Below are 72,089 nucleotides of genomic sequence, written 5' to 3'. Positions count from 1 at the left end.
AGCCGCCTGCCTCCTTGACCCACAAGGGTGCTCTGACCACACCCTTCCTATTGTCTCCCCCTATGCCAGCTCTCTGACCCCACAGAGACTCTGAACCCTTGAGACATTTTTCTTCCTGTTGTCAGCACCTTTTGTTCCTTAGCTCATCTAGAAAGGATTCCAGCCACTCACCTGAAAATCAGGGCTAGATTAGATGCCCCAGGCACTGAAAACTGAAAATGCAATGGTGCGCTTGTCCTAGATATAATTCAAAAAGTATAAAGAAATTCAATTTCTGATTTGTTTCTTAGGGTGACTTTTTTTTTTCACCCCAGGTGTTTGTTTTGGAGAAGAGGTGGAGAGGAAGTGGTAGGGTTGGGGGGAGAATAAAATACTCTTAAACATTTTTTTTTCATTTCTGTGCACCCTTGCATAGCTGGTACCTCAAGCATGGATTTATTCTGTTCATTGGGTAATTGGAGTCATTCTTTTACAAATACCTTCATCTTCACTGCTCACTTGTTCTTCTAGTGTCCAGCCACATGAAATCCAACATTCGTTCAATTGCGCTCCAACTTCAGTGTACCTGAGAATCACAAAAATGCTTGTTATTATCACTTGATACAAATGAACTGGGGTCAACAGCCTACCTCAGCACCCACTGGCCATCCTCAGACCTCCCTGAGGATTGCTAGGACTTGGACAGTCCACCCCAAATTCTTCAGTTACAGGGCCATTTCAGCCCTCACCATGGTGACCTCTTGGCTTGTGGGTCAGCCCTCTCAGCTCATCTTCTCCGTCTCCTCCGAGGCCTCTGGGAAATTCTGGTACCATTAGGCCTCTTGAGGGTCAGAGAGGCTAATGCAGTCCATCTTACTGCCTAGATTCATCCTACTGAGGTTGCTACTCAAATACAGCTGCCCAGTGTGGGCAAAGGGCTTGGAAGAGGCAACCTCTTTCCAGGGGTTCAGAAGGAAAATGGGTCATAAGTGCCCCCTACCAAGGCCAGAACTCTCTGGGGATTTATTAGTCATCTCCTGTCTAATAATCCTCCTCTTGTCTCCTATTGCTCCTGCCAACCCAGAAGTCAAGATCTTTCCTTGAAGGAAAACTGCTCCTGTATCTTCTAGAATTCCTTCTCCTATGGATCCTGAGAGAGTCAGGCTCCTGTTCTCAATATTTAAGAGGAAGTTTTTAGAAGATTGAAAGCCTTTTTTCATCTCAGGAACGGGGCTCTTGGCAGTAAAAGCTTGAATCTACTGTTTGTTATGTTTTTTTAAAAAGGTCTGTTTTGAGCATCACAACTGAGCAATGATTTTTTTTTATATTGTTCTGAATTGTATCTCACCTCTCCCTGAAACAAGCTGAGTTAAAAGATGCTGAGCTATAAAAAATATAGGAACAAAAAATGCATAACACACCCGAACACCCCCTGCCAAGGGCTGTCAGGTTTCATTTGGTCTGGACAGCATTTGAAGTTAACATGTAACTAGTTGCCACTGTTTTCAACTGGATGAGTTCACCTAAAAAGTTGTATTTCTGCCTTCTCTTGGGGTCTTGGTGGTACTGGGCTATGACAGTCACCAGGACCCATTTTGGATAATCCTGCCCACCTCGGTTTGTTGAAGCCCCTTCCTGGAGTGCCTCCCACATTTACCTCATGACCCAGCTGCTAAGGACATTTGTAACCACCATCCTCAACAATACTTTCAGTATCCTTCCTCAGCAAGCCCCTTAAAAGTTATTCCAGATCTTAGCACTTTCCTTTGACTCCTTCCCCTCCCCAACATTCATTCCCTAGATGACCCATTTTACTGACAAAACTGAGACCAAAATTACTGACTCTTCTATTGTCCAGTCTACAAAATTTCCTAAAACTGTCCAGATCTTGCTTCCACTCTCAGAGAATGAACAGACCTCCTTTTAGACAAAGCAACCTCTTCAGTTATTTCTAAAACATAATTTTTTAAATAATTATAGAAATGCTATACTCTCATAACCATTCAGGCAGAGCTGAAAATAACAGTAATCCCCTCCACAAACCCACAATGATACTACTCCTTAAAAGTAAGTACTGTTAAATTACTGCTAAATATTTGGAAGAAATCCTGATTTGCACCCACACATGGGCAGACATACACATCCTCATATATACCGAAACATATATGTATACACAAAATTTTACTATATTTTTCCAAAACTCTGATTGTTTACTTTTGTATCATTTGCAGTTTTCCACTTAACCATGCTTATGAATGCATTTATGTGTCAGTACATGTAAATCTGCTTCTCATGGCTGTATAGCATTCTGCTATTTGAGTATGCCATGTTTATTCAAACTTTTTCCAAAATTCCAGAAGTACTCTATGCTTACTAAAAATAATCTAAATTATACTGAAGTGTAAAAAATCAAAGATTCTTCCCTTTCTGTACTTCCCCTGTCCCATTCTCCAAGAGCTAACTATTAGTAACAACTTGCTGGGAACCTTTATGAACTTTTAAAAGTTAGATTTACTGGAGTATAATTCACATACAGTAAAATTCACCTTTTGTAGCATACAAATACATATGGTTGTGGAACCATCACTGTAGTTGAGATATGGCATATTTTCATTCCCGCTCACGCACACCAAAAAACCCCTCATGCCCTCTGTAATGACCTTCTCAACACCCACCATGGCAACCATTGACCTATTTTCTGTTCCTATAGTTTTGCTTTTTCCAGAGGGTCATATAAATAGAATAGACAGTCTTTTGAATGTGGCTTCATTCATTTAACAGAATGTATCTGCAATTCATCCGTATCGATGTATCATCAAGTCCTTATTCTGTCAAGTACATGGAAATATTTTTGTTTCCAAAAGTGAGATCATGCTATACCTGGAATTTAGCTATCTTTTTTGCTTGTTTACTTATTATAAATCTACTTTTATATCATTTATTACATCTAGATCTAATTCTTTCTTCTGAATCGCTGCCCAGTATTCCTTACAGAGTGTATTTGACTGTTCTTCATGTATTAGACATTCAGGTCATGGCCAGATTTTCACAATTTTGGCAAATCACAAAGTACGAACCAATAAAACACATACTTGTTCAAAGTTTTATGTGCATATGTAGAATATTTCTATAAGATAGACTTTTAGAAGTGAAATTGCTAAGTTAAAAGGCAGGTATATAAAGCATTTTAATAAATACTACCAAACTTCTCGATAAAAACTATAAAACTTGTATATATTTAAATTCCATTAACCCTGTTTGAGAATGTCTTTTTCTTCATACACTTACCAATAACAGATATCAATATTTCTAATTTTTGTTGATCTTATAAACAAAATGTTGGTATCTCATCATATATCTCTCATCTCTAATGACATTGATTACTAAAAATATATATTTATAAGCTATTTGATTTTTTTCTTCTCTGAAATGCTAGTTTGCAGCTTCTGGTAATTTTCCTGTTAGGTTGTCATTTAAAAATGCAGTTGAAAGAATTTGTTAAATACTAGGTAGACTAGAAACATTTTCTTTCAAGTCTTTACCTGTTTATGAGATCTATAGGAACTGTATGTTTTATTATCAATTCTGTAATATCTTCCTTTATGATGTTTATAAATCATATCATACACAGGGAATCCTTTATACTCTAGGATTTTAAAGCTATTCTCAACTTCAGAGCTTAACTAATCCTTTGCTGATAGACAAGTCAGTTGCTTCTAGTTTTTCCTGTTATAAGCAATGTTGCCCTTAACACTTTTGTACACCTTCTGCCTTTTAAGAATCTTGTACATTTTTTCCTCTTATGTGAGTATTTTCACAAGATTTTTTTTGTAAGATAAATCCCTAGAAGCTGGATCAAAGGATAAAGTGAAATGAAGTCTCTCAGTCATGTCTGACTCTTTGCAACCCCGTGGACTGTAGCCCACCAGGCTCCTCTGTCCATAGGATTCTCCAGGCAAGAATACTGGAGTGGGTTGCCATTTCCTTCTCCAGGGGATCTTCCCAACCCAGGGATTGAACCCTGGTCTCCTGCATTGCAGGCAGACGCTTTATCCTCTGAGTCACCATAGGCATTTCAAATTTTGTTCATATTCATTACCCTATTTTGAAACTTCATTCTATCAGGGATTCCCTCTCCTGCACAAACATTTAGCCTCTCCCATCTATGGGCTCTTTCTGTTCAGCCCAGAAGCATGCTCTAGACTCACATCTTTTAAGTTGTTTCTTATTTTGCTTTGTTTAGCAAAATAAAATAGCTTCCATTGAGTCTGCATTGCTTTCTAGTCACTACTAGTTCTTTCTTCTCTTTCTGGACAACTTGTCAAAAAGAAGTCCACTCTTCCTCATTGCCCATTACTGCTATCCTCTGCCGTGGGTTTTCTATCCCTGTACTCCATGGATGGAGAAGATGCCCAGGAACCTCCAGAGGGTTTACCCAGTTTCACCTGCAGCTCTTAACCACTCCCTATTTCCTGTTACTCTCTGCCTCCCTGACAGCAGCTCTTTCCTGTTCTCCCCTTCCTGGCCAGACTCTCTTCTCCATCTTCTTTGGGTTCCTTCTTCCAGTACTCACTCCCTTAACTTTTTTGACTTTGATCTAATGCTCTTCTCTCCACACACATCCATTCCACTGACTATATGTACTCTTGTGAACTTCATGCCAACAACACCTGCTGCTGCTGCTGCTAAGTCGCTTCAGTCATGTCCGACTCTGTGCAACCCCATAGATGGCAGCCCACCAGGCTTCCCTGTCCCTGGGATTCTCCAGGCAAGAACACTGGAGTGGGTTGCCATTTCCTTCTCCAATGCATGAAAGTGAAAAGTGAAAGTGAAGTCACTCAGTCGTTTCTGACTCTTAGCGACCCCATGGACTGCAGCCTACCAGGCTCCTCTGTCCATGGGATTTTCCAGGCAAGAGTGCTGGAGTGGGGTGCCATTGCCTTCTCCGGCCAACAACACCTATAGTAGGCTAAATAATGGCCTCCAAATATATCCGAGTTCTAACTTTTAGAACCTATGACTACCACCTTTTTTGGCAAAAGAGATCTTATGATGCAAAGATTATCCCGGGTCATCTGTGTGGGCCCAATGTATCCACAAGTGTCCTTATAAAAAGGAGGCAGGGGAAGAGAGAGGAAAGCAGTGTGATGACAGAAACAAGACGCTACACTGGTGGCTTTGAAGACGAAGGAAGGGCCACCAGCCAAGAAATGTCAGTGGCCCCTGGAGGCAGGAAAAGGCAAGGAACAGATTCTCCCCTAGAGCCTCCAGGAGGGACCTGCCCTGCTGACATCTTGGCTTTAGCTCAGTGAGACTGATATTAGCCTCTAACTTCTAAAACTGTAAGAGACTATATTTGTATTAAGTCACTAGCTTTGTGATAACCCAATGCTCAAATCTATATCTCTACTATCAGAACTTTCCTCTGATCACCAGTCATAGCCATCTGCCTCCTATCTTCAATGTAGCATGATCCAAACAGAATTCATCACTCCCTTTCTCCACCTTCTGTTTCCCTGATCCATTTAATGGAACCACCATTCCTTGAATCACACAAATCAGAACCCATGGGTCTTTCTGGCCTCCTCCCACCCACAACCAATAACCATAAGACCCTGCATAATTTGCTGTCCAAATCTTTTTCAAGTATGCCTCCTTTCTCCATCCCTATGTCTCTCTGCCTATGGATTGATCCCCTCCTCCAAACCACTCTCCACACCAAAGCCAAGAGGAAGATGAACCTTCTAAAAGGCAAACATGCCAAAGCTCCTTCTTTTAACAATCGCCCAGAGTCAAGTCTCGGCTCCTTGACAGACGATATAAGAATCTCCCGATTTCCAGCCACATTTTCTGTTATTCCCTGGCTTGAATTCTAGTGACACTGAGCTGTTTGCCATTTCCCCACCTGTACTAGGTACTCATGTGTCTTCATGGTCACAGACCCAGGAGCTTGGTCTTTCTGTGAAGGATGCCTGTTAGCTAACTATAATAGCTATGGCCTGAGGGTCAGTCTTCTAATTAAACATGCATCTAGGGGCTGACCATAATCCTTTCCAGGAGTTATAGGGAAAGGGAAAGGGAAGTTGCTCAGTCGTGTCCGACTCTTTGCGACCCCATGGACTGTACCCTGCCAGGCTTCTCCATCCATGGGATTTTCCAGGCAAGAATACTGGAGTGGGGTGCCATTGCCTTCTCCAGAGGACATAGAGGCAGGTGCTATCTTGGCATTCTCCCTCTGGCATGCTCCAGAGTGCTAGTGTCCCCTAAAGAGAGCTTTGCATGCATCTGGCACCCTGATTTTTATGTCTTGTGCCCCCAGTTTTGTGCATGTTTCCAGGGAATGCCGCCTTGATGTCTAGCTCTGGTGACAGGGGGAGAAGGGGTCTTGCATTCCTGGGTCCTGTGGGCAATTGGAGTGATGACTCTTGGCAGGTTACCACCTCCAGAATACTGCACAGATAGCAGACTGGGGCACCCACCACCATCCTTCTGTGAATGAGGTCTTTTGCTTGTCCTGGAGCTCTGGCCTGAGGAGCAGGCTTTGTGTTGGACACGCATCTAGTAGCCTACAGATCTGCTCTCAAAGAATGTAGACTGTAGATGTTACCTTGGCCTTTCCCCAGCTTGCTAGTATCTCCCAAAGAAGAACTTAAATGCTTGTCTGGAACCCTTAAATTTGTGACTGCTGCCCGGAGGATATCTCCAGATTGCCTGGTTGTGGTGGCCTGCAGGGGTTATGCTTGTGGTCTTACAGGAGTATATATTTTTGCATAAAAAGCTGCTCACTGAAGGTCTGGCTTTCAATCAGTCCAAATCTAGGTACAAAGAGCCTCCCCGCCTTGAACACTGAAATCTTGGTACATCCTCAATTACTGGGAGTTATTGAATATAGCTGCTTTAATAGTCACAAAAGTCTGAGAGACAACTATGATAAACTAGGGCAGGATTGAATGACAAATTTCATCTCCTACAGGAAGCCACTCCTTCAAGACTGGAAGTGGTGTTTTGTTTTTGTTTTTTATCTGCTGCATAGAAACCAGAGAGTCAAGCAAAATGAAGAAACAGAAGACTATCTTCCAAATGAAAGAACAAGATAAAACTTCAGTAAAAACCTCAATGAATCAGATTTCATTTACCCTGATAGGGTTCAAGGTAGCAGTCATTAAATTAGTCACTGAACTAGGGAGAAGAATAAATGAACACAGTGATAGAACAAAGACATTGAAACTATAAGAAAGTACCAGTAGAAGTCACAGAAAAGACAATAAGAGAACTGAAAAATATACTCAGTTCAGTTCAGTTGCTTAGTCATGTCTGACCCTTTGTGACCCCATTGACCACAGCATGCCAGGCCTCCCTGTCTATCACCAACTCCCGGAGTTTACCCAAACCCATTGAGTCGGTGACACCATCCAACCATCTCATCTTCTGTCATCCCCTTCTCCTCCCACCTTCAATCTTTCCCAGCATCAGGGTCTTTTCAAACGAGTCAGCTCTTTGCATCAGGTGGCCAAAGGATTGCAGTTTCAGCTTCAATACCAGTCCTTCCCATGAACACTCAGGACTGATCTCCTTTAGGATGGACCAGTTGGATCTCCTTGCTGTACAATGGACTCTCAAGAGTCTTCTCCAACACAACAGTTCAAAAGCATCAATTCTTCAGCACTCAGGTTTCTTTATGATCCAACTCTCACATCCATACATGACTACTGGAAAAACCATAGCCTTGACTAGATGGACCTTTGTTGGCAAAGTAATATCTTTGCTTTTTAATATGCTGTCTAGGTTGGTCATAACTTTCCTACACTAGAGGGGTTGAAAAGCAGATAAGATGAAGAATAAAGAATCAGTGAACTTGAAGACAAGGGATGGGACTCATCTAATCAGAGTAGCAAGAAGAAAAAATAATTTAAAAATTGAAGATAGCTTAGAGAATATATGCTGCTGCTAAGTCGCTTCAGTGGTGTCCGACTCTGTGTGACCCCATAGATGGCAGCCCACCAGGCTCCCTCATCCCTGGGATTCTCCAGGCAAGAACACTGGAGTGGGTTGCCATTTCCTCCTCCAGTGCATGAAAGTGAAAAGTGAAAGTGAAGTCGCTCAGTTGTGTCTATATGAGACAACATCAAATGAGCTAGCACTTGCATTATAAGACACCCAGAAGAAGAAAGAAAGGGGCATAAATTTTATTTGTAGAAATAATGGCTGAAAAATATTTTTACTTTGTTGAGCATTGAACAAATGCTCTACGCAATAGAAAATTTCCTACAAAAGTCCCCTAATCTGTCCTTAAAAAGATAATGTGGTGTCTAGTTCCCAACATCTGCCCTCTTTCATTTTTAAATGATCACTAGCTTCTCGTTTCACTCTATAGGTCACTTCACCTTCCTCATAAGTGTCTGCCATGGAAAAGTGCAGTTGACTGGATTTTCAAAAGCCTGGAAGAACTAAGCAGCATGTCCACCCAGGAGTGCATACTTGCTTTGAAATTCGGCTCTCTTAGAATCACTTGACCCGTGATGTCCACTGTCAGATGGCTTATTTCTTCATCAGTCCACAGTCGAGCTCGTCACTCAATCTTTCCTTGCACTTGATGCGTTTGGTTAAACCCTTCCATTATCTCTCGGCTCCCTCTTCTGGTGCCTTTTTCTGCCCATTTGAATCTTGCGGCAGCTCCCTCTTCTTCAGCTTTTGGGGGGAGTGACCTTTCTGTGCTCTCATCATCTCCATTCTGTTTCATCTGTTCTTTGAGTTCACTGTTTCTGCCCCAGTGTGTTCACCTTGGATTTATCTGTCTGTGCTCTCCCTTTTGTGACAATATCTATTTTATTCCTAAAAGCCTTTGGCTATATTTCTGTGAAGAGAACTCTTTTTATGTCATTAAAAAAAAAAAAGTTTCATTTTTCTGAAATCTTTAAGGGGGTGCATGACTTTGGTTCTTCGCTTCTCTACCCAATTCCCTATGTTTTAAGAAATTAATTTCAATCTCTACCAATGCATGAATAGAAATGATAAAACGTTTCACTTTAAATTTTATGACCTGTAGCATTTTTGCTTGTGATACTCTCAAGGTACTATATTCAAATGGCTAGCTAGCAGAGACAGCTAAATAAATATCCCTCTCTCCAATCTAGTGATTTTTAAACTTGAATAATTGATAGATCTTTTTAGAAAAAAAGGAAAAAAAAATCTTCTGGACACACAGTATTGACCAAAATTATTTTATTTATGATAAATTGCTGTTTTAATACAGATGTGGTTCTGGCTAATACGGGCAGTTTCCTGACTCTAGAAAGCTTTAGAAGACTCAGTTCTCTCACATTCTTTTCAAACTATTCTGAAACTTTTGTTCACAAAGAACATTTATGTGGGAAGCCTTCCTTTCTTCTTTTTTCACAGCTTTTGGATAGTTATAGGGGCCGTATGATTGACCCCACTGAGACTAGGGTTGAAAAGACTAGCACAAACTAGAGCCTGGGGTTTTGTTTCATACCTGCTGATAAACTGTGCATACAGGTCATCCAGTTATGCTTTTGCAGTTATTCAGATTGATTTGGAAAACTCTAATAGAAAATATTCACATTTTTGTATCTACATCTTCCAGGCTGATAACAAATACTTCACTGAAGGGGTCAGCTTTTGTTTATCCACTGCCGCACTTGACCTCTCCCCCAGACTCTTGCCTTTTGCTGGACACAGGAGAGGCATCCTGTGTACATTTTCCTTTTTCTGCGTGCACTCTTTCTTTTGAGGGTTCAGGTATAAAAACTGCATCTTTCCTCTCAAGCTGGTTCACTTCCATGATTTTTCCAAACTTTTAAACAAAAATCTGGAAATCTGAACTTGGGTGGCTCTTTTCCCACTGAGGAATTTGATTAGTCCCAAAGCAGTCCTTTCATACATAGATTTCTCTCTTCAAATTCAGCTCTATTTCTTAAGCCCAAGTTACATTCATATCCTCTGTATCTTTCTGGAGATCTCTAAGCTTCATCTCCAGCCTGCGTTCTTATGGGATAATGGAGACAGCTCTATATTTGATATTAAAAGATTCCCAGAGAAACTTCGCCAATTAACAAGCTATAAAGCCTTGGGAGAATCTCTTAACTTCTGTGAGGTTTATTCCTCTCATCTGTAAAATGGAACGACAGCTATCATCTCTCATGATTGTTGTGAAGATGTCATGAAATACTGTATGCAAATCATTTAGATGAAGTTTTGCTTATCTTAACATGTTTGTATGTATTTTCTTTTAGTCTTCTGATATTTCCTCTGAAATTTTTCCTCTATTTCCTTTGGCTCTTCATTTTTCTTGGCTGAGGTTCTCTGTCACTGCTTTCTCTAATTAACTATTGATTGATCATTCATCCATCCTATCCTATTTGGATGAAAATGTTGAGATCCTGAAGAATTGGCATCAGCCTTGCTGGAGGCAGGGAGACTATCCTGGGGTAAGGTGACTCCCTAAGGACATGGAGTCAAGGTGCTATACCCTCCTTGGACTTGAGTTCCATCTAAAGAAAGCCTAAGCCTTTGACTGTGTGGATCACAATAAATGGTGGAAAATTCTGAAAGAGATGGGAATACCAGACCACCTGACCTGCCTCTTGAGAAACCTATATGCAGGTCAGGAAGCAACAGTTAGAACTGGACATGGAACAACAGACTGGTTCCAAATAGGAAAAGGAGTACGTCAAGGCTGTATATTGTCACCCTGGTTATTGAACTTCTATGCAGAGTACACCATGAGAAATGCTGGACTAGAAGAAACACAAGCTGGAATCAAGATTGCCAGGAGAAATATCAATAACCTCAGATATGCAGATGACACCATCCTTATGGCAGAAAGTGACGAGGAGCTAAAAAGCCTCTTGATGACAGTGAAAGTGGAGAGTGAAAAAGTTGGCTTCAAGCTCAACATTCAGAAAACAAAGATCATGGCATCTGGTCCCATCACTTCATGGGAAATAGATGGGGAAACAGTGGAAACAGTGTCAGACTTTATTTTTCTGGGCTCCAAAATCACTGCAGATGGTGACTGCAGCCATGAAATTAAAAGACGCTTACTCCTTGGAAGAAAAGTTATGAGCAACCTAGATAGCATATTCAAAGCAGAGACATTACTTTGCCAACAAAGGTCCATCTAGTCAAGGCTATGGTTTTTCCAGTGGTCATGTATGGATGTGAGAGTTGGACTGTGAAGAAGGCTGAACACCAAAGAATTGATGCTTTTGAACTGTGGTGTTGGAGAAGACTCTTGAGAGTCCCTTGGACTGCAAGGAGATCCAACCAGTCCATTCTAAAGGAGATCAGCCCTGGGTGTTCTTTGGAAGGAATGATGCTAAAGCTGAAACTCCAGTACCTTGGCCACCTCATGTGAAGGGTTGGCTCATTGGAAAAGACTCTGATGCTGGGAGGGATTGGGGGCAGGAGGAAAAGGGGATGACAGAGGATGAGATGGCTGAATGGCATCACCGACTCCATGGACGTGAGTTTGAGTGAACTTCAGGAGATGGAAATGGACAGGGAGGTGCTGCGATTCATGGGGTCGCAGAGTCAGACACGACTGAGCGACTGAACTGAACTGAGCTGAAAGAAAGCCTGTTGTACAGGAGGAACTTAATAATTGTTGAATAAATCATTTTCAGTTTTTACTACTGTTAATTTACCCTTCTTTATGCCTAAACTCAACCCATTTTTTTTTTCCTCTGAGTGACCTCAGAATTATTTTAAGTGTTCTCTTTATCCTTTTCCTCAACAGGAGGTATTTACTACACCTCTTGTTTCCCCTGACAAGGGCATGTTTACCTTTTTCTTTCTTTCCACTTGAAAGTCATCTTCGTCTTCTACTTCCTTTCCAGAAGTCCACTTCTGGTTTCCCAGATTCCACAGCAGTCATTTCTGCAGCTGTTACTGCCTCCGTTCTTTGTGTGTGTGTGTGTGTGCATGTGTGTGTGTGTGTGTGTGTGTGGTTTTGTTTTGGTTTTGGTTTCTGGCTTTTGTGGCTAGTATAGCAATGCCAGTCTCCCTTTTATGGTGCAGGATTCTTGGATGGTTTGCATAAATACTCCCTTTGCTCCACAATATTTGTAAAATTCAGTTGAGAGTGGGGGAGGGAGTATGTGCACACACAGGAGCACTTATCTCTTGGAGATAACATACTGAAGTATTTCTAGATAAGATTATTTAAGGTTTGGAATTTGCTCTAAAATAATACAGAAAAAAAAAGAAGGGAGAGGAAGAAGTGGTAGTTGGGGCAGAGGAAGTTGCTCGCTATTATAGATTAAACAAAATTGGCTGCATGGTTGAAGCTCTGCAATGGGTACCCGAGAGTTCAATATATTATTCACTCAACTTTTTTATATGCTTGAAAATTTCTATAATAAAAAGCTCAAAATATTAAAGATCTGCATGGGATTCACTAATCTCCACAGTTAACAGATTTCTTTTCCTTTTTTTTTCCCCACTATACATGACTTTATCACCATTACATCCCTCACCACTCATTGAGCCATTTCTAGACTTTCCACATTGGTTTGTTGGCTCGCCAATTTCCCTTTGGCCTAAGAGCTTCTAGTGGGCAAGGACTAGTATCTTAATCCCCTTGATTGTGCCCAGCATAGATCCTGTTGAACTGGGATGAAATGAGCTAAATTATCCATCGGTAAACCCTGGGCCTGTACTGGCTGATGTCCCCTCCCCCACTGGGTTGGCTTTTACTGGGCCTTAGACTGTATCAGCCCTGGGATTTCTTTGGAAGGAATAATGCTAAAGCTGTAACTCCAGTACTTTGGCCACCTCATGCAAAGAGTTGACTCATTGGAAAAGACTTTGATGCTGGGAGGGATTGGGGGCAGGAGGAGAAGGGGACCACAGAGGATGAGATGGCTGGATGGCATCACTGACTGGATGGACGCTAGTCTGGGTGAACTCCAGGAGTTGGTGATGGACAAGGAGAACTGGAGTGCTGCGATTCATGGGGTCGCAAAGAGTCGGACACGACTGAGAGACTGAACTGAACTGAGACTGTATCTTAGGGGCTTCTGGCCACATGGGGTCACAGCCCATCGGTTCAGGGCTTTGTTCCTCAGGAGGGAGAGGGAACAGTCCCTGCGGCTTTCTATCACCACAACTTTCTCTTACCAGCCTAGTTCCTCTTCAAGATATTTTCAGTCATTCCAAGACATTCTCTAAGATCATTTTGGTTTTCTTTCAGATTTGGAGTCGACATCAAACCTCTTACTTCCTGTGATTCTGTGGTTCAAGTGATGAGCACTGTGAGCCTCGGTTAGTGTGGGGTCCTCACTGCCTGGTGTCCCTTTGAGCAGCCTCTCTTCCCCTGCAATTCACCTTCTGTTTTGGGACAGAGAGACTGGCACCCTCTTCCCTTTGCACTTCCTTTGGGTGGTTGGCCTTCAGATCGCACTCAGGAAAGGCAAATGTGCAGTGCTGCCTTCTTTGCTTTCCACGTATCTTATCATCCTCCCCAGGTTCCTCCCTGCTGTCATCTAGCTCAAATCTTCAGCTTTTTCTGGAATTTCCTATCTGAGGTTCAGTTTATACCAGCCCTCATAGTTCTCTCCAGTTACTATAGTTCTGGTAGCTTCTTGAACAATCATCCTGGTACTGCCTTGCTCTCAATAATCTTTAAATGGCTTGTTATAAATCCAAGTATCCATTTTTTCTTCTTCCCAGGATACCACTGCGGGGGTTAAACTGAGGAGTCAGATGTTCTTACGCTCATATGATCAGGGTCAGAAAAGTTGTGTGGCTTGCTTGAGGCTTATAACCAAGGAAGGGTCAGAAGTAGAACCCCAGTCTCCTAATTGAAGTCCACCATTACACCAAGCACTTACCATCTGGTTTATACCTTGCTACTGTCCCTGGGGAAGTGGTGGCTGACTTTGAACATCTGTGCATTTATTTGAATTGCAACACTCATCTTTCTGACCATACTCCCAGAGGACCAGGTACTGAGCTAAGCCAATGTGGAGTGGTTATTACTGTTGTGTTGATTCATGCTGGTGCTGACTGGAAGCTTGATATTGTCTGAAACAGATCTCCTAGTTCTGAAGAAGAACCAAACAATACAGGGGAGGTGCCGTTGGATTTCCAGAAATCAGAGACAGACTTAGCATTAAGTCATACTGCAAGTGTTGTCAACCTGTAAAGTGATGGAATGAAGTACTGACTCCTTCCCTGGGTAAAGAGAAATGCTTACTGCTGGATAGCAGTATTAATTAGAAGTACAGAATGGTGAACTATGAGTGGCAGCTAACCTCTGTGGGGGGAAAATGTGGTTGTCCCCTACTGTCACCTAAGGATGTCTTTGGCTATGCATTTGTGAGTATATGAAGTGTGTGTTGGAGGGCAAGAGAGCTAGAGCAGGTTTAACTACAGCAACACTTTCCCTCTCAGCTTCACCTCCAGTGAAAACCAACTTCTATATCCCAACCACAATGCCCTGAGCATCAGGAGCCCCCAGTTCCAGAACATGAACTTTGTGGAGGCCCTGAGCAAACCTGCCACTAAAAGTAGAATTCTATGAATACCTTCTAAACTTGATTGCTTTGTAGAAGAGAACATGTCTGAAATAAATCTAATATTTTCATTTTCTCTCAACAAAACGTCAAGACAAACTATACATTTATGTGGGAAATTAGAAAAGACATTTCACCTCAAGTGAAAACTTGAGCAACTTAAGACAAACGTATCAAAAAGAATCACTGCTCAGTTTTGCACAGAATGTTGGCCTTGCAAAGCTCAGTGCACTGGTCTCTAACCTTTGCCCTCAAGGAGAACTTGCTGTGGGTGGAACCACTCAGGGTCAGCATCAAGAAGAAAAGAGCTTATCCACAGAGGTAGAGTGGAATAGTCCAGCATTCTATCTTCACTTATTCAACAAAATTACGCACGTAGTAAACATCAATAGGAGGCTAACTAGGTCCAAGGACGCACTGGATTTGCAAATTTGAATGTTTTATTATCTGAAGTCAAAAAAGAAGATATAAAAGCTGTTTTATTTACCAAGCAAGTACACTAGGCCTATGAAAAGTGTGGTCCTTTTTGCTAAGCTCTCAGACATTCGAGGCAGTTGGCGAGACGGCTGTGTTTTACGTCCCAGCTTAACATTTTCGAGGCTGCTGAATAATGCAGATCCTTTTCAGTGGAGTGACCTTCTCCAGAGCAGGTCTGGGTTTTTGATGTGCCGTGTGGGCTACTGCTGGAAATTTATGGCTGAGCTAGAGGTGAGAAGGAGAGAAAAAAAAATAAGCATAATGGATCTTTGGGGTCATAAAGTATTAAAGTAGGAGAAAGCAAAACAGCTGGTCAGAGGAATTTCACAGTTTTGTTTCCTTCTTTGATATAACCTCTTTTCCATACCACCTCTAGCTCTGTACCCATGAGTATATGTGTTAACCTGGGTTTTCCCTCACTAGTATGTTTTTAATTTTTTTAACTATAAAATATTTTATATGTAATATATACATAATATACATGTGCATCTATATATATGTTTTGAAGTGATATTCTTAAAGATAGAAATGGCTAACTGTATCTTCATCAGCTCTCCAATATTAACAATTATCCTGGTGCCACTATGCATATACGAAACACAATATGCTAAGAAGGCTATGTGCACATTGGAGAGGGCCTGGGGTGGGGAGAAGGAACCCCTCAGATGTCAAAAGATCAGAAATAAAGAGCCTCTGAAGGAAGTTAGGAAAACAGGGTTATTATTTTTTAGATTGAAGCATGTGAAATTTCTATTTTTGTAGGTAAAAAATGGCCAAATACTGGCTGTTTTCTATGGTTCAACCTAACCATCATTGTAAAGAGAAAGCTGAGGAGTGACTTATTAGCTCAGTAGTCATCCCTCCAGAAGACATTTGTGAGGAAATGAGCCTAAACTAAGACAAGACTGAGACTTCGACAAAAAGAGGAAGTTCATATGGGACAAAGAGACCTTATGGAATTTACATCAAGGGCAGCATGAGATCATAAAGGATGCCCAATGCTGGGACAATCTCAAACACAGTTTTCCTAAGAGGAGAATTTAGACTCAGTGGCCTGTTGGGCCCATTCCACTTGTTGGTTTTCCAGCCCACTAAGGACACCTTCCTCAGCCAGCAAGGAAGGGATATCTCAGCTGACTAGGAGTTTAATTTATTTCTATTGAACTTAGATGCCCTTGCCTTGACACGCAAGTCAAATAAAAGGGGAGATAAACTGTTCATGACCCCAAACATCACACTGTTTATGGCTTGTTTGGGCTCTTCTAAACCAGGGAAACATAAGTGCCTTACATGTCTTCTTAAATGTCCCTGGGCACACAGCATTCCCTTTCATGTGAAATTTGACTCCAGAAAGCTCTTTCTTCTTGGTCTTAAAAAATTAAACACACTGGAAGAATATACACTGAAGTATTAACACTGTTTATCTCTGAGGGGTAGAATTATGGGCAATTCCTAGTCTTTTTATTTACTTTGCCTTTGTTTTGCTCAAAGTGTTTTTTACAATGAGAAGCTACAAGTTATATAATAATTAAACCCAAGGATGGTCTATGCTGATATTCTAGTAACATAACTGAGATATTGGTTATAAATATTGCTTTAGAATTTAAAAAAGAGCTGGTAACTTTGAAGGGTCAGATTAATTAACATTGGGCCCCATGACATATATTTTATCGTGTGGTAACAGCAGAATGTCTTGTTTTGTTTTTAAGGTTAGAACCAAAAGGAAATTTAAGAAGTCACTGACTTCAGTAGTTTTCTTTCAGATTAGGTGTCTTTAGTGTCAACTAAAACAGATGGATTATTTCAGGTTAGCTCTAAATCACGTTCAAGAGATTATAGGTAGGAAGATGTAGGACTTAAAGTCAAATATAAGGTAAAGGAGGGTGAGAAAGGAAGTGAACAAGTAGTTCTGATATAACAGAAGTCTGGGCAATTAGCCAAGGTGAGATGGAGCAAGATGACAAGTTGAGACAAAAGAGAGAAAGCCATAGTGTGGATTATGGTTCTTAAGGTGTCAAGATGGATAATTGGTGGAGGTGTAAAAGGAAAGGGGAGAGGAGAACAGTGTGTAATGACACACCTATTGCTTAATTTGGCACTAACTCATTATTTGATCATTTCCAGGGTTATCTCCATAGTTCAGGGGCTACATTTCTTTTGTAATTTAAAAAATTGTGATAAAATACATATAAAAGTTACCATTTCATCCATTTTAAGTATAGCCTTAGGTACACTTACACTGTTGCATAACTGTAACTGAGCATGACCCTATGGGGCCTTCCCATGATAGGTCTTCCCCCATATCCTCTGCTTTAGCTCCTCTCTGAAATGCCTAGATAATAGTATTTGATACACATTTCCTGAGGTATTTTACATATGTGAAAACCCCTCCACCAAATGGAAGACTTGGTGTTAACTACTTGATGACCATGAGTACATAGCCCCAGGCCTCCTGGAGTTTAAGGACTGATAATGTTAGCCCTGTGACATCACCTTGCTACCTCACCATCAGCTGGCCAGAGAACTGTGCAGAGCTGATCAATACCTGGAGACTCCACCCCCAAACCTGGGTTTTAAAAATGCTTTGCCAAAACCTTTGAGGAGCTCGGGGCTTTTCAGGGCATGAGTCACTTGTCTCCTTGCATGGCCCTGCAATAAACCTTTCTCTGCTCTAAACTCTCATGTTTCAGAGTGTTTGGCCTCACTGTGCGTCACGTACACGAACTTGTGTTAACATGGACACCACTACCATCCATTTCCAGAACTTATCCATCATACCAAGCTGAAATTTTGTACCCATTAAAGAATAATTCCTCATTATCTCCTCCTCCAGCCTCTGGCCACCACCATTCTACTTTCTATCTCTGTGAATTTGACTACCCCAAGTATCTCATGTACGGGGAATCATGCAATATCCCTGGGGTGGGAAGATCCCCTGGAAGAAGGCATGGCAACTCACTCTAGTACTCTTGCCTGGAGAATCCCACAGTCCACGGGGTCTCAAAGAGCCGTATACGACTAAAGTGACTTAGCATGCAATACTTGATCTTTTGTGCTTGGTTTATTTCATTTAGCGTAATGTCTTCAAAGTTTATCCATGTTGCAGTTTGTGTCAGAATTCCTTTCCTTTTAAAGGCTGAATAATATTCCAATGTATGTCTATAGACCACATTTTGTTTATACATTTATAGGTTGATGGACACTTGGGTGGCTTCCACCTTTTGGCTATTGTGAATAATGTTGCTATGAACACTGTTGCACAAATTTCTCTTCAAATCTCTACTTCCAGTTCTTTTGGGTATATACTGAGAAGTGAAATTATTAGATCACATGGTAATTCTATATTTAATTTTTTGAGATTCTATCATATTGTTTTCCATAGCCTCTACAATTTTATATTCCCACTGGTTAGGGGTTATCTTTTAACTAAGGCATTTAACTGAGGTTCTAAGAACTCTGCTCAATGGCTTCTCCAAAGAGGAGTGACATGGGTCAGAATGAATGGGAGACTTCCCCTGGGGGCTGTTAGCCATCTGTGAACTGGCCTGGTAAATTTTAGAGGGGAAAAAAATCAACAGGACTGAGAATATAGTGGAAATAATTCTGCCAGGGATAATAACCTTAGAGGAACCACTCATGATTATTAAATTACAAATGTACAAGTTTGGGAGGGTCAGGGCTTTATAATAATGCATGAAAATACAAGAGAACTGAGTTCTTTTTCTCAAACACTTCACCCCCTCCATCAGGGGCACTCTAAAGTAGAAAGACTTGCGGGTTGTAGGTAGAGAGCCTATAAAGGGTCTACCTTCAGAACTGATGAAATGGTAAGTAATCAACCCTTAAATGCACTAATTCTTTGTTGTAGATTTTATATCAATGGAGATAGAAACATTTTTGTATTCAAGTCTTAACCAATAATAAGTAGGAATAACTTTCCAACCTACAAACAGCTGAGCTTTAGTCTGGCATCTTAACTTTGGGGTTGTTTTGGATTTTTCATCATTAGTCTTTGTAAAATGATAGGATTTGTAGAATGAAAGGTATTTGTCTGACTCATTAAGATAAAAGAAACTAGGGTAACTCCATAAGAGAAAGAATTCAAGGCCAGTATGTATGTAAGGATTCTGCCTGGCTGCAACTCATCCCATAAGGGGCAAAACATTGGACTTGAAAAGTAGATCAATAGAAACTTCCACATTGAGAATGTACCTTCCTCTTGGGTAGTTGTGACCTCAGAACCTGTATTTTTCACTTCAGAGAAAAAGTCAAAGAAGTGTATTAAAAAGTCTTTATGATTAGAGCTGTGAAAGAAATTCTAGAAGGAAGAAACTCAGTGGCAGGTTTTGTTTTAGAGCCTGAAGTCAGGTGGTATTAGCAGACTGGCAGCTCTTCCATTCATCTTTCCAGGGTGTTAACTTCCAACTTGAATGTTGGCACTTAGCTTTCTATACCCCATTACGCAAAGTGCTTAAAACAAAACATTCAGTCGATGAAATTCAAGGATTCTCCTACAGTGATGTTAATCCACAGAACAAGAGAAACCTTTTTAGATTTGCAGATGCCTTTGATGGCTTCCTCTTCCCCAGGATCCCATTTCATATACGTCTCATTGTGAGCCTGGTGACGCAGCTGACAGCTTGAAAAGTGGCCCCAATTTAACCAGGCTTCAACATTCCACTCACATCCACACTATAACCCAACCCGATTACTAATGGCTTAACTGGATACTTTTCTGTTGGGAGAAGCTTCACAACTATTGCCAAACTTACTTCTGTGACTATCCAGAGAATTAACATATTTGGCAGTACTTTTATTTCTTATTCTTTGCCTTAAAATAATCAAGTAAATGAGCAATCATAAATCTCAGAGGAGCTATGTGGCTTCTAAAAGGTCAAAAACCTCTAGGGAGTAGGTGGAACTTGGTCTAAGACCAGATCTCCCAAATTTTTAGCTTGGAGAGCTTATATAACCCGTCTTCTGCAAGAATAAACATGTTGCATGGCCCATCACTGGGCAACATGAATTCTTTCATTATTTATGGCTGAAACAGGTAGGAAGGACTGGCAAGAGAGGAAGGGAGAGTAGGAGGAAGGTAGTTGGTCATGAGGTCTGTATGGGGATGAGTGGGTGAAAGAGTGGGAGAGAAAATTTTAGGTTGCTTTCCACTTTGTTATTGTTTAGTCACTAAGGCATATCTGATTCTTGAGACCCCATGGACTGTTGCCTTCCAGGGTCCTCTGACCATTGGATTTTCCAGGCAAGAATACTGGAGTGGATTGCCACTTCCTTCTCCAGGGGATCTTCCTGATTCGGGGATTGAACCCACGTCTCCTGCATTGGCAGATGGGTTCTTTACCACTGAGCCACCAGGGAGGCCCTAGTTTCCAGTTAGATTTGTACAGTTCCAACCTTTGGGGAATTGTTTCCATTCTCCCACATCTTAAATCTAGGTTGGTTTTAAAAGAGTATACAGACATGAATAGTGTATGGGCAGAAATTTCCTGCCATGGTTGAATTGTTGGTGAGATCCTATGAGTAGGGCTGTAACTCTCACTGTTTTGGACTCTCAAATTCTTAAACTGGCATGAGAATTAACATGCGTTCTAGTAACTAGATATAATTCTAGCCGAGGGCATGAATGAATGCTAATAAATGCAGAGTCTATGACCCTCATTACTGCTACACTATTTCTTCCGGCCAATTATATATGGCTAGATCTTCATGACAATATGTATTGTTGGGGGAGTCATCATAATGCAGATGAAAGTTTGTTAGAAAAAATCTACATCTCTGTATTTTATGTCTTTTTTGGTTTAGACTGTTTATTAATAATCATACAATTTTTACATTAAAAAATTACAGAATAATTTATCTACAGTAAAATATATGCCCTCTTCAGTGTTTAGTTCTATGGATTTTCTCAAGTGCATACAGGCTGTGACCACCACAATCAAGATATAGAACCCTTCTATCACTCTTCAAAATTCCCTCCTGTCACTTTGTGGTCAACTCCTTCTACTCTCTGGCAACCACTGTTCTCAGCAGATCTAGTTTTTAAAAGGCATTGTTCTTTTCACCTCAGGTTGACCTTTATTATGAAATCCTATTACACTTCAGGTTGAATTATGGCTTTATGGAAAATTTTTCTTAGCTGTAAGGGAACACATGAATCCCACCAACCTCCATATTCAATACAGTGACTTAGGGTAATCTTGGGATTCTATTACTGGTCTCTTATCCTTTGCCTGGATTCCAAGTGATGCTCTATAGGACATCTCCCCTGGGGAATAGAAGCTAACCTGTCCCGAGGGCTAAGTGTGTCTGGCACTGTGCTGAGTCCTTTGCACACGTTATATAACCTCATTTTATTTTCACATTTCTGTGAATTGGATACTGTGAATCACATTCTTATTTACAGATAAGGAAATAGAAGCCTAAAGACACACAGCTACCAAGTGACAGAGCCAGCATAGGACCCAGGTACCTGATATCTGATGCCAGAAACTGTTGTAATCAGTAACATACACAGTCCCACACAGTACACATTGAGCTAAGTGTTAAAGGGTTTTTAAAACATAGATATAGTTACCGTTGAAAATATTTGTAACAGCACACCATCTGTGTTTTCTTATGATTTCAAAATATAACTTATTGCTGTTGTTATTTGATTATTTTATCTTTGAAGTACAGAGGTGCTATTTTTAACTGGCAGGGAAAGAGTCCTTTATGCCACAGACATATACATATGTATCTATTAAAAACAGTGAAGATTCCAGCATCATACCTAAAGTACAGCATAACTGACCTTTACTGACCACTCTCTTTAAACACTTTATTTTGGGTTAACATATTTTAGAGGAATGTATCTATTCCACTCAGTTCCACTTACTGTGGACATCTCTTGCCCTTGAGGATGAGGTGTTTGGAGAGCAGGAGCCAGAGAATGCAAGAGGCAGATCACCATCCATCCCTGCCCTTCTAAAGTCAGGAAGGCAAAGAGTCATTTATGACCTGCCCTCTGATCTACCTGATGGGAGAACCACCACCCCCCCAACGCCCCACCCATGTGAGAAGGCTCTGTAGCTATGGTCTATCGTCAAGATCTTATCTGGTACTACTACCTGCCTCATGGGCTTCAGATATAACTTTCCATTTCACTGTCATAAAATGGATGCTACTCATCAGAGCAGAGAGTGCAGACAGGTTTCTCTGTGTCAGGCACTATTCTAAGAGATTCCTGTGTGTGAATCTCATTGGTTCCACACAACAACCATCTCTTCCTTATCCTCATCTTACAAATGACAAATCAGAGGTGCAAGATCAACAACTTGCTCAAGGCTTTAAAGACAGTAAGATGAGAAGCCAGTACCAAAGAGAGGTCCCAGAAGTTTAGCCACACAATTTCCATTCTAATCTATTAATATTTCAGACCCCTGATGTTAGCAATAACAGCAAGTCTTCCTTCTACAAAGGACACCCAGTCCTGTACCTTCAATATATGTTGGAGTAACAGAAATAGTGGTTCTTCAATGCCTGAATTCAGTGCATCTGGCCTCTCCTTAGGAGTAGAATAAGGATCCTCACTCGGATCACTTACAACATTTAAAAGCAAACTCTTGAACCCAAAATTAAACCACTGTCTATTCGGGAATAACTTTCTGAGTTTCCTGAGCTACTTAGAGAAAATTCAAGATACAGAAATAAAAATAGCAATGGTAGACCACCATTATAAATAGACTTTATTAGATAAAGCCAGCCAGTGCCCAGCCTTCCTCCAGTCTTAAATTGGGCAACCCTCCACCCATCCTGGCCTCAAATCAAACATTTCCGTATGGGAAAGCAGCAGTGGGGAGGAAGGTCAAAAAAGGCTGAATTCCCAGCACACAGTTTGCCTTATTTAGAGCAACATGCCAAGGTCTTCAGGAAATAAGTGGATGGCAACGTAAAGTTCTGCCAATTTGGCATCATGATTCTTGCTTAATTTCCTATCTTATTTTTGAAATGATTTCTTAAATAGATGCTAGGAATTCGGGAGCATCAGCTTTTCCCATCAAAACGACTCTGTGTTTCTTGAACTGAAAGCAGATTCTTTCACAGGGACATCAAACCTCTGAGTTGGAAAAAAATTCCAGCCATCAGCTCATTCACCCATGTAGCATGATCAGCTAGGTGAAAACTGGCTGGGAGTATCACGTGATCTGCCTCACCCATGGCTCACCTTCTCCAGCGTGTCATTCAGGGCATCCATCATCTGTATTTTGGCAACGTTTGCAATGGCACTGTGAAGATGAAAAGAAACCTCATATAGAAACAGCAACTTTCCCACTAAAGATGCTAAATGATCTGTATAGACGGTTTTCTACTTGGTCTTTAAGCTTTCATGCTGCTTGGCTACTTCTGGAAGATTAAAAAAAATACCCACAAAACCCTGCTCTGTGTGACCACGAACTACAAGCTTTGCAGGCCAAGTTATTATAATTTTAATATTTATTAATATTAAAATTTTTTCTTTGAAGTAGAGTATACATGGAGAAAAGTGCACATATCAACATATAGGTTGGCGAATATTTACAGACTTGTAGCACTAGTCAAACTAGCTGCCCCTAAGGATAATCACTACCCTGCCTTACCACCCCATATATCAGTTTTGACTTTGTACATCGTAAAATGCGCCACATAGCGGGTACTCTTCTGTGTCTGACTTCTTTTCTCAGGCCAAGTTATTTTGTAGCAGAGTTTCAACGAGGGAGGAGCTTCCAGTGTAATTTCCTGAAGGAACTCTGCTCTTGGCCTATTTTGTGTATGTGTGTGTTGGTTGGTAGAAATTATCAGGAAAGGAAAACAAATTTGATGATGCTTAGGAATTTATTTTCTATGATATATTTTTCAAAAGCTGTTTTCCTATAATATGTAAGGAGAGATATTTGTCCATGAAGGGGAAGCAATCATATCCGTGCAAACATGAAGCGGTTATGAAGAACAGAGGTGACTTCATGGGGAAGCTGGAGAAGCTCCAGGGCCTCTCATTGTGCAGTCTCCTTCCAAGGGGGTCCTAACCATTTCATATTTATAATTTTATAATGTTTTTCCTTAAAATGGCCTCCCAATTCTATAAGCTTTGGGTCCCACATACCTATATCTATCCCCAGTAAATAGCTCAAGAAAGCTGCTTTTAGCTGTTTAGGTTCTGCAGTAGTCCAATTCTCATCTTTTAATGACTATTGGAAAACAATTTGGAGAAGGAAATGGCAAGCCACTCCAGTACTCTTGCCTGGAGAATCCCATGGACAGAGGAGCCAGGTGGGCTACAGTCCATGGGGTCGCTAAGCGTCGGACGCGACTGAGCGACTTCACTTTCACTTTCAAGCGTTGGAGAAGGAAATGGCAGTCCACTCCAGTGTTCTTGCCTGGAGCATCCTGGGGACGGGGGAGCCTGGTGGGCTGCCGTCTATGGGGTCGCCCAGAGTCGGACACGACTGAATCGACAGCCCCAGCAGCAGCAGCAAACAATTGCAGTTTTAAAGAGGGTTCCACTCACCACTTTATAACTCTCTAGGCAACTCCTCATAATGTTCACTTGATGTTGGGATTAACAAACAGTAAGTCCCATTTGCTGAGGTACAGAGAAATGAATGACTTGTCTACCGGCTGCCAACTAGAAGGCCATTTTCAAGTTATGACTCTTTAGTTCCTGAGTCCCTGGCCTAGGCATGATAATGAGTGTCACAGTAAACAGAGCTTATGCTTGAGTCAGATTTTAACAGGATAGGCTTTCAAAGTTAACTAGCTGACAATTCAGTGACAGTCTGATGTCATTTAGAGAGTACTTTCTCTATTCTAGGAACTGTCCTAGATGCTGGGTCAGGAGATAAATAATATGTGACTCTCACTCTTGAGGACTTAGAGCTTGGCTTTCACTATGTGGTGATTATTTTCTGATTCAGAAGAAACAAACACTCACTGCCAAATGGGAAAATTTTTAAAAATTGAGCTATCACTGACATAAAGATTACACTAGTTTCAGGTGTACAACATAATTATTTGATATTGTATATACTGCAAAATGATCACAGTAAGTCTAGTTAATATTTCTCACCATATATAGTTAAATATTTTTTCTTATAATGAGAAGTTTTAAGGTTTATTCTCTTAGCAACTTAACAAATATACAATACAGTATCATTAACTATCCTTGTCTAATTCAATGGAACATTGAGCCATGCCACGTAGGGCCACCCAAGATGGAGGGGTCCTGGTGGGAGATGGTGAAGGACAGGGAAGTCTGGTGTGCTGCAGTCCATGGGGTCACGAAGAGTCGGACACGACTGAGCGACTGAACAACAGCAAAATCATTAACCATAGTCACTATGCTGTACATTGCATCCGCATGGCTTATTTGTTTTATAACTGGAAGTTTGTGCCTGATGATCCCCTTCACCCATTTTCTACCCATCACCAACCCTCCCCCTCCACCCTCCCCCAGCTTTTGCAACTACTAATCTGCTTTCTATATCTAAGAGCTTGAGATTTTTGTTGCTGTTTTCCCGGTTATTTTTTCTTCTTAGATTTCTCATACAAGATAGATCACATGTTAATTGTCTTTCTCTGTTTGACTTATGTCATAAAGTATAATGCCTTCCAGCTCCATCCATATTGTTACAAGTGGTAGGATTTCCTTCTTTTATATGGCTGAAAAATATTCCTCTGTGTGAGTGTATGGGTGTGTGTGTGCACATATGTGTATGTATGTAGGTATCACATTTTAAAAAATCCATTCATCCATTAATGGACACTTGAGTTTCTTCCATATCTTGGCTACTATAATAATGCTGCAATAAATGTGGGAGTGTACATATCTTTTCAAGTTAGTGTTTCCATTTTCCTCAGGTAAATACTCAGAAGCAGAATAGCTGGGTCATATGGTAGTTCTAGTTTTAACTTTGGAGGAAACTCCATACTGCTTTCCATAGTGGTTATATTAGAAACTAAGAATGCACAAATGTTCCCTTTTCTCCATATCCTCGCCACAGTTTGTTACTTTTTGACTTTATGGTAATAGCCATTCTGACAGATATAAGGTGATATTTCATTGTAGTTTTGATTTGCATCTTCTCCCTGATAATTAATAATGTCGAGCATCTCTTCATGTACCTGTTCTGATTCTTCTTTGGGAGAATGTCTGCTCAAATCTTCTGTCCATTTTAAAACTGGCGTGTTTGCTTTTTGGCTACTGAATTGTATGAAGTCTTTATATATGAGATAGAGTATTTCATTTTAAGGCAGAAAAACTCTAAAAAAAAATTCTTTCCAGAAATCGAGAAGAAAATTTTTAAAGTGATCTAAAAAGTAATTTTATATGGAAAAAAAAATCCAAGAAATTCCATAGCCTATTTCCTTCCACATGTTCTTTCTGAAACTGTTACCATTTTAATTGTTAAGGACATATCTGAGCATCTTCTAATTCACTCCTTTTGAATTACTTATGAACTCACCTATGGAAATTATCCTGAAATCAGTAGTCTCTGAAATGCCACTATTTGGAGGAGCTAATTTCATATGCTTCTTTTTGAAGGCACTATTTTCCTTACCCAAGGCATAGAGGGGCTGGGCCATTTGTACAAGAGATCCAGCCCATGGCTCTCTGCTTAGCTCTGAGAAAAGTGCAGTATGTCAAGGTTATCCGGGAAGGAATTCAGGGAGAAAACAACTTCAGTATCCAAATGCCTTTCGGCTGGGCCAAATATAGTGGCCATTATTTTCTAAATAACTGAGTGAGGAATTTGAAACAAACAAACAAGAAAGCATTTATTTTTAATTCAGGAGATTTGCTTCAGCAGAAAGCGTATAACAAAAACAAGGCCAGCTTAGAGACAGTAGTACTTTAAAGGGTAAGGTGAAAATATAGAGATGTTGAGTCCAGTTTTGATGCATTCAGGACTGTGCTTTTTAATAGCAGGCAGGTTGTCTGCAGAGAGGAGGAGGTTGGGCAGAGAGGAGGAGGTTGGGCAGAGAGAGTCTCCAGAGGGTAGTTACCTCCCCCCAGCCCTTGCCCCTCCCATCTTGACCCCCATCACCTACCCCACCCCACCCCACCCCACCCCACCTGCTGCCTCTAACTCTGGGGAGCCTTGGCTTGCCCTAAGATACAACAACGCCTCTGACTTCTGGCAGCAGGGTTGTCTAAAACTGGAGATGAAGAAGGAAAAGAAATGAAGCAGTCTCCTACCTTGTTTTCTCTAACCCTGTTTTCTTGGTGTGTCTCTCCAAGATGCCAATTTCCTGTTTTTTGGGAATTCGCTTTCCTCCAGCTTTTACTATAAACAAAGAAGCATCAGCACAGGAGTTATGGTTAGGGCAGCAAGAGAAAATTAGTTTTATTATTCAAGGTATGAATTGACATTTGAAGAATTTCAGAACTTTTTGAAGAGCTGAACTTTTATCTAGAACAACATAATAAAAAAAGTACCTTGAGCTAATGATACAGATTAAAAAAAAAATTCAATCAAACAAAGTGGGAAGGAGAGAAGGGTTAAGGTTTTTGCTTGTTTGTGTTCAGAGAGGGGAAACTAAGGGTAAAAAAAGCAGTGGTGTTTATACCTTCGATTTGGGAGGAGATAACAATGCACCCCCTTAGGCATTTCACTGAAAAACATTTTTTCTTATTATCAAACCAATTACATTCTTCATGATAGCAACTGACAATTACAGTGTGACCCTCCTGTTTTCCCACAAGATTAAAGTGCAAGGCTTGCAAATTTTTTAATCCAACCAAAGCTTTCAAAAGCTAGATTGGAGAATGAGCCAAAAGTCAGGGCAGTGGTGATAACAGGCACTTAATTCAAGAGAGATGCTTCTGATCCCACCAGATATCCACCTTGCATCCCAGACCTCAAACCTCCGATGTTGGAGGAGCTCAGATGTTCTAATGAGTAATTAAAATGCATTAATAATCCTGCCATTCAAGAAATCAATTAGTGTTAATTAGGCTTCAGATGACCTAACAGCAATTCAAGTGTTTAACAATGTCAGATGAAATCAACTTGAAAAGGAACAACCCATTTCATATTGCAAGTCAAAGCAAATACTTTTTTCTGTTCCCAGGAAATTTGCACATTTGAAATCTGACAAGCTCAAATGATAAAAAGCTAAATGGACATTGATTTATTTGAGCCTGTTAATTCTTTTTATGGAAATGGTAGATTGGCAATTTTCTAAAACTGGCTTCAATAAAGCGAAAAATAGGAAAACTTCTCTTTCTCAATGCCCTCGTGAATTGACTTCATTTTTCTTTTACAACTATTAATTTTTTGACTATGTAATATACATTCATGAAGCACACAATTCAAAAAACATGGGAAGGTCTCTTCTACGATTATTTTTAGGTCTCCAGTTCACCTCCCTAAATACTGTTAATGTTAACAAGTTTCCTATGTATTCATCCATATTCTATACACATACCTATGTATTTTTTTAATGGCAGCATACATTGTTCTATACCTTGTTTATTTATATTTTTCATTCAGTCTTGTACTTTGGAGTAAGTTCCCTATCTGTGTGTGAAAAGAGATATATATGTATATATGTATCACATACATATGTAAAAAAGATAATGTATGTGTAAAAAGAGAATGTCTTTTTTTTTAACATCTGCTTTAAAATTTCATTATATGGACATTCTATGTGTACTTAACCAGTTTTCAGATGTTGGACATTTTAGATGTCTCTAATCTGTTACTATCAAAAACAATGCTGTAATGAATAACCTTTTCGTGTACATAATTTTGCACAAGTGCAAGTATATCCGTGGGATAAATTCCTAGAAGTGATCTTGTTAATTCTTAAGAGTATGTGCACTTGTAATTTTGTTCAATCTCATCAAATTATCCTTCACAGAAGTTGCACTAGTTTACAATCTCACTAGCTACAATGACAGTGATTGCTTCCCTATACCTCAAGCAACAATGTGAACTAGAAAATATTTGGTTTCATCAGCCAATAAGAAAAAGAAAGGTAATTTGCATTTCTTATATTTTATTAAAAGTTGAGCTTATTTTACTTCAGAAGGCAGTTGTATTTTTTTTTTTAAAGACTGTTTAAATTTTTGGCCTATTTGTCCTGTTGGACTTCTGTTCCATTCATCTCTGTTTATATGCTGTTACAAATTTATTTTAATGATTGTAGCTTTGTATTTTAATTGATAGTCTTTCTTTGCTATATTTACTTCGCAGAATTTTATTAGCTATTCTTATTTATTTTTCCATATGAACTTTTGAATCAGTTTGTCAATTCCCACGAAAAATATCCTGCTGGTAGTCTTTTAATGGTCTTGCTTTAGATTTATAGATTTAAAAAAAATCGTATTTATTTATTTTTGGCTGTGCTGGGGCTTCCTTGCTGTGTGGGCTTTTCTCTAGCTGTGGCAAGAGGGGGCTACTCTTTGGGTGTATGTGCAGGCCTCTCGTTGAGGAGCACTTGCTCCAGAGCAGAGGCGCAATAGTTGTGGTGCGTGGTATGTGGGAGCTTCCTGGATCAGGGATCAAACTCTTGTCTCCTGCATTGACAGGCGGCTTCTTTACCACTGAACCATTGGGAAGCCCTTAGACTATTTTTAAAGGGAAAATTCATATCTTCGTATCCTGGTTGCTCTCTTTTCAAGAACATGGTATGCTTTTCCATCTTTTACATCCTCTTTTGGGTCCCTCAGTAACTTGTTCACATAAATCTTACACATTTATTATTAGGTTTATTCCCTAAGCATTTTCTCTTTGTTGTTGTTGCGATTGTAAAGAGGGTCTATTCTTCCATTATAGCTCTCATGGACTGTTGTTCTTATATTAATATCATTGATTTTATATCCATATCTTATTGAAATCTTATTGTTTATAGTATTTTTGTTGATTCCCTTTTATTTTCCAGATTAAAAATTATATAATCTGCAAACAATAGAATATTACTTCCTCTAGAATAATATTAAATAGTGCTCATGAAGGACATCTTTCTCATCCTAATTTTTTAAGGGATTGCTTTTAGTGTTGTCCCATTAAGTATAATTTTTGCAGTTAGTTGGATATACACACAAACACATATCTGTAATATATATACCTATTCAAATACATTTCTTTTATCATATTAAGGAAATATCCTTCTATTACTGTTTCATTGGCTTAAAAAATTACAAACACATGTTGAATTTGACTAGATGCCCTTTTATAATTCGTGTATATGATCATATGGTTTTTCTCCTTAATGTGGTTAATTATGTTAATAGATAAAAATTTTATAAGTATATATGAATGAATATTTTGCTGACTTCCCTGGTGGCTCAGCTGGGAAGCATCTGCCTACAATGCAGGAGACCCGGGTTCGATCCCTGGGTCGGGAAGATCTCCTGGAGAAGGAAATGGCAACCCGCTCCAGTATTCTTGCCTTGAAAATCCCATGGGCGGAGGAGCCTGGTAGGCTACAAACCATGGGGTCACAAAGAGTCGGACACGACTGAGTGACTTCACATTCATGTTAATGAATATTTTACTATCAAACCCTTCTTGTGTTCATGGGATAAACTCTTCTTGGTCATTTTGAATAACCAAGTTTTTTATTGATAATAAAAGCATATCACTATACTTTTATAATACTAGATATAGTCCAGGGGAAAAAAAGTCCTGTGTTTACACACACAAGTGTGTGTGTGTTAGTCACTCAGTTGTGTCTGACTCTTTGCAAACTGATGGACTGTGTAGCCCACCAGGCTCCTCTGTCCATGGCAAGAACACTGGAGTGGGTTGTCATTCCTTCCTCCAGGGGAATCTTCCCAAACCAGGGATTGAATCTGAGTATCCTGCATTGAGGTGGATTCTGTACCATCTGAGCCACCAGGCTGGCTCTGCTTTAAATTCACACACACATACACACACAACATACAAAATAATCAGCAACAGAAATGGAAATGATGTGGAAACATCTTTTGAATAGCCGTGGGAAATAGATGAAATAAACTGAAGGGTGCCCTTTTCTGGAGACTGCTTGAAGAGAGTATGCCTCTGTTTGAAGGGTGTTGCTCACAGCACCGCTCTCTCTTCTACCAAGAAGAATCAAATCACAATAACCCCAAACCTAGAGCTTGGGTCTTCAGTACCCTTCAGTAGTATCTTTCATTCTTCTAATGACAAATGCCTTTTAAACATGGAGTGTTGTAGTTACTTTCCTATTAGTATTCCTTTTGTTTTCTCTGTTATGGTTTTCACATGTTTTCTTCCACTGATTATTATTGCCAACTACAGAAGCACGCTCATAGCTAAAATGAGCACCAGTTTAAAGTAAGAACTTTGGCATGTTGAGGTCTGTGCTGCTCATTTGAAAGGATGTGGACAGTCTAGACAACGTCCAGAGGAGAGTGACCAGAGAGGAGAAGAAGCCGTGCCACACGGGAAAGACCACTTCTGAGGAAGCCGAGGCACAAGGGAAACTTATGGTGTCATTTTCAAGGATTTTAGAGGCTGTCTTATGGAGGAGGCCTGGTTTCCTGGTGAGGAAATGTTATTAGGGTCAGAGAGCTCTACCCTGCCTGAGCTCTGAGACCTTGGGCAAGATACTTAAACTCCTCTATGGCACAGTTTTTGGATCCTTCAAAAAGGAATAATACTGATTGTGTGAGTTGCCCTAGAAAATAGAGGTAACAGAAGCACCTAGATACATGGGAGGCACTTAATAATTAGTAGTTATTATTATTTACATTTGTTTTTCTAGAGGAGACAATGAAAACCAAAAAGGGCAAAAGTTCCTGAAAGGCAGAGCCTGGCTGCATATAACTGTTTTATTCAAAGTGAAGTAGACTGCATAGTACAATAGTATGTTCTCTGGCCCCAAGTGTGCTAAAAAGAAGTGTATCTGCCATGAATATTTTAGAAGGATTTGGGGGAATTCAGTAGCAGTTAACTAGATGGTTTTTATTGTAATGTCTTTAATGTGATTCTAACTATTCCCATCTACCTACAAAAGAAAGTCTATCATGTTCCCTCCCTTTCAAAAGAATACAGTGCACTTAGAAAAGCAAATTCCAAAACAAGAAAAAGAAAAAAGTAAGGAGAATGCAAACACGGGAGTTCTTCATTCTTCAGAACAATAAAACAGTGACATTTGAGGGGAAATTAAAAATCCTTTCATGACAGACCCTAGAGTTTGTCACACAGAGTGAAGTAAATCAGAAAGAGAAAAACAAATATCAGGTATTAATGCATATATAAGGAATCTAGAAAAATGGTAGAGGTGAACCTCTCTGTAGAGCAAGAATAGAGATGCAAACGTAAAGAACAGATGTTTGGACATGGCGGGGGGAAGAGGATGAACTGGGAAACTGATGTTGACATATGTACACTGTTGTGTGTAAAGCAGATAGTGGGAGCCTGCTGTATAGTGCAGGGAGCCCAGCTTGGTGCTGTGATGACCTGGAGGGGTGGGGGTGGGCTGAGCTGGGCTGGGGTGGGGTGGGGCGGGGAGGGAGATCCAAGAGGGAGGGGACATATGTATACACATGGCTGATTCACTTCGTTGTACAGCAGCAACTAACACAATTTGCAAAGCAGCTATCCCCAATTTTGAAAAAATTCTTCTCACAGGATTCTTACTTTCATCCAGGAGTCTTTGAATCTATCCAGGGCTGTGGGGCTCTGAGTGAGCATAAGTCAACCACACGGTGGATTTTCAGAGTATAGTTCTTGTACCAAACTTGTTCTGATAAGTAATCTCACTTGGTCAGCAATGTACAGTAGAAAGGAGCAGAGGAGAATTCCTCCACACTATAGATGGATACACTGAGATATAGAGTAAGACTCTCACTACACTGGGGTGATTGAACCAGATGGAACCTTGTGGGAGGGTCATCTTCAAAATTTTGCAGGGAATACTGTTGACACCTCCTGGATCTCCCTGGATCTAGACAAGCCTTTTTTTTTTTTTAAGCTGTTATTGCTTTTTATTTTTGTTCATTTTCTTTTTGGTTGAGCTGTGCGGCTTGCTGGAGAAGGCAATAGCAACCCACTGAAGTACTCTTGCCTGGAAAATCCCATGGACGGAGGAGCCTGGTAGGCTGCAGTCCATGGTGTAGCTAAGAGTTGGACACGACTGAGTGACTTCACTTTCACTTTTTACTCTCATACATTAGAGAAGGAAATGGCAACCCACTCCAGTGTTCTTGCCTGGAGAATCCCAGGAATGGGGGAGCCTCGTGGGCTGCCGTCCATGGGGTTGCACAGGGTCGGACACGACTGAAGTGACTTAGCAGCAGCAGCAGCAGCAGTGTGGCTTGCTAGAACTTAGTTCCCCAACCAGGTATTGAACCCACAACCTCAGCAGTGAAAGCTCAGAGTTCTAACCACTGGACCACCAGGGAATTCCCTAAACAAGCCATTAAAAAAAAAACATTTGCAATCAACATTTGCAATCAGATTCTTGCCAGTTTTGTTTAAACTAGTTGGTCTAATTCACGGGACCTCAAAGTCTCACTGTAACTAAATTAGGTCAATTAAATTTGTAATTGTTTATTTAATTCCATGTTTGGGACTATATTGCCTTTGAACCGTTGTAGAACAACCAACTAGAATTGGGCAAAGTACAAAATGAACTGATTTAACATTTTAACAAGACTTTGAATACAAGTATATTCAAATACAAGACTGCAGGTACTTTTAATAAGCAAAATGAACTAGAGATTTTTAAAGAATGTAAGAGAGAGCTGATTTTTTTTAATAGTTTCATTAGAAAACCTACATTGATGTGGAGAAAACAAAATTTTTATTTCCTATCTGTGACTAAGTGTTATACTTTTGTGGTCACTTTTGTAGCTTATGGATTTTGTAGTTTTCAAAAGTGGACCTTTGAGTTTAGAATGCTATACAATAATTTTCCAATTAAGATTTTCCAGGCATTTTGCATCTTGTTTGGTAGAGGGTAGTTAAGATAAGGAAAGACAAACCTCCAGGAAAAATTGAGCTTCTTTCCTTTAATAATCAGTGGAGAATGTGTGTGAAAAAGATGACCACGATGAAGGTTTTGGCAAACTCTGCCTTGTGATTTAGAACTTTCATTTGAACATTTTAATTTAAAAGTCAGATATTTGCAAAACACTTTCTTTGCTTTCACAGTTGAGTTTTTGGTAAATTCTAAACTATCCATCAAAAGAGTCGCATCAGGAATAGCTTGTGAAGCAAGGAGAGAGGGCTTGGCATGGGTCCACTTGACTGTCCATCTCTGCACCCCTGCTCTCCAGCTGTGTGGTGCTGAGCATATCCCTTGACTTTGCTAACTTTCAGTTTGCTCCTCTGTGAAACAGGGATGTGGGAAGATCATTGGTCTGCAGGGTTGATTTCGTGTCTAGAAGGCTCCGTGTAGTGCCAGGCACACAGGGTTAAGTGAAAAGCAGCTGTTCTTGTCATCAAACCCCTGCCCTGTGACGTGTGGGGTAGTGGTCTCTCAACCTCTGTCAAACCTCACAGATCAACTCCCAGAAGCTGACATGAACAGACTGGAATTGATAGAATTAAGCCTCTAGTGTTTGCTTTTAAAAAAAAAAAACCATACTGGCCCTTCTGCAGCTATGATTTCTTCCCCATTCTCTGCATTAGTTTAACCCTAGGGGATACACGGGGCTTCCCTGGTAGCTCAGACGGTAAAGAATCTGTGAGCAATGCAGGAGACTGGGGTTCAATCCCTGGGTTGGGAAGATTTCCTGGAGGAGGAAATGGCAAACTATTCCAATATTTTTGCCTGGGAAATCCCCTGTACAGACGTGCCTGGAGAATCCCGTGGGTAGAGGAGCCTGGTGGGCTACGGTCCATGGAGTCATAGGAGTCAGACATGACTTAGTGAGTAAACACTCACGCATGCAGGGGATACATTCCCTAAACTTCCCTGTCTCTTGAATGAGTTAGTAAACGATTCTCTCTGGTGGTTCAGCAGTGGCCCCTTTGATGGCTCTAATTCTTTTCCCTTACGCCAAATAAAAAAGTGTGAGGGATACAGAAAACTCATGAACTGCTGCTTTTTCTTGTTCAATATGTATGCCCTTAGCTTCCTTAGATTACTTCCTACTTGCACAGTTTCGGCTGTTCATGTAATGGTGTTCTTATAAAACTGAGAGTGAGGCAAATCAAAACAGCAGAAAACCAAAAGCTAAGCTTCCTAGAGCCTAGGCCACCTCATGTTTAATGTAGTCTTGTTTCACAACATTAATAAGCAGGGCTCACAGAGGTGCCATATATTATATAACATACATGAAAGAAAAAAACCACTACACACTTGCCACAGTGGGAAAGTTACAGCTGGCTGACTTTTGAGTGGTTTCATTTTTAACTATGATGGGGCAGGCACATGGTTCTTTCCCATTGCAATTTCCTTCTGTTCTGATGATTGCAGTAGTTTCTAATGCCTCCCTCAAACATCAGGAGGTCTTGCCATGGAAGAAAATCATTTCTTGTGACAGCTATGTGTTTTCCCAGGCCTGTACTTTACAGGGATTAACATTCATGTCTGAGTACCTTACACAGGTTATCTCTTTAAACAGTCATAAAAACCTTACAATATCAATGTTATTTATTACCGCTTCCATGGACAGAGGAATCTGGTGGGCTACAGTCCATGGGGTCACAAAGAGTCAGACATGACTGAGCATGCATGCACACCCCCTCCTGTTTTAGAGATAAGAAAACTGAGGCTTAGCCATGTGGAAGGGAAGCAGGGTTTAAATCTAGGACTGACTGGTTTCAAAGGCCATGTCAGACCTTTCCACCTTATCATGTCTGCATCCTACTTTCTGGGGCCTGTCTATTGCTTATAAAACTCAGGTAAAATTTAATGGAATTCTGGCAATGAATTATTTGTGTTCTATAAATAAAATTTTGTGTGGTAGCAATCTGGTTCAGAGTTAAACTATGTAATAGACAAGCTGAAGGATGAGGCTTTCTTGTTCCCTTGTTCTCAGCGGGGAGGCAAAAGTCTGCCTTCATCTCCATTCTAATTATCCCAAACCTCTTATCTGAAGTGTCACAGTTCATAATAATTAATTGTCATGCCAGAGGCATTGTGACATGCTTGATGGCGTCATGGTGTGCTATGTACACAGAGTAATTAGCAATCATTAGCAGTGGGGACAAAAAGTTCCTGGTGGCTTCATTCACATTTTTATTTGCTTGAGTTTATCTCTGTGTTCTTTGTGTATAAATGTCATTTAGCAAATCAGACATTAGCTGAACTGTTTTATGAAGGATTGGGATGGAAGTTACAGGAAGAGAATGATGTCTTCTTTTGTCCTTAAGTAGAAACTTCTCTAAGTTAGTCCTTCCAGGTAGGACTTCCTGGTGGCTCAGATGGTAAAGCGTCTGCCTACAATGAGGGAGACCCGGGTTCAATCCCTGGGCCAGGAAGATCTCCTGGAGAAGGAAATGGCAACCCACTCCAGTATTCTTGCCTGGAAAATCCCATGGATGGAGAAGCCTGGTAGGTTATAGTTGCAAAGAGTCACACACGTCTGAGTGACTTCACTTTCACTTTCAAAAACTTCTAGTAATTGACATCAATAGTTCTTGATCATTAGTTGGCATCATTAACTTTAAATGTAGATAATGTTAATTATTCCTAAATCCAATGACAAATATAAAAAGCCAGGAGTCTGCCACAAGAGACCATGACAGGGTGTCAAGATGTGTAAACTCAGAATTAGTGTAAAGATTCTGACTCTTTTTTGGCTGGGCTGCCCACCAGAAAGTCACTGAGCCTTGTGTCAGCTTTTGATGCTTTGTGAAGGTTATACCTGCCATTGTCCTCTGCAGCAAAGATGACTGAAATAACCTTGGCTTAGAAGAGCCAAAGAATGATACCAACAAATAAATTTTGTTATTTGGAGAAAGGCAAGAACAAAGCAGTTGAGCTTGTGAGATCATTCTCAAGGAAAAAAAATGAGAAAGGCAGTAGAAAGAACATCAAACTGGCTAAAAATAGGCCTGAGTGCCTCAGCTAATCTATATGAACATATGGTTAAGTACAATAAAAATAATTTCCATATCCAGAGAATTGATATAAATAGCATACTTAAAAAAAAAAAAAAAAAAAAGAACTGTGGATCCTTTGTAAAATACTTTGAAAGCTACCTTTTCTAGTCAGCCCCTGCCAGGCCCGTATCACCTTTTTTAAAAGTGCTCCTCACCTTTGTGACAGACAAAAGACATTACTGATAACACTGCCCAAACCCACACCTGAGGAGGGCGAGAGAAACTGCACTGCTGTCTTCTGTGCAGAAGCTGGTTTGCCTGGGCACCAAGTCAGATAATGTATAGGCATCCTGGGGAGACTGAGTCTAGAAGCTGGAACCTCTAGGGAGGAAGGTTTCCATGAGCAGGAAATCACCTCCTGGGTGTGGACGGGTCACTACAAAGCTACAGCCAGAGAGGGAAGGTCCAAGCTCTCCCCCTGTTCCTTTCCACCAGTGCCCAATCCTTTGTGCTCTCATAGAACGTTAGGCTTTAATTCAACCAAACCGGGGCCTGTTAAGTCCCCAGACGGTTTTTATACATAAGCCTAAAAGGATCAAAGACAGAAGAGGAAATCAGTTTGCAGGAAGTTAAACTAACACGGGAGACAGAGAGCCTTGGCTCTGTTGGGGTATCTCTGTTGAAGGCACTGATGGAAGCGGGGCAGTGGCAGCCGCAGTGGGGCCTTGCTATCTGCAGGGCAGAGGGTGGGGGGCAGCCTACCTGCAGGAGGATGCCCCCCTTTCAGTGGGGAGAGCTGGACTTGCACTTCATTTGCCATAGTGTGTGCCAAGGCCAGTGGCAGTGCCGGTGCTCTGAAGGCTGAGTGCCAGCTGCTGCAGCTGCCCCACTGCACCCTGGCTTTATATGGGCTGGGGGCGGGGCCCCTTAAGGGCTTTGCTGAGCAGCAACAGGGCTTGGCACCTAGCTTTTCTGGGAACCTACATCTTTTTAACTAGTTCTCTCTTAGAAGGATGCTTTCTTCTTATTCCCTTCATCTGAGAGGTGAAGGGTACGCTTACTTTCTTTGACAGGAGGAAGGGGAAAGGATCAAGCTCAGGGGAATTCTTTTTCTCTCCAACTATACTATTTATCCACCAAGTATGTGCAATGCACTTACAATGTGACAGGCTCTCTGTCGTGTACTGGCATGACAAAGAGGGCAAGATGAGATCTTCAAGACATCAGCTGTCTTTCTTCAGAGGCAATTACGAAACAAAGTGTTACGTCTTTGTCTCGGTCTTTGCAACTGTAAGCATTTATACTAAGAAAATAATTGAGGATATTCACAGAGATTTCTGCAAAGGGTGGTAATCATATATTTCTCTCTCTTATTTTTTGAAAGTGAAAGTCACAGAGTCATGTCCGACTCTTTGCAACCTCATGGACTGTAGCCCCCCAGGCTCCTGTCCATGGAATTCTCTAGGCCAGAATCCTGGAGTGGGTAGCCTATCCCTTCTCCAGCGGATCATCCCAACACAGGAATAGAACTGGGGTCACCTGCATTGCAGGTGGATTCTTTACCAACTGAGCTGCCAGGGAAGCCCAAGTACCCCCAAAATAGAGAGGGATAGTTAAATAAATTAAGAAATATCCATGAGAGTACTATGTACACATTACAAATCCTGTTTTTGAATAATATTTAATGATGTGGAAAATAGTCATGATATGACAGTGAAAAAGGAGGCTGTAAACCAACAGATGCCTATTTTGCTAAAAAGAAAACTACAAATGTAAGCTGAGGCATTATTATATTTCCAGTCCCGATCAAAGCTCAGCATATGGCAGATAGTTAGAAATGTCTCTTTGTTTCTTCCACACAATTAAAAATGTCCCCTCTTTATAAGATATTGTTATGGAAGTGAAGACCAGCCCCAAACTGGGAGAAAATATTGGTAGAATACATTTCTGTCAATACTGGCATCTAGACTATATAAAGAACTCTTACAACTCAATAAAAGGAGTACAAAAAACCCCATTTAAAAATGGCTAAAAGATTCAAACAGAAACTCCACAAATAGAGATAGATATTAGCAACATATAAAGATGCCCCACTTCATTAATTATTAGGGAAATGCAAATTAAAACCACAATGAGCTTCATCACAAATGTATTAGAATGATTCATCTAAGAAAAATGGAAAGTATAGTATAGTAGTGAAGATCTCATACCTGGCTGGTGGGAATACAAACTGGTAAGGCCACTTTGGAAGTCTGGTGTTTCTTATAAAATTAAACATACACTTATTACATGACTAACAATCTAATTCCTTGAAATTCTCCTAAGAGAAATGAAAACATATGTACCCATAAAAACATGCGTGTAAATTTTTATAACAGCTCTATTCTATAATTGCCCAAAGTCAGAAACAACCACAAAGTCCACCAAAGGTAGAAGGGATAAACAGTGGCATAGCCATAGAATAAAATATTACTCAGCAATAAAAGAAAGGAAAAGATATTTGCAACAACATGGGTGAGTCTAAAAAGCATTGTGCCAAGTGGAAGAAGTGAGACAGAAAAAGCCACTTAGACAAGGCTAGTTATATGACCTTCCTGAAAAGTCAAAATTACCAAACAGAGATCAGACCAGTGATTGCCAGAGGAGGAGGTGAGAAGTTTGATCATGAAGAAGCAGGAGATGGGACTTTTGGAGGCTGATAGAAATGTTCTATATCTTGATTATAGTGGTGATTACGTACATCATACACAAGTTAGATGAAAATGGTGAATTTTGCTACATGTAAATTATACCTCAGTACATAAAAATATCTATTTGTTAAATGAATGAAAATATTACAGAATTTTGAGCAGTTGTCTACAAGTGAGAGTACTGCCTGCTGAGTTTTATTATCTTTTCTCAGTATTTTTTGTGTTGGCTTTAAAGTTAATGAAAACCAATTGTAAAAATTGGTGGGGTTTGGGGGAGGGGAGTGTGCTATACCATTGACCAAAGTGCGCAAATGCTGTAGAAGCAAAGAGAAGGGATCATCCATATTATTGGCAAATATTTTGTGAGTGACCTTCCCTAAAGTGCCCTGGACTAGGAGCTGGGTATCAGAGGTCACACAACCCCATCCATGCTTTCAGAGAAATTCACAGGCTCATGGGGGATGTAGAAGATGATATGAGAAGAAGGCTAAGAGGATTCCTTATATGAGTGACAGCAGCAACAAGGTTAGACAGCAATTTCTGCTTCTGCTCTGACCAAAATGGTAGGCACAACCATATGTGATGCGAGCACTTGAAATGCAGCTGGTACGACTGAGGAACTGAATTTTTAATTTTAATTAGAATTAAATAATTAAAATATTTGGTTGGCCAGAAAAGTTTATTTGGGTTTTTCTACACCATCTTTTTTTCTGTGCCAACAAACAAACTTTTTGTCCAGTCCAATGTAAATAGCTACAAGCGGCTTGTGGCTACTGTTCTGAATGGCACAGGGTGGTAGCATAAAAGTTAGACGTGTGATTATCGCCCAGATCTTACGGATTACTCTCTGCATCTACAGGTTGCAGAAGGTAAGGAGAACATCAACGGGCAACTATCCCCTATAGGAGTCTGTGCAAAGGACAGACCAACTATTAATAACAGGACTAAAGCAAAATGCATGCTCAAGAAAGGACGACATCTTCTGGGCACATGCTGCTTTATTTCACCATGACGTCATATTAAATAACTTTCCTTTTCACCTCATTTACATGCAGAGCTTTCCACCGTGGCTCTATGTTGTGAACCTCCATAGGGAGAGCTAGTAGGCAACTCAGAGCTCTTTTCAGGTTTCTTTGTTCTAATGGCTCTGTATAAAAACTCTTAGAGTTACTGCTTTTGAAACTCAAGTAGGAAAACTCTAATCCGAGGTGACGGGAGTGATGGTGTTCAGAAGGTGATTGGGACAAACAAATAACCAAGGAAACAGGAAGATTTGGTTAGAGTCCACAGGGTATCCTTTATTCTCCCCCCAACCCTACACACTGAGCAGCAGCATCATAGAATAATAGATAATAGGCTCAACTTTTTTTGTTGTTTCTACCCCAACATGGAAAATAACTGTAAGTTAATATCAGGACTATAAATGAGGATATATAAGATAGAAGCATGATTTCTTATGAGACAAACAACCTGTTTTGCTGCAGAAATGTCAGTAGAGGATGGGGAGAAGGAAAGAGGCCACCACAGTTTTCCTCCTTTGTGGCCTCTTCTGGCACATTCCTCCCCACTCTGCCACCATCTGCTTCCACAGTAACCGGAGGCCCAGATTCCCAATTCTGACACTTTTGGTTCATGTACACCACCACGGGGCAGCCCCCTCAGCGGGTAAGGGCTCCCCTGCCCTGTCTTATATTAGTGACTAAAAGCCCAGACTTGTCTTGCACCCAGTGAGGTGAGCCGAGCCTGGATCATTTACTTTAGAGATATACTAGAGCCTTCATCAGGATGAAAGTCTCATCCCAGGAAAGCAGTATGTTATTACCCTTTAAATAGGCTTGTAAACCTCATTTTAAGAGAGGCATTAGTCTAGTTAACTGCAGGGAGAGAGCAGTTCATGCTAGGACCAAAGTATTTGGGATCATGCTTTGTAATGCTAAAAGCCTAGTAAAATGGCTTCTTCGGACATTGAGGTTGCCAGAGAGCTTTTTGTCTTTTTAAAGGAAAGCACAATATAATATTAAAGGCATGAATGATATTTTAAATTCATACAACACTTTCATCGTAGTACTTTCTTCTTTTAATTTGTGTGGGGGGAGCCATGATTTTACCTCTTCATGCACCGGCAGCTTTGTAGTCTGCATCTCATGTTTGTATTTTACTTTTTCCTTTTAATATAAGCTATTTGCTGTTGTTCAGTCGCCAAGTCATGTCTGACTCTCTGTGACCCCAGGGACAGCACCACGCCAGTCTTCCCTGTCCTTCACTAGTTCCTGGAGTTTGCTCAAATTCACGTCCATTGAGTCGGTGATGTTATCTAACCGTTGTATCCTCTGTCACCCTCTTCTCTTTTTGCCTTCAATCTTTCCCAGCATCAGGGTTTTTCCCAATGAGTCGGCTCTTCTCATCAGGTGGCCAAAGTTTGGAGCTTCAGCTTTAGCATCAGTCCTTGCAATGAATATTCAGGGTTGATTTCCTTCAGCATGGACTAGTTGGATCTCCTTGCAGTCCAAGGGACTCTCAAGAGTCTTCTCCAGCACCACAGTTCAAAAGCATCAATCCTTCGGCACTCAGCCTTCTTATGGTCCAATCCTCACATCTGTACGTCTGAGGAAAAACCATAGGTTTCACTATATGGACATTTGTCTTTGCTTTTTAATCACTGTCTAGGTTTGTTATAAGTTTCCTTCCTGGGAACGAGAGTCTTTTAATTTCATGGCTGAAGTTTTGGAGTGATTTTGAAGCCCCCCAAAATAAAATCTGCCCCTGATTTCACTTTTTCCCTATCTATTTGCCATGAAGTGATGGGACCGGATGCCATGATCTTAGTTGTTTGAATGTTGAGCTTCAAGTCAGATTTTTCACTTTCCTCTCACCATCATCAAGAAGCTCTTTAGTTCCTTTTCACTTTCTGCCATTAGAGGGATATCATCTGCATATCTGAGGTTGCTGATATTTCTCCTGGCAACCTGCTTCCAGCTTGGGCTTCATCCAGCCTGGCATTTTGCATGATGTACTCTGCATTTAAGCTAAATAAACAGAGTGACAATATACAGCCTTATTGTATTCTTTTCCCAATTTTGAACCAGTCAGTTGTTCCATGTAAGGTTATAACTGTTGCTTCTTGATCTACATACAGGTTTCTCAGGAGACAGGTAAAATAATCTGGTATTCCCATCTCTTGAATAATTTTTCATAGTTTGCTGTAATCCACACAGTCAAAGGCATTAGTGCAATCAATGAAGCAGATGTTTTTCTGGAATTCTCTTGCTTTTGTATTATGATTCAATGAATGTTGGCAATTTGAATCTCTGGTTTGTTGCCTCTTCTAAAACCAGCTTGTACACCTGGAAGTTCTCAGTTCACCTACTGCTGAAGCCTAGCTTAAAGGATTTTGAGCAAAGCCTTACTAGCATGCGAAAAGAATGCAATTGTCTGGTAGTTTGAACACTCCTTTGGCACTGCCCTTCTTTGAGATTGGAATGAAAACTGACCTTTTCCAATTCTATGGCCTCTGCTGAGTTTTCTAAATTTGCTGACTTACTGAGTGCAGCACTTTAATAGCACCATCTTTTAGGATTTTAATTGCTCTGCTGGAATTCTATCACCTCTACTACCCTTGTTCATAGTGATGCTTCCTAAGGCCCATTTGACTTCACACTCCAGGATGTCTGGCTCTAGGTGAGTGACCATACTATTGTGGTTATCTCAGTCATTAGACCTTTTTTATATAGTTCTTCTGTGTTTCTTGTCACCTCTTTTTAATCTCTTCTGCTTCTGTTAGGTCCTTACTGTTTCTGTCCTTTATTGTGCCCATCCTTGCATGAAATGTTCCCTTAATATCTCCAGTTTTCTTGAAGAGATCTCTAGTCTTTCTCATTCTATTGTTTTCATCTACTTTGCATTATATTAGTTATACACTGCATCTAATCCCCAGTTCTGAAAGTAAGAGAAATCTATGTCAGGAAAGATCTTTAAGAAAGCTAACCAGGAAGGTGGTGACTTTCACATGAGAAGGTGGTTTAGTGGGAAGGCCCCTGCAAGGGGCCCTGTGCCTTGTTTTGAAAGATGTCTCTGAGCTTCCAGTGCCCGCCTGCCTCCTGGGTTCACCAGCTTCCTTTGTCTGTTTTGCAGAAGTAGCACTCCTTCGCCCCCCTGCCCCTCTTTCCCCCACCCAACAACTGCCGCCATCTCTCCAAAACACTGGATGTTTCCTCTCCTCCAGGCACAGTTTTAATTTCTAGTGTTCTTTAGCAGCAAACTTGCGCTGTTTTCTCTGTCCACTTGCTGGTCCCAAAACAAAGAATCTGTGAATAATTCAGAGATGTAAGTAGGGATGTTGTTTCTGAATTGTCACACATACATACACCTTTGCAGATGGGGGATTTCCCTAGCAACAAAACAAGGCTTGTTCTGTGTGCAGGATGGCATAGAGGCATAGTTCTGAAGCAAGTCGACTTGCGGCCCTATGGACTGTAGCCTGCCAGGCTCCTCCGTCCACGGGATTTTCCAAGTAAGAATACTAGAGTGGGCTGCCATGTCTTTCTCCAGGGCTTCTTCCTGACCCAGGGATTGAACCTGCGTTTCTTTTGTCTCCTGCCCTGGCAGATGTGTTCTTTACCACAAACACCACCTGGAAAGCCCTAATGAGGTAAAACAGTGAAGAGCACACTCTTGCCTTGGGCCTTGATGGGTTTTAGGACAAAGGGGTCTTCATTAGGAGATAATAATCGCCACTTATTTACAGAAGCACACTTGAGAAGATAAGTGAAAACACCAATTTCTGCAACATCCAAACATCCCCAATGCTGAAAAGGTAAAAATGTAGTCAGCCCATTTTATGGATGGGAAAAGGCCATAAAAAGAGATAAAGAGAGGCAAACTAGTTGTTAAATATTATAAAATGGCAGAGAAATGATTGGAAGCTGCTATTGACCCACTGTTGGCCAGTCTTTATTATTGTCCAGGTGCTTGACACAACCATCAAGCACCCGAAAAGTCCTATGGGAATCTGTATTGCTCAGCTGATAAGAAAACAGTCCAAGAGCAGCATTACTCTCTGAGCGGCCGACACTAATAACAGGTTATATGTCAACGTGTTAGAGAGTCCCAGGTACCAAAGATTCTGAACAAAGTTCTAACCATGGCCAGACTGGCCATGGGAAAGAGATGCCTTGCAGGGTTGCCAGGCACCAGATTTTTGTGGGCCAGTGTTTGACTACCTGCTCTGCCCATGGCTTTCCTCTCCTGCCCAAGGTGCTCGTGCCTTCCCTGTTAGAGGGAAGACCAGAGCTGGAAATTCATAGACTTTGCTGTAATTTTTGTCTTTAGCCTGGATCTTTGTTTTCTCTTTTATTTTCATTCAATATTTTCTCTGTTGTTTCCCCATGAAATGTACTCTAGGTAGGATGTTGGCGTGTGGGGCTGATTCTATGGAGAAAGTGTTCACTTGGTCCTTTGGCTTAAAAGGCTAAGACATACTTGTCTATGGCAGCCTTCTCTTGGTGCCACATGGAGTAGGGAATGAATTTCTGAGCCTGGGGATTGCTTCATGTGATTTCTGAGCCTTTGCAAGTATTTATTATATATCTCTTTATTGACAAAGACCTGTCTTAGTTCTCCTACAAATTAGTCATCTAACTTAACATCTCCAAAGACTTTTACATTTTTACTTATTGAACAAATAACATATTCCTATAATTCAAAACTCAAAAGATACAAAAGCATATATAGTGAATCTATATGCACTTGTTCTCCGATCCTTGCCCACCTTTCTCCATCTTCCAGGTCTTTGGGAGCAACCAAGGTTATCAGTTTTCTAAGAAATTATAGGTGTGTGTGTGTATTTCTTTTTATAACACTTATGGTCATATATATATTGCATATATTATTTATATTATATTACATATATTATATATATATAACATTATATTATATATATTTTATACCTAACATTTTTCACTTACAGTATATCTTGAACATAGTTTTCTAATTAGACATAAAATTTTTGCTGTTGTTTAGTGACTTTATAACTCTCTGTTGTTTGGATATATCATAATTTACTAGTACCTTTCTGATAAAGATCTAAGTTGTTTCTAACCATTTATTATTCCAAATAATGTTACAGTGAATAATAGTGCTGCCAGGTTATCTATAAGATAAATTCCTAGAAGTAGATTGCTGTATCAAAAGGCACATGTGCTTGTAATATTGATATTGCCAAATTGTCCTCCATAAAATTTGGAGGGCAAATCTCACCAGAAATACATGAGTGCCTTTCCTTTGGCTTCCCTGGTGGCTCAGACAGTAAGGCGTCTGCCTGCAGTGCGGGAGACCTGGGTTTGATCCCTGGGTCGGGAAGATCCCTGGGAGAAGGACATGGCCCCCCACTCCAGTCCTCTTGCCTGAAAAATCCTATGGATGGAGGAGCCTGGTAGCCTACAGTCAACAGGTTCGCAGAGAGTTGGACACAACTGAGCAACTTCTCTTTCTTCTTTCCTCCTACGGTATTGCCAATATGCCAACTTTTGATCTTTGTTAAGCTGAGAGGTGAAATACAGTATTTTATTTTTATCTGCACTTCTCTTAGTATGAGTAAGGTTGAATATCTTTTAGTGTTTAACAGATTGGTATTTTCTATTGATGTGTTATGAATCATTTATTCATAAATTACTTTGATTCTTCTATTGGTTTGTTGGTATTTTGGTCATTTTTCTTATTACTTTTTAGAAGCTTTTATACGCTTTTATGAGTATAGCAAACAACACTGATAATTTTCTTGTATAAATTAGAAAGTACATATAGATTATTGATGTATATGTCAGAAGTCTCCTCTAAAGGAATTATTTTTTAGTCGTTAAACAATACCCTTTTATTACTGATATTTTCAACCATGTACAGAAGAAGAGAGAACAGTGCGACAAACAACCCTGTACCTGTTATCCAGCTTCAGCAATCAGCAACACATGGCCAATCTTATTTCAAATGTAAGTTCCCCTCACGCCCACAACCTCCCCCTCACACACAAAAATTCCCCTGCACCTCGAACTATTTAGATGCAAAATCCCTGGTGTTAAACAATTTCATCACAATGGTTTCTATTATTTAAAAATATTACTATTAGGCTCCTAAGCAAAATCAATAGGCATTCTTTAATTTCATCAGATCTTTAGTCAGTATTCAAATTTGCCTGATTCTCTCATAAATTTTTGTTTATAGACAGTTTGCTCAAACCAGTACACATATTGCATTTGATGGACATATGTCTTTTAACTTTTCTTAAATCTACAGGTTCCCTTCCCTTGGTTTCTTTCTTGTTTTTATGTGTTGAAGAAGTTGGGTCTATAGTCCTGCAGAACTTGCCACATTCTAGATTTTGCTGGAATTGTCATATTGCGTTTACCATGTTTTCCTGCTGACTGTATTTCCTGCAAACTGGTGTTTAGATCTAGAAACTTGATCAGATTCAGGTTGATTATTATTTGGTGGGGGGGGGCCATAAGTATACTTGATGGGGGTTATCGTGCACGTCCTCCTGAATCATGTCAAGAGGCACACAAAGTCTGGTTGTCTCTCTTTGTGCAGTGTTGAGGTTGTCTGTCAGTTTTACTGACGTTCTGCATTTTAAAAATGCTATTAGAGAGTGAAAACAAAACATATCTCTATAAAAAATGAAGTGCCAAAGGAGAAACGCACCCCTTCATTTTGGGAGGAAAGAACATGTGATGTCAAGAGCTCTCATGTTTAATATAGTGAAAGCCTCAGAAGGAAATTGTTCTTTTAGTTCAACATTCAGGTATTTGAAGGCTCATTGTGTCGAATGAAGTGTTTCAGGCATTTTTCTGTTTCTTTCTCATTTGACTTGGAATAAAAATGTCCTTATCTTGGTTTTTACATCTCACTTTTTAAAATGCTTCTGCCTCTAAAATGTTAATATAAGTTTAGGGGGCTTGGAAAATGTCTTCCCAGGAAGACTTGATGTCTGAGGTCTGAGCTGTGATCACAGTGGTTTTCAGTTTCCTAAAAAGTGTCTGAGTGTCTATTGCTCACCCTGTCTTCCTCGCTTCTGAGCTTTCACTTTCCTTTCTCTCTACAGCCCCCTACTCTGGTTGACCCACAGCCTTCCTGATTCCGTCAGTCTGTTAGATGTTCCTACAATCATCCCACTTCCACATCCATAATGCTCTATGGGTTTGATGACAGAGAATTCCATTGTATCCTAGATATGACCAACCTGAAGGTCCTCAAGAAGTACTTGTTTGAAGGCAATCAAGTTTCTTTGTTTTATGCTACTTTAAAAATTGCATTTTCTCAAGGACAATTAGCCTCTGTGGTATCTCAGTGGAAAATCACTTTTTCCAATGCCACTCCACAGTATCTGTTTCTAAGTGCTTACATGTTTAGGTGAAGTGAATATCAACTTCATGATCATCTTGGGTAAAAGATAATTCTCTATTATTCAAATAACCTAATAGAGTGTGGAGACACAAAAGATCTTGAGTAGTCAAAGCAATCATGAGAAAGAAAAATGGCGCTGGGGGAATCAGGCTCCCTCACTTCAGACTATACTGCAAAGTGAGTCATCAAAACAGTATGGTCCTGAAACAGAAGACTTCCCTCATGGCTCAGATGGTAAAAAGTCCTCCTGCAATCTGGGAGACCTGGGTTCAAACCCTGGGTTGGGAAGATCCCCTGGAGAAGGAAATGGCAACCCACTCCAGTACTCTTGCCTGGAGAATTCCATGGACAGAGGAGCCTGGCAGGCTGTAGTCCACAGGGTTGCAAAGAGTCAGACATGACTGAGCAACTAACTTTCACTGAAACAAAAACAGAAATATAGACCAATGGAACAGGATAAAAAGCCCAGAAATAACCCCATGCACCTGTGGTCAATTAATCTATGACAAAGGAAGCAAGACTATAAAATGAAGGAAAGATAGTCTTCAAAAATGGTACTGGGAAAATTGGACAGCTACATGTAAAAAAATTAGAACAATCTTTAACTCAAAAGTAAATTCAAAATTCATTAAAACCTAAATGTAAGACCAGATACTATAAAACTCTTAGAGGAAAACATAGGCAGAACCCTCTTTGGCATAAATTACAGCAATACGTTTTCCAATGCATCTCCTAGAGTAATGCAAATACAAACAAAATAAGTGTGACCTAAATAAAGTAAAAACCCTTTGCAAAGAAAAAGAAACCATAATCAAAATGAAAAGACAATCCAAAGAATGGGAAAAATATTTTTTCATGATGAGACTGACGTGGAAATACTCTCAAGTTTACAACAGCTCCTGTGGTTTAATATCCGAAAAACAAACAACACAATCAAAAAATGGGCAGAAGAAGACCTAGACATTTCTCCAAACAAGACATACAGATGGCCAGCAGGCACATGAAAAGATGCTCAACATCATTAATTATTAAGTTCAGTTGAGTACAGTTGCTCAGTCGTGTCCGACTCTTTGTGACCCCATGAATCGCAGCACGCCAGGCCTCCCTGTCCATCACCAGCTCCCGGAGTTCACTCAGACTCACGTCCATTGAGTCAGTGATGCCATCCAGCCATCTCATCCTCGGTCGTCCCCTTCTCCTCCTGCCCCCAATCCCTCCCAGCTTCAGAATCTTTTCCAGTGAATCAACTCTTCGCATGAGGTGGCCAAAGTACTGGAGTTTCAGCTTCAGCATCATTCCTTTCAAAGAACTCCCAGGGCTGATCTCCTTCAGAATGGACTGGTTGGATCTCCTTGCAGTCCAAGGGACTCTCAAGAGTCTTCTCCAACAGCACAGTTCAAAAGCATCAATTCTTCGGCACTCAGCATTAATTATTAGAGAAATGCAAATCAAAACTACAAAGATGTTATCGCTTCACACAAGGCAGAGTGACTATTGTCAAAAACTCTACAAACAATAAATGCTGGAGAGGGTGTGCAAACAAAGGAACCCTCCTACACTATCGGCAGGAATGTAAATGGCACAGTCACTATGGAAAACAGTATGAAGTTTCCTTAAAAGCCAAAACCAGAGCTATCATATGACCCAGTAACTCCATTCCTGGGCATATATTCAGATAAAAACATGGTTTAAAGGGACACATACACCTCAGTGTTTATTGCAGCACTATTTACAATAGCCAGGACATGGAAGCAACCTAAATCCCCATCTACAGATGAATGGATAAAGAAGATGTGGTACATATGTACAATGGAATATTACTCAGTCTTTAAAAATAATGAAATAATGCCACTTGCAGCAGCATGGATAGACCTGGAGATTATCATACTTAGTGAAGTAAGTCAGATAGAGAAAGAAAAATCATATGATATTGCTTATATATGGACTCTAAAAAATGATACAAGTGAACTTACTGACAAAACAGAAGTGGACTCATAGACACAGAAAACAAATTTATGGTTACCAAGTGGGAAAGGTAGGAAAGGGATACACTGAGAATTCTGGATTGACAGATACACAATGGTATATTTAAAATAGACAACCAACAAGGAGCTACTACATGGCACAGAGAATGCTGCTCAATATTCTGCAATAACCTCAATGGGAAAAGAATTTGAAAAAGGATAGACATGTGTATTTATATAATAGAATCACTTTCTGTACACCTGGAACTAACACACTGTTAATCAACTATGCTCCCGTGTAAAAAAAAATTTTTTTAATAAGGTAATAGAAACACAACAGTGAATAATCCTATTTTCTGAATGGTTTTTTATAATTCTCTCAATCCTATTAGCTAATTCCATTTAAACCATTAAAAATGAGTTTTCTAAATATATCTTATGGCAATGCTGTGATATGAAACATCACTGATGAAATTAGAAGCAAAATGTCTTCTTTGAAAGATTTCTACAGATGCCCATGCTTTGGGCCTTCTCTTTCTTGCGTGTATGAAAGAAACTACAATAACCTGCCTGCAGCAAAAGATGTATGTTTGTGTGGGTTGGGGTGTGGGTAGGCTTGAGAAGGAGGCACATGTTCTTTGTTCTCTCTTGGATATTGTGCTGTGGATGTATATGGTGACTGATGTGCTTTAGAAATGGAAAAATTGATGAAAATCTGAAGACACTGACAGACTTAGAGAATTCTGATTTCAACTGTTTCTAAAGAGAAGTTGTGAGAGAATATCTACTTTCCAAAAATCATCTGCTCTTTTATAGCTTTGATTGGAGATTAAAATATAAGACACACATGTATATATTATACTAAAATTCTCATAGTATATCAATAAATTTAGTGAATTATATCACCCAATAATCTGATTTCTGAATATAATACCTTTTCAAGGTAGGTAATGATAACATATAGAGAAGGCAATGGCACCCCACTCCAGTACTCTTGCCTGGGAAACCCCATGGATGGAGGAGCCTGGTGGGCTGCAGTCCATGAGGTCGCTAAGAGTCGGACACGACTGAGCGACTTCAATTTCACTTTTCACTTTCTTGCATTGGAGAAGGAAATGGCAACCCACTCCAGTGTTCTTGCCTGGGGAATTCCAGAGACAGGGGAGCCTGGTGGGCTGCCGTCTACGGGATCGCACAGAGTTGGACACGATTGAAGCGACTTAGCAGTAGCAGCAATGATAACATAACTCCTTTTTATCTTATACGATGACAACAAAAGAGATTTTAAAAAATAGTCCCTTTGTTTTCCTTTCTTCAGTCGGGTTATACACTATTTGAAATCCTGTGTCTCTGTGTAGGTGTGGTAAATACAAAGCCATGGATTTCATGATGCAGAACTGTTAGGACAAAATCTTGACTCTGGATTCTGGGCCTCTTCAGCCCCTGCATGGATTTTAACACAGGCTGACTTGCAACCTCAGCATTTTTTTTTTTCCATGGGAAGGAATTTATTTTAAATATAGCAGTGTGTACATGTAAAGCCCAAACTCCCAATTTATCCTTCCTTCCCCCTGCCTCCAGTTGTAAGTTCATTCTCCAAGTCTGTAAGCCTGTTTCTCTTCTGCAAACAAATTCATTTGTGTCATTTTTTCTTTTAGATTCAGTATGTAAGCAGTATCATATGATATTGGTCCTTCTCTAATTTGCCTCACTTAGAATAATAATCTCCAGGTCTAACCATGTTGCTGCAGATGGTATTATCTCATTCTTTTTAATGGCTGAGCAATATTCCATTGTATATATGTACCATATCTTCTTCGTCCATTCATCTGTTGATAGACGTTTACAGCCTCAACATTTTTATCTTTGCATATGCTTGGGAGTGGTGGGGACGGGAATCAGGAGAGTAGAATCTGTTATTTAGATCTCATGGCATGTGGCATCTCATGGCAAAATAAACACGTTACTGATGCTGAGTATACAGTCATCCCTCCTGATCTACAGTTTCATTTTCTGTGGTTTCAGTTAGCTGAGGTCAACCATAGTCTGAAAATATTAAATGGAAAATTCCAGAATTAAGCAATTCCTAGAGTAGGGTGATGAAATCTCGTGCTGTTCCTGTCTGTCTTGTCCAGAATTTCCAACCATTGACAGTGTCCGAGCCTGATGATCCAGGATTACCAGAAGTAGATGACCCTCTTTCTGATGTGTGCTCAGAAGGTCATTAGTAGCCTAACGCTATGCCACAATGCCTACCTACATCATTTACCGCACTTTGTTTCATCACATGTGCACTTTATCATCTCACATTGTCATTAGAAGGATGAGCACAGTACAATAAGATATGAGACAGAGACTACATTCACAAAACTTATATTACTATATATTGTTGCAATTGCTCTATTTTATTGTTGTTAATGTCTTATTGTGCCCAATTATAAATTAAACTTTATCTGAGGTCTGTGTGCATAGGTAAAAAGCATAGTACGTAGAGGATTCAGTACTGAAGCCGAGCAGGGCCCTGTGGAGCTCCTGGGCAAAGAAGCCTTTCAAACAGTTGCTAATAGGAAAGGGAGGGGATGCAGAGACATGGGAGGAAAAGCCAAGAAACCCTGGGATAGGATCCTGGTTCCGCCTCAAGCGATACACATAACAATATCTTTGAGCTCTTCTATAGCACTAGTTCAGTTCAGTCACTCATTCGTGTCTGATTCTTTGTGACTGCATGGACTGCAGCACGCCAGGCTTCCCTGTCCATCACCAACTCTTGGAACTTGCTCAAACTCATGTCCATTGAGTTGGTGATGACAACTACGGAACTAAAATCTCAACAAATGGAAGATGTTAACTACTTGATCAAACAGTCTTCACTCCAGTGAAGGTCACAGTTTGACAACCTTGAGAACCAGAGGAACTCATCAGGAGATCACCAGAGACCAGATTAAAGGAGTGCAGGCCCTGTACACACCCTGATCCTTATAAGCAACACTGGAGTGGGTTGCCATTTTCTTCTCCAGGGGATCTTCCCGACCCAGAGATCGAACCTGGGTCTCCTGCATTGCAGGCAGATGCTTTAACCTCTGAGCCACCAGGGAAGCCCTATTGCTATAAAACTCCTTACCAAATCCTCCTGGGTTGGAATGCACATTTTGAGGGTATGAGCCTGTTGTGTCCCCCTTTGCCTGGCAAAGCAATAAAGCTATTCTTATGTAGTGCACCCAAAACTCTGTTCTTAAGACTTGATTCAACACCAATGCACAGAGGCCAAGTTTTCAGCATCAGTATTACCCACAGTTTCAGGTATCCACTGGGGATCTTAAAATATATCCCGCATGGATAAGAGGGGACTGCTATACCAGGTCACCAAACAATCTTACTGAAGCACTTGGAAGACAATGTGACAAACAGGTGTAATAAATGGTCATGTTAAGGGTTCTCCTCTGTGACCAATATCTATTCCATAAAATAGAAATGACAAAAAAAGAATCTTAAGCCTGTGAACTGTGGGAATGGTCAGAAAAGAGCCAAAGTGAAGTCGCTCAGTCGTGTCTGACTCTTTGCGACCCCATGGACTGTAGCCTATCAGGGTCCTCCATCCATGGGATTTTCCAGGCAAGAGTGCTGGAGTGGGTTGCCATTTCCTTCTCCAGGGGATCTTCCCGACCCAGGACTCCTGCATTACAGGCAGACGCTTCACCGTCTGAGCCACTAAGGAAGCAGGCAAAGAATGGAAAATGGAAATGTCAAAAATTGGGCACAAGAGAGGGAAGCAAGTAAAAAGAAGATGTAAAGAGTATTTCGTATAAAATGGCAATTGTGTGGTGATGTGTTGGTATCAGTGAGGGGAGGGGAGCTGATTTCAAGAGCAAATCTATGGAGGTAATGGGCCCTACTTAAATGCCAGAATTCTGTGCTCTTAAGCCAGCAGGAAATGCTTTAGAAAAGCACAATATCCTTTGTTGCACCCATTCAGGTGAGCAGTGGCAATATCAATAAGGCTGTGTGCCTGTACTTCCTAAAATGTGGCGTCTTCATGCTTTGTGTTAGGGAGTAGAAAACAGAGGCCTTAGGTCTCAAAGGAGTATTTCTTCTCAAAATAAGTCTGCTGAAAACAAATTTTATTAAATTTTCTTGCACAATCCAAATGCATTCTGGTTTTTTCCTTTGCATGCCAGATTCTGCTTCATTTGGAGAGAAAACCAATCCCATTCATTCTTTTCTATCTCATGGACTCTGTGTTCTGAAAGATTTAATCAGCCAGACTTCATTTGATAAGCAAGTCATTTTTCGACTTCATCAGATGTATGGACCAAAGCTTTTTATGGGCATTTTCTCACTGCTGCTAAAATTCCAGCAAATTGTGTCTGAGTTAGCCTGGGAGGCAGAGTTGTAGTTTGGCCTTGTGGCCCCAAATAACTCAGAATCTACATGGGCAGGGTTTTTTAAAAATAAATTTACTTATGGGACTTCCTTGCTGGTCCAGTGGTTGGGATGCTGAACTCCCAAAGCAGGGCTCCCAGGCTTGATCCCTGGTCAGGGAACTAGATCCCACATGCCACAACTAAGAGTTCACGTGCTGGTGCTAAAGATCCTGCATGCAGCAAAAACGTGGTACTGCCAAAAAAAAAATTTTTTTTAACTTAGTTAATTATTCTTTGGCCATGCCATCTCATTATTTAATTATTATTTGGCCACTTCACAGCTTGCAGGATCTTTTCCTCCTGACCAGGAATTGAAACTGGGCCCCCATCAGTGAAATACAGAGTCATAATTGTTATGCCCAGAGTCCGAGTCCCCAAAACTGAGAGAATAAGACGTCCACAGCAATGCAAAAGCATAAAGGGGTTTATTACCAGCTCGAGCCAGGGCCTAGGTTTCATCCAGCACAGTGGAATCTGACAAAGGCCCTGAGCTCTGAATCACATATACTTTTATACAGATGGTTCTTTGTTTCTGTAACAGCATAGCTGATTGGTTAAACCATACGCGTGCGAGAGACTTTTAAACCTCGCATCCCTATCTGGATTGGCTCGGGTCTGGCGCAGGCGGGGGCTATGGGGATTTTTCTGATTGGTCGAGCTACACTGCCTGCGGGAGTTCCCAGAGCCTCAGCATTTCTCCGGCCTAGCCTCCCCCTGAGTCTGTCCTGGCTTCCCTTTGGTCCTAACAATAATCACTGGACTGTCAGGGAATTCTCTATATGGGCTGCTGCTGTTGCTAAGTCACTTCAGTCATGTCCAACTCTTTGCAACCCCATGGACTGTAGTCTGCCAGGATCCTCTGTCCATGGGGATTCTCCAGGCAAGAATACTGGTGTGGGTTGCCATGCTCTCCCCCAGAGGATCTTCTGAACCAGAGATAGAACCTGCATCTATTATGTCTCCCGCATTGGCAGGCAGGTTCTTTACCATCAGCGCCACCTGGGAAGCTCCTCTATTTGGGCCGTTTTGTTCAAGTTGAATTTGAACATTTTCAGGGGGGGACAAGTGCTCTCTAGTCTGCCAAAAGCTACACCATCCCCTAAGGTGTTGCTTCTGCTTCATGCATTTGGATGGGTCGCCTGGCTCTTGAGGATCCCTGCTGGGGGAGTAAGTGATTTTCCTTCACTGAAAATACCCCTGGATCCTGACTGCTAATCTACATAGTTCCCCAGCAGGCTTGAGATCCCAGCATGGGGACCATACTGTTCTTGCAAGCTAATCCATGTGGTTTCCTTGTGATGGGACCATGCCTGAGGGCACCTTAATCACCAGCTACCTCTTAGAAGGAGGAGTTGTTCCTATCAGCTTTTTCTTACTTTGCTTAACTTTTGTGCAAACTATGACTCAGGCAATATAGAAACTTATCACAGGTCTTTTGTTCTCTGCTTACGTATTTCTTTTCATCTTTCTTTGATCTCTAGAGGGCAATAGACAGAAGAACTAGCTTTATCCAGAAAGGAAATCAAAATCACCTTTTAAAACATACAGTAATATCCTCCCCTACTAACACCTCAGGTTAAAAAAAAGAGAAAGGAAATTTGATCTGAATATTAGAGAAAAAATATACTTTAAACTCTGTCTGCCTAAAAAAAATCACATCTGTTTGATGCTGTGGTTACCACTACAATTAATGAAAATCTGTTTTTGAAAAAGTGAGCTCCTATGTTATAATCTTATTTGTTTTTCTTTTTATAATCGAACTTGTTTTTTAATTACTCTGGTAACAGAACATACACCAGCTTTGTTGCTGAAATTCTGCCTGGATTCAAAATGAGGCAGAAGAATATAATTTTATGTAAGGCATTCATCACAACAAGAGGAAAGAAAATAGCAAGTAGTAATAAACTGGAAGGAAAATAATAGACTCTCAGGGCAGGAGTCAAGGAGCTTAACCAACTCGTTTAACTTTATTTTGGATTACTGTGTCACTTCTAGAATATTGCCAAACTTATAGTCTGTAAATTCACTCAGATTGCACGTACCATTCACTCAAGATTGAACATGCCCTTTTTTAAAAAATATAACTGAAATCAAGCAGTGCCTATGGGGCTCCTGAGCACAGAAGGCTTTATATGTTCCCTGTTTTTTATAGGAAATAGACTCCAGTATCCATGACCGTCCCTGAGTTCCAAAGGGCAGATTCGAACAGTTGCTAATCAGGGAAGGGAGGGGCTGCAGAGACAAGAGAGGAGGAGTCAAGAAACAATAGTACAGCCTTGGGACACTGGTTCAGACTTAAGAGATATACATAACAGTATCTTTGATCTCTTCTACAGAATTGAAAAGGCAGAGGAACCAGAAATCAAATTGCCAACATCTGTTGGATCATAGAAAAAGCAGGAGAATTTCAGAAAAACTACTTCTGCTTCATTGACTACGTTAAAGCCTTTGACTATGTGATCACAACAAACCCCAGAAAACTCTTATAAAGATCGGAATAACCAACTTACCTGCCTCCTACGAAACCTGTGTGCAGGTCAAGAAGCAACAGTTAGAACTGGACATGGAACAATAGACTGGTTCCAAATTGGGAAAGGAGAATGTCAAGACCGTATATTGTCACCCTGCTTATTTAACTTATATGCAGAGTATTTCATGCGAAATGCCTGGCTGGATGAAGCATAAGCTGGAATCAAGATTGCTGGGAGAAATATCAATAACCTCAGATATGCAGATGACACCACCCTTATGGCAGAAAGCAAAGAGGAACTAAAGAGCCTCTTGATGAAGGCAAAGAGGAGAGTGAACAAGCTGGCTTAAAACTCAACATTCAAAAACTAAAGATCATGGCATCTGGTCCCATCACTTCATGGCAAATAGATGGGGAAACAGTGAGAGACTTTATTTTCTTGGGCTCCAAAATCACTGCAGTTGGTGACTGCAGCCGTGAAATTAAAAGACACTTTCTCCTTGGAAGAAAAATTATGACAAACCTAGAGAGCATATTAAAAAGGAGAGGCATCACTTTGCCAACAAAGGTCCATATAGTCAAGGCTATGGTTTTTTTAGTGGTCACGTATGGATGTTTAGAGTTGGACCATAAGGAAGGCTGAGTACTGAAGAATTGCTGCTTTTGAACTGTGGTGTTGAGAAGACTCTTGAGAATCCCTTGGACTGCAAGATCAAACCAGTCAATCCCAAAGCTGATGCTGGGAAAGATTGAAGGCAGGAGGAGAAGGGGATGACAGAGGACGAGATGGTTGGATGGCATCACCGACTCTATGGACATGAGTTTGAGCAAGCTCCAGTAGTTGGTGAAGGACAGAGGAACCTGGCAACTGCAGTCCATGGGGTCACAAAGAGTCAGACACCACTGAGCAACTGAACAGCAACAGAACTAAAGGAGATCAAACCCGTCAATCCTAAAGGAAATCAACCTTGAATTTTCACTGGAAGGACTGATGCTGAAGCTGAAGCTCCAATACTTTGGCCACCTGATTTGAAGAGCCAACTCATTAGAAAAGACCCTGATGCTGGGAAAGATTGAAGGCAGGAGGAGAAGGGGATGACAGAGGATGAGATGGTTGGATGGCACCACCGACTCTATGGACATGAGTTTGAACAAGCTTTGGGAGATGGTGAAAGACAGGAAAGCCTGGCATGCTGCAGTTCATGGGGTCGCAAAGGGTCGGACATGACTGAGCGACCGAACGACGACCACAATGGAACTAAAACCCCCCAACAAATGGAAGATGTTAACTCCTTGATTAATCATTCTTCATTCCAGAGATGGTCACAGTTTGGCAATCTTGAGAACCAAAGAAGCTCACCAGAAGACCACTTGAGGCCAGATTAAAGGAGTCCAGGCCCTGCACACACATCCTGATCCTTATCAACAACTCCAGCCTTGAATCACTGCTATAAAACTCTTCACTAAATTCCCCCAATCCTGCCCCAGGTTGGGACACACGGTTTTTGAGGGCACGAGCTTGCTGTGTCCCCATTTGCCTGGCAAAGCAATAAAGCTATTCTAACTTCACCCAAACTTGTTTCCAAGATTCAATTCAACACCAATGTACAGAGGCTGAATTTTCATCATCAAAACTGAGTTCAAAGCTCCCACTGAAAGAAAAGCTCCCCACTTTTGACCTTAACTCTCTAAATCTGAGCATAATAATTTGAGAGGCAGGATAGTACATGGCTTTGATAGCTGAAGAATCTGAATTTGAAGACTGCCTGGGAGCTGGGAGACAGTTCTCTATGAGTCTCTCATGTTTCTGCAGTGGTTACAGCTTTTGTATCAGATAATCTTTGCAAAGATGTTTGTATAGTGAATAGTCTTAGAATATACAGTGTCTCCCTCCGGGGCAGGAGGCAGATTTGTTTGCTATCCAAAATAATAAAAATAATGTCACTTTGGGGGCAAAGTGTTGGGCAAGCTTACTAACAGCTTCTTTCTAAGAGTGGGACTATCCTAACCTTGGGGTTCCTCAGCTCTGAGTCATTACATCTGGGCTGCTTCTCAGACCCTTCATCAGACTTGGGGGTCAGGGGGCACTACTGTGACCAACATCCTGGTTTGCCCAGGGCTTTCACTGCTAAAACTAAAACAGTCCTGTGCAAACTGGGATGGTTTGTCCCTCCAATAAAGTAGGAAACTGATGTGCACGAGAAACTCCTGCTGTCTGCTATGCCAGGAAAATAAAGTTTTCTGAAGCCTTTGACCCAGGAGTTTTGTGTCTTCTACCACACCATGCATGAAAATGGTGCAGGCTAAGTTACTAGCTGGCAAGTAGAATAAAATCTCAGACCCTTCCTAGTGACAGTGAGATGCTTGGCAAGTACTTCATTCCACCTCAGTTTTCTTTTCTGTAAAATGGACTTACTAATATCTGCCTCCAAGCCTTGAAAGGATGAAGGAATTGATGCAGGTAAAGCCTAATAAGCACACCATCTAGAACGTAATAGGTCCTCCAGAGAGTGTGACAGTTGCCGCTTTGTTATTGTAACTCCCATTAGATAAAAAGATTCTAGTGCAATCATTGCACTGGTTGGGTTTTGTGTGTATGGTTTGTGTGTATATATCTTCCTCTCAGGCGAAGAGTTGACTCATTGGAAAAGACTCTGAAGCTGGGAGGGATTGGGGGCAGGAGAAGAAGGGGACGACAGAGGATGAGATGGCTGGATGGCATCACTGACTTGACGGATGTGAGTTTGAGTGAACTCTGGGAGTTGGTGATGGACAGGGAGGCCTGGCGTGCTGTGATTTGTGGGGTCGCAAAGAGTCAGACACGACTGAGCGACTGAACTGAGCTGAACTGATCTTCCTCTCAGGGTCTTCACACAATGAAACACAGCAAATTAAAAAATGTTAAGTATTTCTGATCATTTTTATCACCAAGATTAGATTGATTAGTGGTTGAGTCTAATTACTGATTAAAATGTTCCCCAACTGGATGATTCTGTGACCTTATATAGTTATTGCATTTTTTGTAAAGCTCTTTTTTTTTTTTTTTGCCTCACAAGTTTGGCTTATGGAATCTCAGTTCCTCAATCAGGGATTGAACCTGGACCATGGCAGTGAAAGGCTGGAGTCCTAACCACTAGGCCACCAGGGAACTCCCTGCAGAGCTATTTTTAACCTGGTGAAACAATATCAAATGATATTTAACAAATGACCTTTGACCTCCTCCCTTAAAGATCTCCAGGAGATAATAAAATTAAGTTCCAGGTAATGCTCTTCAGAGATTATTTGCTTGGTGTCATATGGCAGCATTCCACTGCTGTCATATAATATAAAGTAAATGCCACATCCACATGCACTGATCTCAGCTGCTACAGCAAACAAAGCCGAAAAATAGCATTGCCATCATTATTTGTATTTCCAAAGATTTTATAGATAGTTTTGCTGTGAATATGTGATGTATTTATGGTCCTTTCTTCTAAAAGATGGAGACAGTTTTCTTCAGAAGAAAAAAGATCCCCAGTTTTTCTCTGAATTGAAGGATTCAGAATAACACACATCTGGGCAGTCTTCTGCTTGTTTGGAGACACGGATAATGTTCATATTTTGTGTGGCAGAGGAATGTAACATCTCTTTTATGGGTTAAGGGAGAGCGTATTGAACTGAATGTGGTTATGAGATGATTTGAAACTGTCTAGGAAAATGGAGCCATTTGGGACACTATGATTATACCTCACTTAGCTAGTTCATTTATGTGTGGGTAAGACAAGAATGACAAACAGAAAGGAAAACCCAGCACTTCTGCCTGTACTCAGATGTGATCAAGAGTGGGTAGAGTTCATGCATTATTCTATTTTTGCTCTGAAACGCTGACTTGCCTTTTATTTGCAGGCTCAATTCAGTTCTGGATGTTTCATAAATGTAACATGAGACTCAGTTAATTCCCTCCTAGGCCATCAAAGGTTATTTTTTCTGAACTGGCAACTGCTTTGGTATTTCTGTTGGATCAAACACACGATTTATGACTTGATGTTTATCTGCAGGAAATATCAATAGAAAACATTCAGCAATGCAGCCTAAAGGAGCCAATTACGGTCTCAATGTGGTGCAATCATGCAGACCTGGGGTATCCCTCTCTGGCCGGAGCTGAAATTCCTCCAATGGCAAGTATTCCCTTGGTTTCTGTAGACAGTAAGGAAAACAGACCTGCCAATAATGACTAATACACATTTTAATTTTGAATCTTGTTTATTTTTATGGAAGTAAAAGCAAGATATCATAAAGGCATTGTTATTTTTGAAGAATTCTTTTTTCCTGTTTTTTTTTTTTTTTCCAGCCCAATTGCTTTGACTGTGGCCAGGAACCTCTCTTTTCCTTTCCAAATGGCTCAAGTTTCCTGGTTCCAAATATGCTTTTCTGAACCCCCAAGTTCTGCCTGAGGACTTGTCCTCTTTATTCTGTAGGCTTGAGATCTGGCACTTTTGTCTTACTCCTGTCTTATAGGGGAGGTGTCTGCTGACGTCCTCCCCACAGGCCTAGAGTGGCAGCTCCACGACTCAGACCAGGATTTTGTCCACCCTACATGTTTCTGCAGAGCTCAGCTCCATTCTCCCATGTAGGCTGGCAGTTCTACAGCCCTTCCCAAAGCTCACTTTTGGTCTCAGCTACATGGTTTCCACAGCCCTGGAGACAATTTGGGGTTGTTGAATCACAGGCCTCACTTGGAGACTTGTTTCTGTTGCACCCTACTGTTGGTCCCTGCCTGAGTTCTGAGGGCTGCTGTAGCAAAGTGCCACGAACTTGGTAGCTTAAACAATAGAAATTTATTAGCTCACAATTCTGGTGGTCAGAAGTCCAACGTCGAGCTGTCAGTAGGACTAGGCTCTGTCTCCCTGACGATAAGAGGGAGTGAGCGGCTCCAGGTCGCTCTCCTGGCTGCTGGTGGCCTAGGACACTCTTGGCTTGTCGGTGACCTTTTTTTCCCTGTGTCTTTACATGTGGTTCCATCTGTGTGTCTCTCTCTGCGTCCAAATTTCCTCTTTTAATAAGGAGGTGGCTCAGTGGTAAAGAATCTGCCTGTCAATGCAGGAGACCCAAGAGACGTGGGTTTGATCTCTGCCTTGGAAAAGGTGCCCTGCAGAAGGAAATGACAGCCCAGTCCAGTATTCATGTCTGGAAAATTCCACGGACTGAGGAGCCTGGTGGGCCACAGTCCATGGGGTCACAAAGAGTTGGACATGACTGAGCACACACACATTGCATAACAGCCCCCGCTAATGACCTCATGTTAACTTGATTTTTGGTAGAGATCCTGTTTTCAAATAAGACCATATTCATAGGTACTTTGGGCTGGACTGTCTACATATTTTTGTGGGGACATAATTCAACCCATTACAGCCCCAGCTCTCTGCTTTTAGTGCAGGACAAGAAGAGCCCATCAAGAAACTGACCTGAGGCTCAGGTCTCTGGATGACCCTCACCAAGTCCAACCAGGATGCTCATCATGCCATACACCCTGGGGTATGCCTTCTTTTGTCTTAAAGCACAGACCTGTTTCCCTTTCAGCCTCCCAAAAGGGGCTGCCTTTTTCTAACTTGTACAAGTTGCTTCATAAGCTCGCTGAAGTACCATGAGGTCAACTTCTGATTTATTCACAGACATTTGCTATACTGAGCATAGATTTTTTTTTTTCCCAATTCAGTTCTTCTGTACTTATATCCATGCATATACTACATTATCTGTTTTATTTATTTATGTTTTTAAAAAGGACTTAACCTTTCTTTTAGCAGAAATAGCGTCACTGTCATAGTTTATTTTCTGTAAAATTTCAAGGTTCAGAGGAAGGATGCATAGCAAGTTTATGCTATGTCTCAGATGAATTAGGATCCAGACAGGTAACCTAGCCAGGCTTCCTGCCTTCCCTTTCTTACTGGTTTCACAAGCACCTCAGAGGCTCAGCATATGAAAATCTGGAAGGAACAATGATTGCCCTATTTTCTCACAGCATCCAACTGTGAGATGAAGATTGAGATCTGGACTTGCTTGTTATTTGAGAAATTTCAAACATAATTCACCAGTGGTTTGTAATTAAAACAGAAAATTCCATCTACCACAATAGGCACGTCCTTTCCCAAGAGCATGACTGAGTGCTGAACACATTTCAATCACCCTCAAATCTCGTCATTGTCCATTAAATTCATGGGACAACAGTAGCCCAGGCTCAGCTCTCTAATTCTAGAGTTTGGCAAGCAGGGACAGTATTTTGGTTGCTCACTGGGGATGGGAATGCCAGCTTTGGGGAGACCAGCATAAACAGCATCTGCCTCTGCATTTAATGCTGACTCTGTGCTCTGTCTTCCCATAGATTCATCTGCCTGGACATCTTTGCCAAACCATTAGGATAAATCTGAATGGGACTGGAGAGTGTTTCCTATCCATGACCTCTCCAAAGAGCTCAAAGGCACAGGACTCAGAGGTAACCACCTGATGATTTAGCAAGGCCAGTGGCTAACACATAAATCCCAGATTGTGCACTGTCCTGAGGAGCTGGACAGAGTCTAAAAAAATTGCTCAAGCTGAGCCATAAAAAAGCCAAGGTGTATCAGAGTCTACTGTGGGGATAGATTTAGTGATAGATAAATTTTTTGTCAGTATGTACTGTTTTTCAAAATAAAGTCTGAATATATCCCTCTAATATTTCTAGATTAAACAGAAGATTTTTATATTACCTGTTTCTTCTTTATCTATAGTGATGGTTTAGAGCCTGTTTCATGCTTATTAACTTACATGTTCTTACAAATATTGGGATAGAATAATCCCAAGTGTTAAAATCAGAGACCCAAGAGCTCCAATGCAGATGAGAATCCACAAAAGCAAAGTAAAATTGAATATCCAAGAAGTGTATGCAAATGACCTAAAGAAGGGGTGACCCAGGGCTCCACTGTGTGACTGTCTTGCCGCCTAAAGTAGGGCTGTGGGAAGCCCTCTCAGGGTAGTGCTGGCCTTGGACTGTTGTCAGCTGCTGCTCAAGGGTCCAGTGGCAGCTTCCACCATCAGACCACTTCTGCACTGTGATTTCGGATCTTCCCCAGGTGCCTAGCTTCAAGCATGGTTCTCCAGCCTTCCTGGCAATGTTGGATGAGCCACTCCCAATCCTAATAAATTCATTTTCTGCCTAAACCAGGCAGTTAGTTTCTGCACTCGTCCTTAAGAGCCCTAACTGATTTGGGCACTCTGGTGGGGAAGCCAGAACTTGACCCAGGCAGTTGGACCCCAGAACCCATACCCTTAAGCGCCACAGGCACCACTTCTGCATACGGTCACTGTGCTGGGTTCCAGACTCTGGGTGCCCGTATGGATTATTGTCCAAAATAGGATATTTTTGAGAATGAAAAGAGCTAATATTTATAATCACGCCAGGACTGTCCTCAGCAAATGAAATGGCATATGCCCTACTAATGAATTACACTTTTTCCTTATGCTATAGAAGTGAATCCATCTGCTGGAAATTATATGTGTGGTGTAAGGCCCAGAGCTGGGCTTCCCTGGTGGCTCAGGGGTAAAGAATCCACCTGCCGATGCAGGAGATGCAGGTACAATCCCTGGGTTGGGAACATCCCCTGGAAAAGGAAATGGCAGCCCACTCCAGTATTCTTGCCTGGAAAATCCCATGGACAGAGGAGCCTGGGGGCTACAGTCCATGGGGTCTCAAAGAGTCAGACAGGACTTAACAACTGAACACACACCCATCCCAGGCCCAGAGCTAAGGGTCAGCTCACTAGATTCTGTTTTGAATTTCTCAGGATAAAGTTAGTGTTGTTCCTTCTGCTGTATGTACATGTAGTTTCTTTAGAAATATTCTTTAGCAAATATTAAAACCTAAGAGGAACTACACTTATAGAAGGATAATGCATGCCTGACTTTAAGTGCATATGCAGAACTGCTGTAGATGATGTTCACAATGAAAAGTAATTTTAAGAAAAAAAATAAAGCAAAAGGGAAAGAGCTGCATAGTTTTCAGTGAACTCATGAAATTAACAAACTATGAAGTAAAGTGTTAATTAAGGATATACCAAGGTTAGATTAGTGGTTCCATGGAAATCCATAAGGCAGAAAAAAATAGAGACAGTTTATTCTCTCATCTGCTGATAGATTTTCCCTTGAGAAGGGCATTATATTTGTTTGGAAGAAATACTTGTGATAAGCTTGAGAGAAAGGTGAGGCCCCAGGGGGCAAAGTCAGGTAACAAGAGGAAATGGGTAAATTTTCTTCCAAAGAGGGTTTCTGTCAATTCACAGGTATTTGTCTAAGCACCTTGGAGAGTTTGAATCTGCAGAGACAGGGTATGAAAAGTGGACTCAAATGCTCTTTACAGAAAAAGGAATAGGAAGTATGGAGAGAGAAATTAAGGCGGGAGAAGCCAGAGGGGTAGGAGGTGTGGGATGAGGGGACACCTTGGAGAGAAAACTACTCCAGTGACAATGCTCCTGGAGGTAGAAATATCTAACGTGCTGCTTGATTTGATCTCCCTTTGTTACCCACAGAGATTCAGTAAAGACCAGAAAAGAAAGTAAAAGTGCTTGCAATAATGAGGTTCCTGTGATAATCAGTGAAGGGTCTGCATTCTGCTTCCAAGTTGACAAGGATCAAGGTGTAGTTAAAAAACCTGGATGAGGGATGGCTGACCAGTGGAGGTTCTTTTCTAATAAAAATGTGCATATTGTACATCCTAGCAGAGAGGCAGGAGAGGTAAGGGGAAAAGGAGACCACAGCACTGGGAGAGTGAAACTGATGACATGAGGAGCAAGCAGGGAAGAGAGAAAGAGTTCGAATTCCAGAGAGAATTTGGGCAGGAAGCTCCATACAATGCTAGCCAAAGTGCAGACATGGAGTGACGGAGGACAAGTGAAACAGATATTCGCCCATCACTGAAGACTTGTGCGGCTCACACCACAAGCCCTAGAGCAACATGGTAAAGAGGCCCAGCTAAGGGCCCAGCTAGGGCCCCCAGTTGGGACACCTGGGGACAAACCCCAGCTATATTGTCGATTACCCTACTGTGCTTTGGAGAAGTCACACACTATTTTCCTCCATCTGTGGTTACTTTTCTTTCTCCAGTTATGCCCAGTAGGGCAACCATGTAAATTTGCTAAGTGGAAAAAGGCAGCTTGCATGACTTGTCTTCTACTCCCGCTCCTTCCTCTCTTCACTTCCAACTTCTTCCCAAGTTCCAGAGCAAAGTATCCCAAAATTTGTGAGAATAAAGATTTTTTAACATCAAAGGTCTCTAGAAAAACTGCAATAGCAGCTGCTTCTACTGATTAAAAAACACATAGTATCAAAAATATCGAGGGAATTTCTTGGTGATCCAATGGCTAAGACTCTGCACTTCCAGCACAGGGGTGGGTCTGGGTTCAGTCTCTGGTTGGAGAACTAGATCCCGCATGCCACAACTAGGAGTTCACAGGCCACAGCAAAAAATCCTGCATGCTGCAATGAAGATGGAATATCCTGCTTACCACAACTAAGACCCAGTACAGCCAAATAAATTTAAATATATATATATATAATGCAGTAATGTTTCAATTGGTTATCTATCTTATTAATTTTAACAACATCTAAATACAACTGAAAAAATAATAACATACACATTTGTTGGGATTAGCTCTCACTGTAACAGAGATCTGAAAAACTGGCTTAAACAACATAGAAATTAATTTTTCTATCACATGAAAGTCTGCTGTAGGGATTCACCAGTCATTGGCAACTCAGGCTATTTCTCCCTTTTGACTTCAGAGTCACTAGAGTACATCTCATGTGATCGTGTTCCAAGATAGAATTCTTTATTGCCACATCTGAAGAAGAAGGGGGTGATAAAGTCAAGAGCACAAGCCTCAGTTTTCTCTAAAGGAAATTTCTGGAAACTTCCATGTAATTGTTCTTCTTACAGCCCATTGACCAGAAATTAGTCACACGGCTACACCTAACCCCAAACAAGGCTAGAAAACTGAGACTCTGTTTCTGGCTGCCACGTGCTCAGATAAACTATGGACATTCCAATGCAGCAAAACGAGTACTTTCTGAAACAACAGATGTGTGTGATTTGCCTACAGTTATACAGCATGTTAATGTAGAATCAGAACTGGACAGAAGCCAGTTCTCCCAAGTTTCCTGTTACTTGCTGTTTGGTATCATTTTTATTCCAGCTCCTGATCTTGCCCACTGAACTGCATACATCTCTCTACCATGGGCAGATGCCTCTCTGGTGACTTATCAGGTTTTCTTAAATTGCTATTTTCCTATGTGTGTGTGTGTGACATTCTGATAATGTATGTGATGCCGTGTGTGTGTCCTCTCATGACACTTAACACCACATGGGAGAATATTCTCAAGTCACAGCAGATAAAGGATTGGGGGCTTGGATGGTCTCTTGGGCACCTAAGGAAGTGCAGAGAAAGCAAGGAGACAGACAAGAGTTGCTTACGGCTCATGGAGGAATTCATAAGATAATCAAGAGAAGCTGCATTTGGCAGAGACTGAGATGAGACCCTTGGGGGTAAGTAAGAGGGTGAAATATCTGAATAATAAAGGAAGTCTTAGCGCTTGGGAGATCTCTTGTGTAATATACTTTCAGAAGGTGGAAAAATATTTATGATTACTGCATTGTTGCTGTACCCAGCTCATGACTAAAGATGGGAGCCTTACAGTTTAAACAGCATAAAAACCACAGATTCCAATTCCCTTTTCCTTTGTACATTGTTGTGAACAAGAAGGTAAAATTGGGGCCTTAAGATGTGTAAAACTGGGGCCTTAAGATGAGTGTCAGAAAGCTGACACTCATCTCAGCACTATCTTTAAAATCTAAAGGACAATTTTAAAACTAACTTCTTAGTTCCCTTAAAGACTGGATCTTCATTTTAGATCACAAGAAGGAGGATTTACATAGAATATTACAGCTTTACATGGTTCATGTCAATTTCTGCTGAGAATCATTAATGAATATTGAGCTTATCTTTGGACACCTTTCTGTATGACTGAGGGTTGGAAGCAACTCTTTAACTCTGTGAAATATTTTTGGCTGATTGACTGCTTCCAACATGGTGAGGCAAAGGACTCAGTCAGGACTTAATCAGGGAAGAAGAACTGCTGGGTGTATTAGGGAGGAAGGGATTCATTACACAGCTGCGGGAGATGCTGGGGAAGTGAGGGCCTGAAAGTAGGAGCTGGAGGATCAGAGAAAAGTCATTGGTCTGCTGGTATGGCGGGCAGTACGGAACTTGCAGGAGAATCTACCTGGGAAACCAGACACATCTAATTGCCAGAGTAGGTTCATGGAGGAGACCTGATGAAAGGTGTGATTTCTTCATAACTGTTGCTTCTCAAAGTCTGCAGCCGAGCTTCAGGTGGGGGGTCTGGGGGGCTGTCAGTAGTGCTGGCAGTTTGGAAGAGCTAGATCCAGAGCAGGAGAAAATGAGGAAGCATGGAAGTTGCCCACACCTCTTCCATGTCTGTCACCTTTGGAGAATAATGAACACATATTCCTCCTGTTTTCTAAACCTTAAACAAATTTCTCTTTTGGCCAACTCTATCTGGAACCATAAGGAGATTCTGGAAACATGGTTCACACTGTACATATCCCCACTAAAATACCCAAAAGGGGGAAATCATAGTTTGTACAGTTTAAGAAAATTATTAAAATTCTAATATTAAATTAAATTATAACGTTAATGACTCCCTAGTAGACTGGTTCTTATATTTACAAGTACAAAAAAGAGAAAGTCATGGAAAAGTAACTAGTCACAAAATATCACACTATATACAGACTTTAAAACTGAAACCACTATAAAATTTTGTTCTTAAAATTCCCATCATAGATACAGTTTCAGTTTCCCATAGCTACAGTGGAAGAATGTCCAGGAGAATTGGTTGAAACACTGACTGCTTTCCTGAGTTTGATAAAGTATCAAGAACAGAGGGCTGGACTCCATGGACTACAAAGTAATCCACGCCATTTAAAAAGGTGATTTATCCCAGTAACAATCCCACTAATAGTTTCACACTTGGTGCTTATTAATGCTCATTACAGAGTATCTCCCTCAGCTCCATTCAGCTTTAATTTCAGCTGTTTTCTAGCACATTAACAATATGGCAGACCACCAAGGGGAGGACAGTCACAGACTTAATGTTTTGTACAAAATCATTTGGCCACAGAATTGGATGGACTGGAAAACTTAAGAGCAGGATTCCATCCTGCCAAGAAGATTCCAAGGAGCTGTGCGTCTTGAAGTCCTACAGCCTTGTCTCTTGACAGAGTAGCTGCCTCAGAGAAACATTAGCTTGAGAGCTTCTGAAGAAGAGGCCTGTTTGGTCTTGGGAGACTGCGGAGTATGGGAGAGCACACTGAATTTCAGCCTCGGCATTCTCTGCTCTCTCCCAGGCAGAGGTGAGGCTGGGAGGCATGAGAGGTGGTGTCTCTTTTTCCACAGGCTTCCATTCACTGTGCTCAGGGCTGGCCAAGAGCCGAACTGGAGGAGGCCGCCCCCTCTCCAGTGCCCTCCTTCCACTCTCTTTTGTCTTTTAGATATCCTTCCCCTGATGCTCTGTGTCCTCATCAAACCCTGGTTGTCCAAGGCCGCTCAGTGTTGTTTGTCCCTTAGACCAGCCTTGTCTGGCCAGTGTTTCATGCTTCAGAGTTTCCGTTTTCTCTGCCCCTATAAACTGTCCTGTTGTAGTGTCCCTCTGAGACCGCCTTTCAGCTAATATCACAATACGGCTAATGGGTGCAGAAAGAATCAACAAGAGTCTATTGAGCGGCAGCAATTAGGTGTGTCAGGCTTCAAAGATTTCCCTGCAAATTCCAATAGGCAGTCTCACTGGAAGATAAATTGGGCGAGCCTTTGGCAGTTTCCACTGGCCACCTATTCTACCTACATGCAGGGTAAATTATAGACATAAATGTTTCGTTAATTATTAATGTAATTGATGGCTGCTGATTGCTCAAAGTCATAAAAGTTTTGTTAAATAGATGTTTGTTGGCCAAAGTAGTCTTTTCTAGACTTTGCCCAAGGATTTTGCTCTCTTAAATTACAGGGACAGAAGGGGTGCTAATATTGCAGGAGAAAAGACAGTCTCTTCAATAAATGGTGCTGGGAAAACTGGACAACTACATATTAAAAATAAGAAATTTGAACATTCTTTAATACTATACACAAAAATAAACTCAAAATGGATTGAAGACCTAAATGTAAGACTGGATACTATAAAACTCATACAGGAAAACTTAAGCAAAACATTCTTTGACATAAATGGTAGCGATATCTTTTTCCATCCATCTTCTACAGTAATGGAAATAAAAACAAAAATAAACAAATGGGACCTAATTAAACTCAAAAGCTTTTGTACTGCAAAGGAAACCATAAACAAAATGAAAAAACAACCCATAGAATGGGAGAAAATATTTACAACACACCCAACAGATTAATCTCCCAAATTTATAAACAGCTCACGAAGCTCAATATCCAAAAACCAAACAACCCAATCAAAAAATGGACAAAAGACCTAAATAGACATTTCTTCAAAGAATATATACAGATGGCCATTAGGCACATGAAAAGATGCTCAATATCATTAATTATTTGAGAAATGCAAATCAAAACTATGAATACGATGAGATATCACTTCACATAAGTCAGAATCAGTTCAGTTCAGTTCATTACAGTCACTCAGTCACGTCTGACTCTTTGCAACCCCATGGACTGCAGCACACCAGGCCTCCCTGTCCATCACCAACTCCCAGAGTTTACTCAAACTCATGCCCATTGAGTCAGTGATGCCATCCAACCATCTCATCCTCTGTCATCCCCTTCCATCTTTTCCAGCATCAGGGTCTTTTCCAGTGAGTCAGCTCTTCACATCAGATGGCCAAAGTATTGGAGTTTCAGCTTCAGCATCAGTCCTTCCAATGAATATTCAGGACTGATTTCCTTTAGGATGGACTGGTTGGATCTCCTTGCAGAATGGAGTCAGAATGGCCATCATCAAAAAATCTACAAGCAAGAGGTGCTAGAAAGGGTGTTCAGGAAAGGGAACTCTCTGAACTATTGGTAGGAATGTAAAGTGGTACAGCCACTATGGTGAACAGTATGGAAGTTCCATAAAAATCTAAGAAAATAACTACCGTATGAACAAGCAACTCCACTTCTGGGCATATGTCCAGAGAAAAACATGGTTTAAAAGGATGCATGCACCTCAGTGTTCATTGTAGCAAGCACTGTTTATAATCGCCAAGACGCAGAAGCACCTAAACATCAACTTACAGATAGATGGCTAAACACATTTATATAAACACATATAAACAATGGAATATTACCCACCATTAAAAAGTATGAAATAATGCCATTTGCAGCAACATAGATGGACATGGAGATTATCATACTAAATGATGTCAGACAAAGACAAATATATATTGCTTGCATGTAGAATCTAAAAAAAATTACATGAATGAACTTATTTACAAAGCAGAAACAGACTCACTGACAAAACAAACTAATGGTTACTAAAGAGGGAAACGTGGCAAGGAGGGATAAACTGGGAGCTTGCAATTGACATATACACATTACTATATTTAAAATAGATAACCAAGAAGGATATGTGATATAGCACAGGGAACTTTGCTCAATATTCTGTTATAAACTAAATGGAAAAGGAATTTGAAAAAAAAATAGATACGTGTATATGTATAACCGAATCACTGTGCTTTACACCTGAAACTAATACAACATTGTTAATCAACTATACTCCAACATAAAATAGAAATTTTTAAAAATTAAAAAGTAAATTGAAACAAATAAAAATATTCCAGCAGTGGTTCCAGAGGAGGAGCAGCAATTATGTATGGGGATACGGCCTGGAGGCAGAAATGAGAGCAAGGGTATCTGAGGCCCTAGGCCAGGTTTGTGAGCCCACCAGGGCATGTAGCAAGATTGGAAAAGGAGGTGAGTCATTATTGGGGTCTCCATGAAAAAGAGTAGGAAAAGCCCAGGTACAGCCATGCCAGACAAAACAATTGGCTTAGACCAACTCAGTCAGTGCCTGGAAAGGGGTTTGAACGATACGCCAGTGCTCATCCTTTTCTGGAGGGTCTTAGATTTCTCAGACTCCCTTCACGGGTCCTGCCAGGGT

At 40.9% G+C, this 72,089-nt stretch overlaps 1 protein-coding gene across 1 annotated transcript; it reads right to left on the bottom strand.

The window, feature by feature from the left end:
- Positions 1 to 14,934: 14,934 nt before the first annotated feature.
- DAPL1 (death associated protein like 1) lies at positions 14,935 to 37,843 on the bottom strand. The gene is made up of 4 exons (XM_040229142.1): positions 37,739 to 37,843; positions 27,223 to 27,310; positions 23,215 to 23,275; positions 14,935 to 15,218 (listed from the first exon to the last, which is right to left on the bottom strand). Exons 1-4 carry the CDS (start codon positions 37,794 to 37,796, stop codon positions 15,102 to 15,104), a joined length of 324 nt encoding a protein of 107 aa, XP_040085076.1. The 5' UTR covers positions 37,797 to 37,843; the 3' UTR covers positions 14,935 to 15,101.
- Between the last annotated feature and the right edge of the window lie 34,246 nt (positions 37,844 to 72,089).

The sequence above is a fragment of the Oryx dammah genome, unplaced genomic scaffold (genome assembly GCF_014754425.2).
Source record: "Oryx dammah isolate SB20612 unplaced genomic scaffold, SCBI_Odam_1.1 HiC_scaffold_27, whole genome shotgun sequence".
Classification (NCBI taxonomy): domain Eukaryota; kingdom Metazoa; phylum Chordata; class Mammalia; order Artiodactyla; family Bovidae; genus Oryx; species Oryx dammah.
The sequence above is the reverse complement of the archived record's forward strand: the minus strand, read 5'-3'. Positions and strand labels throughout refer to the sequence as shown.

Bases quoted from the DNA above. Each gene is read 5' to 3' on its own strand.
- DAPL1 (XM_040229142.1), bottom strand. From the start codon at position 37,796: ATGGCAAATGAAGTGCAAGTCCAGCTCTCCCCACTGAAAGGGGGGCAT. The intron at 23,276-27,222 runs GTAGGAGACTGC...TCATCTTCACAG, and splicing joins ACAGGGTTAGAGAAAACAAG to TGCCATTGCAAACGTTGCCA. The intron at 15,219-23,214 runs GTGAGCCATGGG...TCTCACCTCTAG, and splicing joins TGAATGACACGCTGGAGAAG to CTCAGCCATAAATTTCCAGC.